Genomic DNA, 72,089 nt, shown 5'->3' with positions numbered 1-72,089 from the left:
TTAAATTTTCACTCTGCGATAATTACGCCGCTATACTTGAGCTTTTATATCCTTTCACTGAGAAAGTAAATCATTCCTAATAAAGAGAGGAAGAAAAGGGGGCGGAGGGAAAAGTGCTTGAGGACTAATTCTCTTCACTCCCTCCCTCTCTGCTCTCCATTCTGCTTTTTGAAAGCCTTTCTCTGAGTATTCCAGTCACCTTGACTTTGCAGCTGCAGCCTTATAGTCTGTTGCTTATCCTGCCTAACCCCAGCCTGTCAATTAGGTGTTTAAAAATTAATCTCTTTAACTGGAAATACCATGCCAGCTTTCTTCCGTCTGTAAATGAAGTGTTATTAATTCACACAGCGCAAAGCCAGTGTTATGAATAATGTTATCAAAACAGATTTCCACACGTCGCTCCTATTAAAACCCCTTAAGTATTTTTATAACTGTGAAACCGGGACTGCAAATGGATTTGCATCCATTGTTGAGCTTCTGCAGCAGGCAGCCATAGAGCAGGGGCTCCAAAGCCAGGCCTTTTAAAGTTTACATTTCCGCTTTCCTCTTTTGTTCTTTCATCTTCATTTAAAAGCAGCTCAGTATATCCAGTCTGGATTAGTGCCAGACTTCGTCGAAGCTCGTTCAGTAGCGAGAGAACAGCATAGCCTCTCCCTAAGGATTGCAATGCTAGGCAATGACACCAATGTGTCTCCCCCCCCCCCCCCTCCAAAACCCAGCATCTAGCAGCAGGCTATCTGGCCAACCACACCAAGCTAATACTTGTTCCATTAAAACCTAGTGATTACGGGGGATTTCCTCTCTGTTTGTTTGTTTGAATGCTTAATTATCAATATGTAATTGGCATGTGTATTGTGATGTTGGGTGCATATTCGGTGGCATATTTTACTGGAATGCACTTTGCTATCGGGTACAAACAGGACTCCCCAGTTACTGTCTAAGTTAAGCTGCATGAGAAGTTGCTCTAATGAATTAATAAATGCTAAACAAAGGAGAACTAAACAAAGAGTGAGAAATAAATGGCTTGATGATTAGTGGGTCAGAGAGATTAGTGGGGTATACAGTACAAATGATCCCCTTCTGAAATAGGAATGATTCAGGCAAAACACCCAATCAATAGTTGAGGCCAATTTAATCTCCGGGATTCTTCTGTCAATAAACGGACCCAGTCATCGGAGGTCAATATGCAAAGGCAATCTAAACACCTCAAAGTGCCTCACTATAATGTCCTTCTTTGAGTATTATCTCCCCGACAGTTTGGGCCCATAGTCAATATGTGAATTACAGAAATCTATTCAAGTCTACCTGGCTGTCATTTTATTTCCCTGAGCCACAAGTTGATTTTAGCTCCTCCACCCTGAGCCTGCCGGTTGGACTAAAAGCTATCTAAGGTCATGGATTAAACGCCGTGATCTCTACCCTTTAACCACCTTGCCCCCCGTCCCGTTTCGACCATTCCAACTGCGATCGTCTCTCTACAAAATGCCATTTTGTCTCCACTACTGTTCGCTTTAAGAGCTCATTTGATAGTGTACGCCGGCAGAAACAAAAGTCCTGTATGCTTTTATGCAGTCATCACAGTCAGCCAAGCCTGTAATCCTCAGAGGTCCGATAATGACATAGCCCCTGCATTTATTACATGGAGGAGAGGAGAGAGGGAAAACGCTGACTTTGAACAAATGAACACTCTGACCTTTATGCAATAAATATGACATGGGCCGCATAAAAAGACAAGATATCTTCCTCCTGAATGGAAGTCAACACAGATTCGGCTCCCTTGCCTCTTGCTCTCCCTGTTTCCATTTCTCTCTCTCTCTCTTTCTCTCTCTCTCTTGCTGTTTCCCTCCCTCTTTTTTCCGGCTAACAGTTACACAAATGATGAAATCGATTTGAATTGTTTGCACCGTGATGTTGCGATCTATGAAGCACAATTTGTAGTTCGTATCATTCTCTGCTCTGGCAGTGGCAGTGTTCTACATAATGTACACGCATGGCAGATTAGTATGGACAATCATCCGTCAGAAGTCTAATCTCCATGCGTGATTAGATTCCTTTAATTTAATCATTAGCGGGTGTTTTCTCAGTAATGAAAGCAATAGAAGAAATGTCCTTTATTCACGCCAGAAAGAGACAGTTTAAACAGAGGGAATCAACCTTTATCTCAGTCTTTGTAATCTCGCTGTGATCCCAATTGAGCATCGCGATTGTCTCCTTTTGTCACCTCAGACCGCCTTCTCTGACAGTAAAGGATTTATGGTTATTTCCTCCGTGCAGCCTGTCCATCTGTGGCTCTATCTTCATGTGGCCTTGAGAATACGATTCCATTTATTAAGGCAAAGCAATGGACTCATTACTTTTAAAAAGGTGGCAAGAGAGGGAGTGAGAGAGCGGGAAAAGTGACACACTGAATTGGTTATTAATGGAAAGGCACAGCCATAGGGCAGTTGAAATTTAATGATATCCTACGAGAAAATATGAGGGTGTCACTCTCCAAAAAGTCATGCTAAATGTCAACATTTTAAGGTCCCGGCGCTAATTTTATGCCTGTGCACAGTAATGTTTTGGAGAGCATTTAGGAAACACGGCCCAGTGGCCAGCCTGATTATCCCGCTCACCTTCTCTCCTCTCTCCAAATGGGTTTGTGCAGCAAGCGATTTCATCTCTAAGTGAAGGGAACATTAGGGAGGGGAGAAAGAGAGAGCGATAGAGGAAAACACGCGGTTTGATTTTCATGCTGTGATAAGAGAGTGGGAGCCAAATGTTACCTGTTAATCTAGCCCAAACCGGCCGGGGCTCTTGACTTTGTCCCCCAGCAGGGATGGGGGCAAACACTCATTTTCCTCTCTCCGTGATGAAAAGGAAATTAGCTTAAATGTGATGAGGGCACATTAGTGTGTGTGCCGTGCATGTGTGTAGTGAGTGTGTTTGAGGGCTTTTTGTTTGCATACATCTGCTTGCGTGTGTGTTTTTTCTTTCTTCACAGTGTATACAGGACATCACACACACATATGCACAACATATGCATGTGATAGTCATTCTAAAGGAATTTGCCTTGTATGGATTCATCACACACATTCTCACAGTATGTCCTATAGGTACTTCAATCTAACCCTCGCCTAGTTGGATTATGCACTATTAAGTACTCATTTTCTTTCAAGATGCTGGGAATAAATTATTTGTAACCTTTGGAAACCTGCTTCTACAAGTGTATATCATTTAAAAACAAGATACACAAAATAATATCAACATTTATTAAGAAAAAAACCATGACATACTCTAAGAGCTGTTGTTTAAATCTGTTTGGAGCTGAAGTTTTTTTTTGCCTCAGACACCCTTAAGAGTGCACACATCATTTGAAAGATAAGCTGGGCTCATGTTTTTTTAAAGTGCTCAAATTGCATGCAACTACTTTTTTTTTTTTGCCCAACTCTGCATCACTGCATTTGTACCAGAAGACAGATATTTCCCTTGACAAGATTTCTACAAATCCGGCGCTTTAAGTGCAGGTGGAATAATGCTGTGTTAGCTGCTAATGGCTGTCCGAGAGGTCATAACTACTCCATTTGAAGGAGGCTGGTTTCTCTGCAGCCCTGGCAGGTCAAATCAAATGTAATTGTGCAGTGAAGAGCAGTGCCTTGCTTTGTGTTGGCTGTGCTGACAACCTCCAGGTTTAGCATTCAGTTATCCTGCTGGGAGGAACACAGGTTTGCAAGGACAAAGGCTTCACCTGTCAATATATCACACTGACTGGCCAGCCAAATGTACCTCTGCTCTCCCTCCTCTCTCTCCTATCTCTCTTCCTCTCTGTCAGTCTTTCATTCTCTGCACACCCATTCTATTCCAGCCTCCTCTTCCTCCACCTATCTATCCATCCATCCATCTTCTGTCTTCAACCATCTATCTCTCCTTCCTGGCATCCTTCTCGTCCTCCTTCTCTCTCTTTGTGTGTCTTTCTGTATCTTCCACTCCTCTCGCTCACACTGGCTCCGTGTGAGGACTCAGCTGAAATGTCCGCAGGGACCCAGTTTCAAACACAGGAACCAGAAACATATGGCACATTTTCAACTCCCAAGGTCAATTACAGCTATTTATCCAGAGATTGCAGCTAAATTTCCCAAGGTTTCTTCTAGATTTACCACAGATTGCAATGTGTGTCTGTCACATTTTAAATCAGGCCAGTTTCCTCTGCTTCTCCCCGTGACTTTCCGTCAAATATTTCAAAGGCTTTCAAGTGGGTTTTAGACATGTTTTATCTCTGGCTATCATGTGCCACATCTTTTTTTTGCCTCAGCTTTGCTAGGTCCAAGTGCCGCCTGCAACACAAATCTAATAACATGTAAATTGGAGATAAGCCCAGATCCCTCCAAGTGATATTTTTTACATTCATAGTTTGTCAAGTCAATTCCTGGGCCCCTGTTTTAGCAGCACAACACATGAGGAGTGAGAAAATTAACTGGATAGGTGATTCATCATTGCTAGCACACTGTCAAGGACTCCCTCTGCAGCTATCGAGAGCAGGGTGGAGGAGGAGGATGGAGAGAGGAGGGGGGCGTTGTTTTAAATTATGGCATTTCATTCAGAATGCATTGTATTTACAGCGTCCCATTTTTATTTGTGGCTCCTATTATCCGCCGAAACAGTTGTGCATGAAATGTTATTTGTGACAGGGGTGACCTGCGAGTGTTTTTCCACACAGTATTTCATAGTCGGGGGCCTTAACTGTACCTTTAGCGTACGGTAAGCACAAGAGGCTGTCACAGCTGCTGTTGGCAGCCTTGCTAGTGGAGAAATATCACCTGGAAACAGAGTACTCCATTCCACCAGCCCCCATCACTCCAACGCCTGTCGCTGTAATTAAGTTGAAGTCAATGATTGTGGAGCAATGGTGAGAAATAAACATGCAAACACATGCCAGCATTTGCAGCCAGGCACAGAGAAAAAGAGGGGGGGGGGGGGAAATAACATTAGAAGCAAAGAAACCACAGATCTAAAACCGTGTTCCACTGGAATTTACATTTGAGTTTCATTAAGCCAGTTTTGATGATATTGATTAGATTAGTCACTTATTAGCCTCCCATTTCCTTATTTATTTTTTTAAACGCCTGTATTTATGCATAGCTCCTGGTGGAAATGTTATCTGACAAGGGTTGCTGTACTGTAGTTGGAGTCTGTCGAACAAAACACGCTGTTTGCTTTTCCCGGAGCATGACAGGTTGTTTCCCCTGCAACAAAGCCATCAAATATTCTGTGTGATCCAACATTGTGTTGGAGGGGAGGCCTGCTGAGTGGGAAGCCGGAGTTTGTTAAAGCAATGATTTATGATTAATGCCAACACTAAATAAGGGACAAAGTGCCTACAGTACAAATCAATTACAAAGCTACAACAGCAGACCTTTCCCCGAGGTCTACTAACGTCTCTAGTTGTTATGCTGATTTTATTGGAGGTGGGTGAAGCATGCATATAATACATGCAATACATCTATATCAACCTGAGCTGGAGCCAACTGTAATGCTTTTGATCTTTGATTAGGTCTGTTATTGAGATAAAATGAGACTTTCATGTTGTGCCACTGTATAAGGAGAGTGCATTTTATATTTCCACCCACACGCCCACCTCAAAACGCAGACAGTACTGCACCAAACAAAACAAATTACCACAAGAGTGGTTTCTTAAAAGTAGGCAATTCATTATTTTTATGAAGTCAAATTATAAACAAATTTTAATCCATTAGGCAACCATCCATTCTAATTAATCAACAGGAGTGAACTCCATCTGAAAAAGGAGAAAGGTTGTTTACTCTCTCCACGGACCAGCGGTGCATATTTCACCATCTTTCCCCTCTCAGAGAAATAGAAAAAAATCCTCTTCAAATTACAAACCTAAACTGTGAATCCTAACACTCGACTTTTGGCGCGGAGATGTTTCCAGGGCATTTGCAGATGCTTGAAATAATCTCCAATGTTTTTGCTCAATCTGCTCTGAGGATGGGTGAAATAAATACTTTAAACTAATTAATGTAAGACCAGCTGTTCCCAGCACTTGGCTAGCGTTGGTGAATATTGATGGGAGGGAGAGGCAGGGCTGTTCAGCTCCCCTCTCTGTTTGTACAAGATTCAGCCTGCCACATAAACAGATATGAATACTGGATGAGAGCAGAGAGGTGCTGTGCACAACACAGCCAGGGTTCCACATTACAAATAAAAGTTTTTTCCCCCCTTTTCATTAAATTAACAATTAAACAGCTGATGGTGCAGACTTCCTGCGGAGACCTTTTTAGTCGGTACGTGCTTAATAGACTGGCTCTCTGCAAGATGGTAACACTTGGCTTGATAAAAGCTCACTGGACAAAAACATGTGTCAGATCTGATGGGGAAACAAACGGCGGTGTCTGACATACTGTTTTAGTTTGACCAGGCTGTATCTGTGTCTGCCTCCCGCCTTCTCTCCCTCCCCTCTCCTGCTCCTCTCCCCTCCTCTGAGGCCTGGTGGAGAGGCTGGACAGCAGATGGCAGGGCCCTACCCCTCTGCCGGTGATGAATGGAGGATGATGTCATCTTAGGTTTTGACAGGCACCCGTGCGTGCGTACACAAAGGAAGCCCGAGCCTCTGGGGTCGAACTGCGGGCCTGCTTCTGATTTTGGAATCCACATGACATATCTTAAATGGGGGGGAAGCTGGATTTATGTCCCGGTAGATATTGTTTAACCCCACGCGCAGGCCTTGTGAAGAAGCAATACAAAAGGAATCTCCAAGGGGACTAGTCAGACCAATATATTTCTGAGAGGAACGCTGGGATTGGCTGCAGCAGATCAATGTCCACCAGTCACTGCTCTGGTCAATTCAAGTCAGAGTCAATATGTCAGCATCGCCAAAAACGACTCACTTATTCTACCACCTAGTTAGTAGAATTTTCTTTGAATTATGAATCAAGTTCCAATGTTATTGTTTTTCTTTGCAGAGGACAACCCAATGTGCACCCCGACAGCGAGAGAAAGCTACGAGAGGTTGTCATTTGCTGGACAGGCCCTTCCTCCGGGCTTCCCCTCACCCTTTCTCTTCCCAGACGGCTTGTCGTCAATAGAGACTCTCCTCACCAACATACAGGTATTGTCCAGTGATGGTTGTGATCTCATAACAATACAGCTTTAAAAGGTTTTGACACGACTTTCAGCAACTTCTGATGGTTTATACAGTAAATGATCTCGGAACTGTATTTAAAAACGTATTTGGCAGAGGTACAGTACATGTTGTCAGTCTCAAGGAAAAGCCTGACAAAATTCCCAAACAATAATTGATTCAAGCTGCTATGAGTAAATTGTACATGTGATCGGGGCATTTTGGAATTCTGATGTCAGTTGTTTGCTATTGAACATGGACACAATCCCTGTAATATGTCTTTGTTGCAACTTCCCCTTGAGGGCGCCAAAGTGAAACATCATTTCAAACATCGCCTTAACGTAACTATAGGTTACTTACGTTACCCCAGTTCTCAGAGTAACATGTAGTGAGATGTCTCACTATGGGATGCGCCTCATCGCGGAACAAACAGAAGCATCAATCTCATTACGCCAATCCTGATTGGCTGGTGATCTTAACGTCAGCATCAGGGAATCCACCCACCCTATAAGTAGCTTGCGCCACGTTGCAGTGGCATTCAAAATAAGCACCTCTTCTCGCTTCACCTTAGCCAGGAGGGCCGTCTGGTGAGACATCTCACTACATGTTACTCTGAGAACTGGGGTTACGTAAGTAACCTATAGTTCTCATTCATAACACTCCGTTTGATGTCTCACTATGGGATATTGAAGCTCCCGCATTGCCAGACGAGCTTATCTCGAAAATCACCAAACCAACCAGAACTTAACAGATAGAGCTCTAACTCAGCAGGGGGCCCAGCACTGCTCGGGCCACACTAGGAGCAGAGACGTCTAACCTGTAAAAGCGGACAAAAGTGAGCGGTGAGGACCAGCTCGCTGCTGCACAAATGTCTTGGATGGAAACACCCTTGAACAAAGCCCAGGATGTAGCCAGACCACGAGTCGAATGAGCACGCAGACACGTAGGTGCCTGCAAACCCTGACTCGTATAGGCCAAAGCAATCGCTTCCACAATCCAGTGGGAGAGCCGTTGCTTGGTAACGGGCTTGCCCTTCTGAGGGTTAGCCCAGGATATGAAGAGTTGGTCACTACAACGAAACTCTTTTGACCTGTCCATATAAGTGCGTAAAGCACGAACTGCACACAGCAAATTCGGCCGCTGTTCCCCGGAGGAACACAGCGGCGGAGGAAATGCCTCAATGTCAATTGGGGTACATGAACCAACCACCTTAGGTATAAAGGCAGGGTTGGGCTTCAGCAACACTCTCGTTTTCCCCGGGGCAAAGTGAGTGCAAGAAGGATGAACAGAGAGCGCATGAATATCACTGACTCGCTTTGCGGATGCCAGGGCCAGTAACAGCACTGTCTTCAGTGACAGGTGCTTCATGTCAGCTCCCTCCAGGGGTTCAAATGGGGTTCGAGTGAGCCCATCTAAAACCACTGTCAAGTCCCATAAGGGCACCAGTGACCTGGAAACAGGGAGGAGCCTGCGAGCTCCCTTCATAAAACGGCAGACCAAAGGATGTTGGCTAGCCGTCTTACCCTCAAAGCCCACATGGCTTGCAGCAATAGCAGCCAGGTACACTTTGATCGTAGAAAAAGCTCTGTGTTTATCAATTAGGTCCTGTAGAAACGATCAAATCACCCCAACAGGACATTGAAAAGAGGTGTGCCCTTTTTGAATGCACCATTCCTCAAACACCCTCCACTTACAGTTATAGAGAGACCTGGTGGAGGAAGCTCTTGCACTCTGAATAGTGTTTATCACCTTCTGCGGGAGACCCACTGTATTCAGATTGTACCACTCACAGGCCAGGCCCATAGGGCCATGCGCTCCGGGTGTGGGTGAAAGATCGCCCCCCCCCCCGCCTGAGACAGTATGTCCCTGCGTAGGGGGAGCTGCCACGGCTGTCCGCACAGCAGCTGATAAATCTCCGCCAGCCAGTACATTGCAGGCCAGTGCGGAGCTATCAGGATCAGTGTGTGGCGCTGTTCTCTCACTCTGGCCAGAGTTGGGGGTATCAGAGCCAGGGGTGGGAACTCGTACAGGAGGACCGGAGGCCATACGTGCGCGAGCACGTCCACGCCTAACGGTGCGTTTAGATCGCGCATTGAATAGAACAGCTGACATTGAGCATTTTCTTTTGATGCGAACAGATCTACCGCGGCTCGGCCGTAACGCACCCACAGCTGACTCACAACCATTGGATGTAGAGTCCAGTCTGCATATAGTGGTGCACCTCTGGACAGCATGTCTTCCCCCGAGGTTCATCACTCCTGGCACGTGCGTCGCTCTCAGAGAGAGGAGACGACCGCATCTCCACAAGATCAGTTTGAGTGCCAGCATGTGTAACTGGAGAGAACGCAAACCCCCTTGGCCGTTTATATACGATATTGTGGTCGTATTGTCTGTCCTCACAAGGAAATGGTGTCCTCTGAGAAAAGGCAGAAAGCGTTTCAGGGTGAGGAATACCGCTAAAAGCTCCAGGTAATTTATGTGCGACCATTGGAGGTCTCTGCTCCAGAGACCCCTCACCGGTCGAACTTCGTAAATACCTCCCCAGCCCGTCAGACATGTGTCGGTGGTGACCACCTTCCGCGATAGAACAGCACCCATAGGCACGCCCCGTACTAGAAAATTCGGGTGCAACCAGTGGCGCAGTGCCATTAAGCATTTCACAGTGACCATCACTCTCCGCGCGCCATGTCTGAGGGCGGCTACCCAGCGCTGAAACTCCCTCATGTGTAAGCATCCCAGTCGTACCACCAGGATGACTGACGCCATGAGCCCCAGTAAGCGCAGACATGATCTAAAGAGAACATATTTGCGCAGCCGGAAATTAGCGAGACAAGCTCTGAAAGCTTTCACTCTTTCTGCTGACAGGCGGGCTGTAAAGGGCACCGAGTTCAGGTGTAGACCCAGGAAGAGTACAGTCTGGGCTGGGGACAACATGCTCTTTTCTGTGTTTATTATGAAACCCAGGTCGAGCAGGTGTTTGACGAGGACATTCGTCTGCGTAATAGCCTCCTGTTCCGACTGTGCGAGAAGCAGCCAGTCGTCCAGGTAGGTTGCCAGGCGAATACCCTTTTGTCTTAACGGGGCTATCGCGGCTTCCGCACATCGTACAAACACTCTTGGACTGAGAGACAGACCGAAAGGAAGTACTCTGTACTCGTAACAGACACCCTGAAATGCGAACTTCAGATATTTCCTGTGTGGGTAATATACTGGGATGTGGAAATACGCATCTTTCAGATCGACTGATGTGAACCAGTCGTTTTGTCGCACGAGACGTAGCAGAGATGTTTGAGTGAGCATTCTGAATTTGTATCTTTTGAGATATTTGTTCAGAGCTCTCAAATCTAGTATTGGCCGAATTCCGTTCCCTCCCCATTTTGGAACGAGGAAATACTTGGAATAAAAGCCGCTCTGACTCTGTTCGACGGGTATTATAGATATAGCCTTCTTTTCTAGTAGCGAGAGAATCTCTCGCTCCAGAATATGGGCTGACTCTCCCCGGGCTTGCGAATACAGAATGCCCGAGAAGCGAGGGGGGGTGACAGCGAATTGGAGTCTGTAGCCCCGTGTTACTGTCTTGAAAACCCAGGCAGAAGCTGTGAGCATCTTCCACCTTTTGCTCCTTAAAGCGAGCGGAGATGTCACGTTTCTTTCCCTCTGAGTCTCTATTTGTTGTGTTATGGGGCCCTCTAGCGTCTGAACACGGTGGTACCCCAGGTTGATAACCCCAGCCGACACTGCGCATGCGCGTGGCGGTGGTGTCTTCACAGCTCCAGCCGGCACTGCGCATGCGCGTGGCAGTGGTGCCTTCACAGACCCGTCTATTATCCGCCTTTTGAGAGAAGCCGTAGCTGCTCTCAAAAGAGGGACAGGTGACAGACTGTTTATTGTTTTTATTGTTTTTCTTTTCATTTTTTTGGACTGCGCCCTCGGCTTGAAGCCTGGATGCGACAGTGAAAAATTGTTTATTTGAAAACAACGGTATTTGTGACATGTGTTTTTGTGACTTAGGCAGATAGCAGAACTCGCTGTCTCTGGTATTAAGTCTGTTTCCCTTCTGGCGCGAACTTGAGGATGGCGTTGCGGCATCACTCGAGGCGGCGGGAAGATGGGGGCCTGGTGGCACCCCGAAAACACATCTGGAGATGGGGAACAGGGAACTTCCAGCTCTGTCACCGAGGAGAGGAGAGGAGGCAGTCAGGCCGCCCGCTTCTTCTTCCTCGACTGGTGGCTGAAAATCTGAGTCGGCTGTGCCTGAACGGCTGCTGCCGGAACCGGAGATTTTCTCTGCCAGCTCGTCCTCGTCTCCTGCCTGGGCTGGGGACTCGGGGCGGGCTGTGGCCTCTGCTGCCTCAGTACCTTGAACCGGGCAGGACGTGAGGCAACTTGGGCGAAGGACCGCCGCGAGACCGTCGCAGGTAGCGGCTGGACCCTTCGGAGGAGACAGAGGTGGAGGGCCTCGTCTTCCTTCTTTTTCGACTCACACCTCCGCTGAATCGAGACTGAAGCGGAGCCGAAAATACCCTCGGGAACGATAGGCATGTCGAGAACACCCTCCTTTTCCCGGTCTGGGAGGTTGGTCAGGTTGAGCCACCTGGCTCTCTCCTGTACCACCATTATGCCCATGACTTTTCCCGTAGCCTGGACTGCACAGCGCTGCACACGGAGGCAAATGTCCGTGAAAGATGCGATCTCGTCCCACACGGCCAGCCCAGGTTTGCTCGACAGGTCCTCGAAGAGCTCCGCCTGGTAGGCGGTCTGCAGCGAGGAAATGTTGAGTGCCCTGGCGGACAACGCTGCGGCTTTATAGGCCCGTTCCGTCATCGCTGACTGGAATCGGTCTGCCTTCACCGGTAGCGTGGGTTTCCTGCTTGGTGTCGGAGCCAGCCTCGGTTGGAGGTGGGCTGCCACCAGCGGTTCCATGGGTGGTATGCGGAGAACACCATACAATGTCAGGAGGCACCCTGGATTGGGGCCTTATTACTGAAGGGGCGGTCTCTCCATGAGACCGACACCTCGTCCAGCATCTCCGGGAAGACTGGAAGGAGCTGCCTCTTTGTCCTCGCTGCTTGGGGCAAAGTCTTCCCCTCGTAGCGAAACCTGGAGGTCTCCTTGGCCATTTCAGGCCATGGGATGTCCAGCCTGGACGTGGCGCGTTGACACACGGCCTGCAGGTCCATGCTCAGACAGGGCGAAGCTGGTGCGCTATCGCCCGGGAGAGCAGCCTGAGCTGATGACACGAAGATATCATCTTCTTGCTCATCCGAGTCGGACAGGAGGAACTCAGAGGCATCCTCTTCGTCCTCCATGTAGTCCAACTCCAGGACATTCTCCGCGGGCGAGACCATGGTGAGGTCCAGTTGGGAGCCCCAGCTTGACACAGCGCGGGGCTCCGCTCTCGCGGCTGTTGCCGCCACCGGGCCCCAGCCTGACACGGCGCGGGGCTCCGGTTCAGCGGCTGCCGCTGTTATTGAGCCCCAGCCTGACACGGCGCGGGGCTCAATTACTGCGGCGGACGCCCCCATGTCTTGATTGCCGGCCGGCGAAACAGCGGACATGAGGGGGTCCTGTCCCGACAAGCTAGCTTGGCATGCTAGCCGTCGGGGGAGGCTCTTGATGGTGAAGCGGGCACAATGCCCGCACGAGCCGGGATTGTCAATAGCCTCCTGGACGTGTTCCAGCCCGAGGCAGGACGAGCAGACCTGGTGTGAGTCTGTGCCTGATATCTTCAACCCGCAGCCGCAGAGCCGAGCCTCCGAGTCCCTGACTCCTCTGGTGTGAGGGAGAGAAGCGTCCATCTCGTTCGCCGTGGTGACGGCGTGGGGAGGACCCGCTCGTAACAGGTACGTTGCTGAGAAAAAATTATTTCCCCACCTGTCGTTAATCCGGAGAAAAAGCGACGGTGTAGAATTCAATTCTCAAAGAATATTAACTGGTGTGTTAATACCTTTTTATCTTCCCCTCCTCTGGTGTGAGAGAGAAAAAGAGAAAACGTCCTCGCTACCGTGGTGTCGGTAGTGAGGGAAGGCAAGCTAGCAACAGGTGTGTTACTAGCTTGAAGAATCAAAACCTTACCTTTATTTCCGAAGAAAGAAACGGCGAGGTAGATTAACAGTCTTCTTGCGAAGCAGGAAAGTAGCCGGCGAGCGCCCGTCGACCGAAAGTTAGTTTTGGGTTCAGTCTGTGGACTGTTAAACTAGCCCGGCTACCGATCTATCGAGATGTGCTCTGAAGCGAGAAGAGGTGTTTGAATGACGCTGGGACGTGGCGCAAGCTACTTATAGGGTGGGTGGATTCCCTGACGCTGACGTCAAGATCACCAGCCAATCAGGATTGGCGTAATGAGATTGATGCTTCTGTTTGCTCCGCGATGAGGCGCATCCCATAGTGAGACATCGAACGGAGTGTTATGAATGAGAACTATCTGCGCAATTTTTGGACCTTGGAGTCTTAACTTGAGAACTGAGCAGCTGTTGTCCTTGATAATTGAGCAAACTCCATCCGCTACTGTAAAAAGAAACAGGGTGAAATTATTTCCAAAGCTCCTAAGAAATCTAGCGATACAATGCCTATCTATTATGTCGTGAAGGCTTCAGGACTAAATCAGTAAAAAAGACTTCTTTATCTCCGAACATAAAACTAAGCAGGTGTTTTTAACAGCAATAGTTTTTCAACAATTCAAGGATTTCCATTCTGGAAGATGTGAGTAAAAGTCATTGCCAATTTAAAATGTTTAGTCAAAAAGGTGGACGTCACCCACATCGTCCTTCCAGTAACATGAACATCAGAACTACAATTCACACTGGACTGTGAATCTGCATACCTTAACAATACCTGTCTACTCAAGAGTGCTATTTAAGCTCCGGCTCCACCCCCCTCAGTCAGAAAGATGAATGTGTTGCCTTCTGTCTGAGTGTAATGATGTATGTACTCTGCTGCCCTTCTCCTTGCACTCGTACCGCTGGCATCCCGAGTCCTTCTTCTCCTTTGACTGTGTGGTAATTAGAAAGTCACAAGTAAACTCGTCGCAGGCTCCCAACACTCCACTAAGTCATCTTTGATAATGATCCTCGCCTTGGATATTTATATACAAATCAACAAAATGAAACCAAGCAGAAAATTAAGATAAAGCAACTTAGAGTAAATTGGGGTCAGAAGAATCAACAATTAGTAAGATATAGCCCAGTGCATTCGATATAATTGCATGTGGATGGGGAATATGTTTGATGAAAATGGCCGAGCAGCTTTTTTCTCACCAGAACGCAGTCTCGCACTCTTTCAATTTAGGAATGTCAGGAGTATATTTGGAATGGCAGTAATGTAATTGATACATGATGAGATACTTGTCATTCATATTATTCATTCCTGGTGTGCTGTGTGAGGAGCTTGGAAGTGTGCTACAGAGACTCATGTATATCAATACCAATCCATTTACAATTGTCAGCTGTGTAGTAAATCTGAAGAGAAGGTATAGTTTAGGAACATAAAGATGTACAGATCCAGTATGTAGAATAAAAATACCTATACTTAGCAGAGTGGAGCTCTGACCAATAGGTGAGCTCCATCTTAACCCCTAGTGTCTATCAAGCTTCTGTCTGGTTCGGTTCAGTTCACCTCTAAAATGTATTGTCTATCTACATATTTATCTAATATATCATATTCCAATTACTTGAATAAAGAATGTCCTTGCACTATTTCTATTCTATTTTATTTGGATTACTTGCACAAACTATTTTGTCTGTTTTATTATGTTGCACCGTTGGAGGAGCCTGTGACCTAAGGTTCTCATTGACATATCTACACTGTAGCAATGTACAAATGACAATAAAAGCCTTGAATCTTGCTCTGTCCAAAAAGTGTCAGAAATTCCCAGTGCCCTCAAATTATCCAAAAAATAGTTATTACAAAACTTTGGGAGATCTAAGCTCATGTTCCTAGACCTTGTGGGAGTTGTGTTGCAGCTAAGAGCTAAAAACATCTTCACTAGGACCATCAAAGGTGGTAATATGCCTGAAAGCCATCATGTAGCAGCAGTCAGTTGTAGTCCCTGAGTTCTGCCTCACCACTGAGGGCAGTGTGGGGAGCTGCTGTGACACACTTTCCATGGGGTTCGCTGTCACTTCCTCTTGAAGCTCTTAAATAGCCCACATCACTCTCTCCTTCCCTTACCTATATCTGTGTGTACATACTGTGTATAAATATATATGTGTGTGTGTGTGTGTGTGTGTGTGTGTGTGTGTGTGTGTGTGTGTGTGTGTGTGTGTGTGTGTGTGTGTGTGTGTGTGTGTGTGTGTGTGTGTGTGTGTGTGTGTGTGTGTGTGTGTGTGTGTGTGTGTGTGTGTGTGTGTGTGTGTGTGTGTGTGTGTGTGTGTGTGTGTGTGTGTGTGTGTGTGTGCAGGGCCTGCTCAAAGTGGCTATTGACAACGCGCGGGCTCAGGAGAAGCAGGTGCAGCTGGAGAAGACGGAGCTGAAGATGGAGCTGTTCAGAGAGAGGGAGCTCAGGGAGACTCTGGAGAAGCAGCTCGCCATGGAGCAGAAGAACAGAGGTAATGCCTGACGACTACACACACACTCACTCAGCCGTGTGTGTGTGTGTGTGTGTAAATGTGTGTGTGTGTGTGTGTAAATGTGTGTGTTCTCCCAGCAGTTCACAGGCGTATGCTCATGTAGATGTGATAGCGCCTGAATGTACATCCCCGCTCCTGCATGTATGTTTAATGTTTCTTATTGCAACAGTGACACGTTCGACTGCGTTTCTTTGGTTACACACACACACACGCGCACGGACACGCTGTGATCTGCTTAGCGCCGCTTTCCCTGCTCTTAGTCAGTTGACATAATTGGTAATACACATTCATTTAGAGAAATCTCACTCTCATGTTAAATGCATCAGCTTCTCATGCTAACTGTGTCGTTTATGTTTAATGAGAGAAATTCATGAAAAATATCCCAATACGTTTTTCAATTTGCTTTAATTCCCTCTAGCGGTTTGTTAAGTCGCAGTCGGTATTTTCTTTTATTAAGGAGGATCTTTATGTATTATCAAATATTTAGCTTTAATTGATTTCCCTTTTTTCTATTATAGTGTGCTAGATTTTTTTAAATGTGGTTATTATCTTTTCCTGCTAGATGGCTACAGTAATCAGATTTCTGTCAAAAAAAAAGAAAAAAAGGCTACGCTCATTTGCCCTACAGCTCATTCATTGTCACTGTGGACTTTCCCCTTCGCAGCAATCATTCAGAAGCGTCTGAAGAAGGAGAAGAAGGCCAAGAGGAAACTCCAAGAAGCTCTGGAGTATGAGTCCAAGAGGAGAGAGCAGGTGGAGCAGAGCATGAAGCAGCCATCGCCCTCCGACAGCATGCGCTCCCTCAACGGTCAGAACTTCCACAGTGAGACACAATCCTAAACATTTCCCTTTCACACACTCAACAGGGTTATAGTGGGCCAGAATAAGAGAAAAAAATGACAATCAGTCAGTTCAAAATGTGATTTTTCAGGACATAAAAGTCACCTGAAGCAAATATTGTGACGTCATAGATGACTCTATGATACTTGATTATAGAAATACTAATAAACCAACTTGCATGCTGACTGTTATCTTATCACGAGCCTTAAATGAAAAGCTGTTGTGAGCGCTGTATCTTATCTCAAGTGCACATTTTCATCAGAAAGATCCAGATAGCGGAAAATAGTGCGTGAAATTGGTCTTAAATTAAATTCCGAGCGGCTTCATAAAAAGTCTTAACTCTAACTTGCCTTGAGCTGTAAGAGCCCTGTGTTCATCCCTGCTTTCCATTCTCATAACGCTTCGTTATATAAATAGTGTGTCTTGATTATTCCGTTGTGAAATGTCTAACTATGATTATAGTTCTTTAAAAGCCCACGGTGACATCTTCAAATGCCTTGTTTTTACTTCTTAACGTCCATATCCCAAAAACCTAAGAATGCTATAAAAAGTGTAAAAATAAGTGGAACGAATGCTCAAAAAATAATTCAAACAATCAATCATCCACAAACTTGCAGATTAATAATTGTCGAATCCTGTAATGCATACTTGACAGTTTAATTATTAATAGAAATACAAAGTTACTGACCAAATATCCAAGCAGTAAAGTTAAGAAGAGTATTTTTCATTATTTTGATCTGACAGGAGTTACTACTCAGTTGCAAAGTGAGGCATTACAAAACACGATGAGCTCATCACACATGATTTATTGTCAGAGTTTAAACTACCCAGTGCGTCAGAAAAGAATTGTTTAAATACGACAAAGAGTAATGGGATCATTTGTATACAAAGTTTTTCATTTATATCGGTCATATCATTTTTAGTGATTGTTTAAGTTAAGAGCGTTTGTGGCCAGCAGTAGTTCACAATACAATGTTAAAAGACCAGTTGCAAAAGTGCTAGTACAATTTAACCTTTGACATATTGACGGACTTAACAATCACTTGAATGCGGGGTTAGACTTTAATATTCCAAAGTGTTAAATGAAGGATTTGAGCTCCTTTTCCTCCACTAGTGTTAAGCGTAGTTCCTCCCATGCACACATGGAGGTAGATGCGATGGAGAGATATAGCTTGAAGGCTGGGTCTCTTGTTTTGAATGAGCGATGCTGTGAAGCTGGCGTTGTGATGGCTTGATGTCACGGATGTTTAACGGCGGCGATCCCTCTCTCCTCGCAGACTCTCTGACCCCTGAGATGGAGAGTGACCGCAGCAGTGGAAGAACAGATGCTGAAAGGACAATACAAGGTACAGGGGCTCAGATGAGACAATAAATCTCTCTCTCTTCCTCTGGCTCTCACTCTTGCTCTCTTTTTCTCCCACCCCTCGCTTCCTCTCTCGCTCCCCCTCACACACACACACACCGCTTCACTTTATGAACATTAGTGTTTCTGTGCCTGCTGTTCAGGCATACAGCTCGCCATCTGGGCCACAGCACTAGGTCAAGATCATTGGTTTTTCTGTTGGAATAATATTGTTTTTAACTTGACTTCTAGTGGTTTTGGTGAAGCTTTCTCAGATCTTTGTTGGAACCCCGTACAACGCAGTAGATAAAATAGCCTCGGCTAGAATGTCGCAGTGAACGACAGAAGTGTTTTGTTTACAGCTCAGGAAGCATTAATGAGTCATAAAACCACAAAAAGCACTGGAATCCCCCCTTTGATAGTAATAAACGGGGCAAATCAATCCATTTTATGAATAAGCCTTGTACATTTTTAATGGTTTGTTTGTTTGTTAGCCTTGGGGGTGCAGTATGTGTTTGGGGAAGGGCGCGCTCTTGATAACCTCTGTAGACTGTCTGCTATCTGTGTTTACCCAGATACAAGACACCTTGCAGAGGTTGAATATCCTCATTATTACTCGGACGTCTCCCTTTAATACGCCTCGGCTGCGTGTGCTCACAACCGCCCTTATCAGTGGGAGGGGTCCCAATTTATCTGGGAAAATGCTCCGTGTAATTTGCTGTGAAAAGTGGAAAATATTCCTCTTTGTATGCGAGGAATAAGTTGGGTCCCCTTTAACTCTCTAATGTTTGATTGGTCTACTTGAACTGATATTTTGGGAAAGGGCAAAAAGAAAGAGAGAAACGATGACTCCTCCGTAATTAAATGTCATTCAGTCACTGTGGGGATCTGAGGCAGTTTGATGTCCAAAAAGAGGAAATCCATATGTCATCATTTAAATACAAAGATAACTTGCAGATACAGCGTAATTATAGCCCCCTATTTCATACCCAAATTAGTACATTTAGCCACTTTAATTTCTTTACACTTCTTTGAAGAGCTGGCCCTTTTGTGGGGCTTTTGTATGAAATTAAACGTGTTGAATCTTCACATTATAGCGACAGCGGCCATTGTTCTGCTTAAATGTACAGTCACAGATCTTTTTCTTTGCTTTTTTAGAAAGAAATCGAAACCCTATTAGGAGCAGCACAAAGCAGCCATATCATTTCCTCGGTCTCAATCACTCTGATCATCGCCTTGAAGAGTGGGATGAAGGAGGGAGCTGAATAACAGGCAGCATTTTGTGTTTTTGTTCAATTAGAGAAGCATTTGTCTGCCACCCATGTCTCCCCTGCTCTACTCCGCAAGCCTCGCTGTATAATTAACCTCAAATGGCAAAAAATGATGTTGATAAATTACACAAGCAGAAGGGAAAAAACAAGCCTATCACTCGCATGAAAGCCGAGAGAAATGTGTGGGTATATTCTCAACTCCAAACTCAGGGAGGCTGAAAGGAGAGAGGGAGAGGGAAGAAAAAAATAATAATGAGGGCATAATTTTAGAGAACTAATTATTTCTATTTGTCTTTTGTCACACTTCTCTAATTCTGCGATATTAACACAGTCTGTGTTTATTAATTGCTTTTACAGTGTTTTGAATCGCGTCCAAGAGGGAACGTGGCTCTTTTCACAGGCAGAGAGCTACTGGGACTGCACCTCGCCAGTACTGCCTGGCAACGGTGCGCATGTGAATATCTTCCCCCAGTATCTCTCCTGGTTCCCTGCCGCCTGCCACTCGGTGTGTTCGGCGAGTTTACACGACCCTGTGCACAGAGATAAAGTTCTTTGTTGCAAGATTAAACATCAAAACAGTTAAAGTGAAATTAAAATTAAATGAATGAATGTCACTGAAGCAAAAAAGACTGTAATTAATGGATCCCTTAATTGTCTTCATAAAATATTTGCATGGGCATAATTTGCATAATTTACATGTATTAATTAATCTTTCAAAGGAATTTTATGCTGAGAGAAGCCAAAATTCCCTTTGTTTTATTTAGCATCTAATGAAATATTTATTCTCTTTAATGAACTTTTCATCTTGATTTGAATATAAAAATACTAAAGTTTTAACATATTTTAATGAGGCGGTCCTTCATAAAACAATGTGTCAGGACGTCACCAATTTTTCTAGTCATGTGTGTAAAGCAGATGTTTCAACATTTGCAGGAATATTGCGCGCCGATTTGAAAAGAAGGAATTGAAGCAGTGAGATTAGCTTATCAGACCTCTTCACTCATTCCCTGTCTTTCATTATAATTTCATCTATTAGAAGCAAAATGCTGCAATATTAAAGCTGCTCTCGACAACGTGTTAAATGTCGTCATCCGTCTTATAATCTTCGTTTTCATTAACACCCTTTACAAACTGCTCCAACTGTGAAGCCGGGCCGGCAGGTAGACAGACTGCGAGGTGAGCCTGTGATGTTTCATCTGCTCTTTTTTATTAAGGTGTGTGTACGCTTGTGTGTCAAGTTGTGTATCCCGGCGCACACTCTTAGCACTCTCCGGCCCCCCCGCCACCAGCCCCCCCCACCGGCCCCCTCCCCGGCTGTCTGTTTTTCCATCGCGCTGCATTCATGCTGTAATGACTTTTACACAGAACTCTGTGGTTGTTGCTTGAATAGAGGCAGCCATAGTGCAATGCCTCCGAGACCTACGGCAGTGCTGGGTAATTAGCCTGTGTGTTTGTACACCCCCCCCCCCCCCCCCCCCCTTCCCCCCAACACACATACTGTACACACACACACACACACACACACACACACACACCCACACACACACACACACACACACACACACACACACACACACACACACACACACACACACACACACACACACAACAAGCCTTTGTTGTCTCCTCTGCATGCACGGCGATATATAAAACAGGCTAATAGGGGGAACAGGACCAATTGATAAAATATTGATAATGTAATGAGTACAGATTTTAAATTAAGCACAATTTGTTAGTGGTTAAATAATGAAAAAAATGCTTTTTAATTATAGAAAATAATGTGCTTTACATGTGACTCCCAGCGTTAGTAGAAGCACTTCCAGACATTGTAACCAGGTGTATTCTCATGTCTCTGCAGAACGGGAGTCAAGCGTTTCCTCTTGTCCCGCACTGCTTGTGTCATGTCCAACAACTGGCGCTGCTAAATGTCTTTGTGTGCGTATCTCTTTAACATTGAATTATTTAGGGCGCGCTGCCATAGAGAGGTGTGCTTCTTAAAGGCATTACTGTAGCATTCTCCGGCAGAGGAAATGTGAAGGTAATAAACGTCAAACATGCTCCTGAGCTGTGCCTAACAGATGCTTTTACCAGCTCAGCGTCGGAGCAGCACTGCTCGCTCAGGCGAACACTCAGACAAGAGTGTTCGCTGGAAATGGACAAAGCTCGTTAGGTTGGAGGTGTCTGGAGATAACGCAGTAGAGGAATGTCTGCCGTTTTCAATAAACACTATTTCCATGCAGGAAATGTCACTTAGAGAGCGCTTAACATCATGAGTGCAGTATTATGTTCAAACAAGCACATCAGTAGAGATGTCTTCAACACAATCCCGATGCGAGGAAAGTGGTGATGATATCTGCTTTTACAGAAGGGACTATGTTTGTAGTGAAATATTCATTTAACTGTGTAATTACATTGATGTATTGTGTATGATCCTTAATTCAAAAGTAAAAAATGTGTTATTGTTAGTCCCATTTTCTTTCTACCTGACACCATTATAATTTCTTGTTTTTATTTGCAGTGAAGTAATGGACTCTGCATGATATTTAATCATATTAGTCATGGTTGCTAACTTAATCTTATCCGTAAATCGGTTTCTGAATCCATAGTAACACCGCTGAAAGTGAAAGACTAGAGGGCAGCATTTTGAAGTTTCATCAACAATCACTTCCTGAATTGTGCATGTGCGTCAGCAGGAAGTTAGCTGTTGGCTAATCCTTGGCTCCTGTGTGTCCTCTGTTGCAGATGGAAGACTGTTCCTGAAAACCACAGTGATGTACTGATAAGGCCGTGAAGAGCTGGAGGAGAAATACACTCAAAAAAATCTGAAAAAACACGAAAAAAAGAAAACCCATGAAGATTCTCAAGAGCCCTTATCCAGGCTGATTTAGTGGAGGGAAGGAGTCAAGCTGCTTGTAGAAGTTGAATGGAAATTGTGTTCACCCAAATGCTGAAGGAGGTTGTGTCTGAATGTAGAATAAGAATTTCTCACAGAGGCCAACATTAAGTAGTTTGATAGAAGAGGTGTTGACATAGCGGTTGGCCTACGTGAAGGATAAACACATATATCGAGCACAGTAAAAACGTACCCATGGTACACTGTTGGTAATAACTCGTAAATTCACAGCACTGAAGATTTTTATACTGTATCTCAGCCAGCGAGAAAGCTTCAAAAAAGAGATTGGACTGAAGTTTTGTTTTTTGTATTTCAAATTGAATTTTTCTGAGAAGCTAAAAATGACACGTGGAGATGAAAAAAAAAATGTGAATCTATCCATGTGATCAAAAAAAGAGAAGATTGATTTCCATGTTTTCTAAATTAGATGACAATACAATCAAGTTTCCTTTTTACCATTGTTGTATATACAAGATCTGAGGATAATGATAGGAGAACTCACTCTATCGAACCCCAGCGGATTGATAAGGTATGTGTATATAACGTTAAGAGGTATTGTGTATGCAGTAGAGCTAGTAGGCAAACAATACCACCATTTATATAAACCTACAGTTTGTTTTGTTCTATTTCTGAGCCATCATTCTTTCCTATAGCTGCCATTTTGGTGAGAAAGCATGCAGGCATGTAAATGTTTGTCCTGGAATTATGATATTTAATAAATCCTATATTGTGCTGAACAAATCTTAGGGTTGACTCACTCCAGCCCAGATGATTTTGAAAAACATAACTATCAGACATTTCACTTTCAAAATGAAGACTTTTGCTGTCAATAGTACTGTAATCTTTGTAACAGAGGTAATATTTCTTGGAATTTACTGTACATTTTTTGTCATGAGACACACTCAAAAACAACGCCTCTCGATGCTTTTCTAAAAAAAAATATCAAGACGAATGATCGCGTGTCAGCTTGTGAAACAATCAGTCATGACACAACTCTACGGACTGAATGCCATTTGATAACATTGCTCAAATCGCTGTTGAACGTACACACTTTTCCTTTCCTTTCTAGAGTGTTTCATGATATCCTGATGAGAAAAAAAAACATAAGTTATAATTTTCCTGTTACTTTCCCTGAACACTTTTGAATTGTTGGTGCTGAAACACCTGTGTATATTCTCTAGACATAATAAGCTGATGTCAGTCCTTTAACTGCAGAACAGTTTAGACCTTATGTGTTACAATCAGGAGCGGAGGAGTGTCCCATGTTCACGATGTGTTTGTTCTTTTTGTTCTCAATGGAGTGTCTAGGTCTGTTGTCACTGATAACTTATATAGCTTCTCGAATCATCTCTTCATTGTACTTCAAATTCAAATAAAGTTAACATGTTGATGATAAACCACATGTGAGTTAATGTTGCCTGAACACACCTCTGTCGAACTTCTGCTCACAAGGCTGAGGGTTTTTGAGAGACACACACTGAACATTTGAAATTCCAGATACAGCTTTTAATACATTTCAATATTCTGAACTGTAAGCAGGTGTTGTGAGCAGCTCTTTTTTATTTTTGAAATATTGTGTTTTTGGCATATTTAGCCCTAACTCATTCCATGTATTATGTATAGCCTAAAAAACATTGCAGGTAAACTGTAGAAAACAAATGAGCATATTGTTCTTCACTTTCAAAAAAAATGTGTATGGGTATCAAAGGATTGGAATATATTGTGTAACCTTTCCTTTTCCCTGAGTGGCTGCGTGTGTGTGTAACCTTTGACTTGCATGTGTGAGTGTGTTTTCAAGAAAAAAAAACTGCATAGGCTAATCCTATATAAATTATGTAAATGAGGGTGTGACCGAGCTCACTGTAAATAAATTATTTCTTGTGTACTTTGAAGTGTATGACACTAATTCACAATATATCACCATAAAATAAACAGCAGTCCTTTAAGCAGTTGTACATGCTGTAAGGTCATGCATCATATTATTCTCTTTATATAACGTTGAAGCTTCCAGGGAGTTGTTAAGACATTTCCAAGCTGTTCTGTTAACGCTGAATACGTCAAATGATTCTGTTTTGAAAATGTGACATTGTCAGTTTTTGTGGCACTTCCGACATTTCTCCTTGTGTGTTTTTAATTATAATCTGAGCTGACTGGTCTTGAGTGACATTATTTGTTTTGCTCTCGGGACACGACGGTTATCCACAGGGATCATTTCAGAACAGCTGTAACAGGGACGGCTCTTAAAACGCATAAGAAAACACCAAATCGACATTGAGAGACAAATTTCTCTAGTAAGCAATTCTGAGTGAAATGTGTTGACACAGCAGGCTTGGCCCATTCCCATTCTGCATGCTTTTTAAGGCATGGCCGTAACACAGCCACAGAGATGAATAATTAACTGATTGCTGCATAATTCAATGCTGCATTGTAAAAACTCAAGACCTGATATATTTCAAGCTTTTCCTCTTTTTATTAAAAATGAGGTTAAAGTTTCAATCAACCTTGAAAGAACAATATGACACCCAATGGGCAATCAATCATGAACCCATGCTTCTTGTTGAGTCCAGCCGCACGCTGACTGTCGCAGCTTCTCAGGAAACTTAAGCTCACTACGTCCACTTCATCCGTTTAATGACTCAATCGTTCCCTCTTTTTGCTGCAGTGAGAGATTCGCTCCTCTCGCCTCCAATGAGCCTGTGAGACGTGTGCAGCTATTACTCAGATATTCTGTTTATTTCTCTATTTGATGCTTTCTTCCCCCCATGCACCGGCATCTGAGAGAGGAGGCCCTGCAGCTACATGTTTCATATCACTGCACATTTTGTAATAAATTCAATTCGGTACAAATATGACCATGAGGCACGAAGACTTTAAATACCAAATGTGCATTATAGCTGTGTTGTTACATTTTCCTTCAGTGTAGTGTGGAAAACACAGTGCTGATTGTACATTCAAAGCCGTGTGAGCCGTGTGCTTTATTTCCTCGGCTTGACGCGGAGATGTGCTCATGAAGACATCATCCAGACGTGATTATTCCGCATGACCCTTCCTCTTATTTCACTGTTGGTTTGCCTAACATCACATTGCACATTGTTGATTTGTGTTTGCTTGACCAGCTGAGGAAACATCCTGACACTGTCGACAGATTTATTTTTTTAAAGGATAACAAAAGTTACCCAGGAGAGATGAAGTTATATTCGTACTTCAGCATCCCCCTCCCTGTTGTAATTCTTTGCTCATCTTCACAACCAGGAGATGGCCATTTAGTGAAAGCAGTGATATTGCATGTCTCTTGATAACTGAGTGGTGCCCCGAGCCTGAGGAGAGACATTAGGAAGGTGCAGGCTGATCGTCTGAAAGATAGGACTAATGTCACCTAATCAGATAGACCATTATGTATTAGTGAAACTACAAAACAGTTTTATCTGACAAGGGCCAGGCCACATTACCTAAATTAACATTTTGCAAGCGTGAACATGGAAGACCACAGAGGCGAGGGCTAGGACTGCGGCCTGCGCTTAGACATTCGGCAGTAATTATTAATTTATGATTGTCTCTGGTCTTAATGAAAATGAAAGCCAGGAAAGAGAACAGGGAGGGATAATGTGGCGTGAAATTGAGTTTCATTTGTACAGGGTCCACCTTTTAACTCTGCGCTTCTTAGGCGGAAATGGAGCCGAGCGCTTCCCTCGCTCTCTAGAGAATTTATTTCAGTTTTCTTTTTCCTTTTTTTTTATCATGCTGTCTCTCCTTTCAGTCTTTCAGTCCAAGCGTGTTCATATCCTCTCATCCTTTTGTGATGTGTGGGGCCAACACGCCCTTTAACATCTCCATTACTCTCATAAGGCCTTTTCAAAATGACACACAGCTCTTTGATGTCTGATAACTATGTCAACAAGTTTCTTGAATGGAAATGTCTCCGCACATTGCTTCTTTAATGTCAACAAGGCTAGCGCAGAAAGGTCTCGGACCAGGTTGCGATGAGAGGGGCCCCAAAGAGAGCTACAGTACAGTGATTTACACAAGAGTGTGTGAAGAATGAGGCCCTGTTGATATATAATGGCTTGTGAATCGCTATTTTAAGGCTTACACTTGTGATATAGGCCTACTGAAGTGATGATGTTAGCTGCGAGAATGATGGAGGATAAAATGGGTTTATCCACAAACATACACAGAAATGATGGTTATAAGGTTATGTTTATAATATTTTGTAATTATTTAGGCTAACTGAACAATAATCCCAAATGTGTTTTACTCTTTTCGCTGTTTAACAGGCAAGTAGCTTTTTATTGCACCTATTTTTGGTTAGTGGGTAGCCGAGGAAGAGCTTGTCAAGTCCACGTTGTCCAACTTGTAGCCTAATGACTGTCGGACACTTTTTTATTTTACTGCCATTCTGTACAATCAATTAAAAAAGTACTTTTTAGCCACTTGGGTGAAGCAATTAAAGCTGAAATCACAACACTCACATACCGTTTTTTCCCATCCCTATCAAGCATTTGAATATAACACATCCGACAGACATGAAGCAACATTAGCATTTTTGCTTCTGGCTATCTAAGAAAATGTCCACTGATATTTTCTTTTGGAGCCGTACTTCATCCAATTTATAATTGTACTTCCACTCAGTTAAATCCTTTTATGTTTTCTCAACTAAGGATTTTGTTTCAAAATATGTTCAAATGTGAATATTTGTAGAGGTGCTCAAACACAGATAATCTGTTTGGACTAGAGTATAAAATGAAAGTACACATAGGCGAGCACATGCGCATTAAACAAGAGAAGAAGAAGACCTATAGTCATCCCGGCGGTTAGCTCGTTCTCTTGCACTGGACAGAAGCTGGTTATAGAGAGGCGACGTCTCTCCCTTTCCGGTGGACCTCCATCGGACCTTATTTCGGAAAAATTATGTATTGAAGTCAATGGCGAGAGAAAAGTTATCTTTCGATCCCGTTTGAATTGTGCCACGAATATGATGTTTGTCAATCTTAAAAAATAATTTCTGTGTCAAAAAAGTCAAAGTTTGTTGTAAAACTGTTGAAAGACTATGAAAAATATGCAACTAGAAAGACTACAAATCCCAGAGTTGCGTAAGTGATGTCATAATTGTTTTCCTCCACTAAATATAAGAGATAGCTAAGATAAGATAACTTTAACAAGATGCCTGTGTGCTTTGTACCAGGTTGTAATCATACCAGCAATGGGTCTTGCTCGTGCTTTCGCTTCCCATCTGATCAGAGGACCAGAAATGGCTGGATCAAGTTAGCTACCTAGCGAGTAGCAAGCATGTTAGTTAGCATTACAGCCTTGGCCTTATCATTTTTATTAGCCTTAACATGAAGTAACATTAGGTAACCCAAGATGTTAAACAGTAAGAGTAGTAGTCATATTTCGTGAACCCTTTCAAGAGTACTGTCACACTGGTGTGATTATTATATAATACACCGTTTAAGCCCGGATGCCCCCAGGGAGACATGCTAACGCTAACGCTACATTAGCATCGGCGATCTTTTCTACTTCATGCTATCTGCACAAATGGTCAACATTGAACCAGAGCTCTCAAGTCTCACACACGCATTTCATTCCATTCAAACGCTCACACGCCACACCTTGTATTTCTCACGCAGAGATTTCTTTCCAGGGTACCGGCCACCAAGTTGTGCCGCAATTTTGTAAACAAACTTATGGAGGCTTCATACTCCACTAGCACCCCCCCCCCCGTTGACATTCGCGGTACAGAGGGCTTCATGGGAACTTTGAGGGGAGCCAGAAGTTGGAGTACCAAACACCGCTGCCAAAATCTCACTCTGTTCAAAACTTGAGAACCCTGTTGGACATTAAAAAGATCAGGCAGTTCAGGGAGAATCGAAGGAATGCAGGCAGGCAGCTTTGCATGACATTCTTCTGGATGTGTTTCATTGTGGTGATAGTGAGGGTGGTCAATCCCTTTTTTGGCAAGACAGTAGTGACGGCGATCTTGGTGACGCGTGTTGTTGTGCGAGACCAGAGATGTAGGTAATTGAGCGGTTTCACACAAAAAGGTTTTACGGCAAAACTTTTTTTTTTTTACTTGCAAAATGATCTTTTAAATTGACAAACATAGGTCTATGAGTAATTCGTGGCACAATTCAAATGGGATCGAAAGATAACTTTTCTCTCGCCATTAACCTCTCGGAAGTGACGTAGGTGTTATTCTCATGACATCTTCCGCTGATTCAATTCTGGTAAGTTAAAAATAACAATAACATGATTTTGCTGTAGCCTACTTTTCTTTCCATGAGATATTGTGTGTCTCTATGTTGACTGTTTTTCAGGCAGATGATATCTGTAATTTGAAAAACTTGACCTTCACTAGCTTGGTTTACACTTGGTAACATTAGCATACATTATATCAATTGTGGTAAATGTTTTAATACATGTAAACTTGTTTTATCTGTGGTTTATTTTACAGCGGAACTTTTTTTTTTAGCAGAGCTAACGTGTTAAGCATGCTAACGTTAGCTCAGCTGTGTTGCTAACGTTAGCTCAGTTGTGACTTGTTAATGGTTAAATCTGTCTAGAACCAAACCATTGTCCAATATTATCTTTGCTCCGTTTTTGGACCTCACCTCTATGGTCCTCATCAGCTCCTGATGGAAATATCTGTCTTTTTAGCTGCTTGAGGTTAAGCTGTTTGGATGCTAAGTTGGTAGTGAACAATGTGTTTTTCTATCTTCTTTGCTAAAAGCCTGTTGTTGCAAACTGATAAGAAAGGTTGGAAATAACCAAAAGAGTAAACTTGCATTTCGTAAAACCCAAACATGATACTCATACGATCCATTGATATTATAAATGTATTTATTATTGCCACTTTAAGTTGTTCCTACCCTCCATACCTCAGAATAAATACATTTGTATAAAATGACTGTGTCATCACAGTGAATATCAATAAAGAGAGTTGATACACTACATGAATGCCAAATACAAAGAGTACACATTTTCAATAACTTACATTACTCTCACAATAGTCTTGTTGTCATTTTTCTAAATTAGCTTCCACCGCAAACCCACTTTGTCACGATACATCAATACAATATTAGACTTTGAAGACGCTCCAAATCTGAAGTGGCGTCTGTAAGCTTTCACACAATTACTCACAGCACGAAATATCCAAATCACCAGGGTTGGTTATATTAAGTCAATTACATTTTTACAATTGTGAGAGAGGGATGGTTAATTTAGTTTGACCCAAGAGCCCCCGACACTCCCCCAGATAGCAGATGGATGAGACGAGTGACCACAGGCGTGAGGGAGTGTGTGTCTGAGTGTGTGTGAGCCCACTGGATTAGTCTTCATTTGGTGCCTCTGTCATAAGGGAGGGGAAGACTGAACACTGCGTGGCAAAGCAAAGAAAACACACAGGGTCAGTCGAACACACACAAACACAAGCGCGCGCTATTAACCTCCCCCCAGCTCATCAACTTTATTTTGCAATCTTCCCTCAGAACCATTAGAATACCCTGAAGAAATGACTTTCCAATTAAAGGGGATCTTGAAGAAGAGAGTTTTTTCTCCTCTGCTTTTTTTTTTATCTCCAGCTCCTGGAGTTCTTTATTCCAATAATTTAAATTGGAATTGATTTTTCAATTTACCCGCTGACTGCTACGGACACAGAGTGCAGGGCCAAATAGAGCTACGTTCCCAGAATGTTTGTCATGACAGCATGCTACATGTAAATGTGCACAGGCCGACTAAATACTAATATATTTCCTCCTGTGAGAACCATCAGGAAGGGAAACAAATGTAGGTCTTAAGGCATCAGGTATTTTTCTCTCACTTATGTGTGGTGTGGAAATGCAAATCTGATTTCCCTTCAACGTGTCAACACTAATTAGCTAAGAGAACCATTTTATTGTCTTTTTAAAACAAACAAACACCACATTTAGAAGTGATAATCTTAGCAGTTTGTTTATTAGATTTGTAGATTTAGTTTTTATGAGGTTTCATCACTCAGGCAAAGCTTTACTATTACAGAGGATTTCCCACATGTTCTCAGAGCAGAAGGAAACAGTAGTCCTTCCCAGACAGGGAGCAAGGGCCTCACATGTTTAAGTTTGACAAACTATGCCTATGAACTACGCAACAACAGCAGTTCCAGCTGCGTTGTAATGAGCATTTATTGTGTCTCCACTGCAGCGAGCGCTTTGCAGAGCCTGCTTCAAAGCCAAGCAGCTTCTACTCGAGCTGTTTTACAGATGCGTCTAGAAATCCGAGGCCGTTCTTCTGTGGACGAATGGTTCTGTCTTTTGCTCCTGACAGCTGCGCAGGCTTGTTGTTCGCTCTCTCCTGAGTTGTTTTAATAAAGTTGTGCTGCAGGAGTAGTGAGAGAAGATTAATGGACGCACAGGAAGTGTGGCAGTTGTGAGAGGATGCAGGACAGAGCGGGCCAGCAGCCATCTGTTCCCTCTCCTTTACAGCTCTCTTAATGGAGAAACAAACCAAACAACATGGATCTGAGCCCTGCAGACACACACACACACACACACACACACACACACACACACACACACACACACACACACACACACACACACACACACACACACACACACACACACACACACACACACACACACACACCCGCACCTCAGTCGCACACAGCTAAACACAAAACATCACTTTATGTGACAGAGATGAGAGCTAGGCTTTTGTCATTGTATTCCCCCTTGTAGTGTGTGTGTGTGTGTGTGTGTGTGTGTGTGTGTGTGTGTGTGTGTGTGTGTGTGTGTGTGTGTGTGTGTGTGTGTGTGTGTGTGTGTGTGTGTGTGTGTGTGTGTGTGTGTGTGTGTGTGTGTGTGTGTGTGTGTGTGTGTGTGTGTGTGTGTGTGTGTGTGTGTGTGTGTGTGTGTGTGTGTGCGCCTGTGTGCTTTTTTCCCCTACCTTTCAGCGAAATAAAGTTGGGTGTGAGCCACGTCTGTGAGATTTAGATGAAAGACAGCCTGGATGGAACGTGATTAAGAGATATGTTCTTGAGGCAAAACAGGACTTGGCATTTGCTGAGACAAAACCTAATCAAATTAAAGCAAAACACGGCCATCGTTGTGGAGTGTGTGCTCTGCTTGTGTCACGTTTGAAATGAAACACTGTAAAATAGATATGGGCTTGTGTCTGCGCAGCACCACCACCGACACAGTGGTTTTATTCAGATAACACACAGGCACTGACTAATGACGGTCGTGCCCAGTGATGCCTAAAGCACTTTATAGAGCTGTCTGGGTTGTAAAAAATGTTTACTGTGATGGAGCTGAATGGCTCACTGAAAGAGTATTATTGTTTACAAGTTATTGTTTTAGATTAATTCACTCAGCAGAATTGTTAAATTCTCCATCCAACAGGCATGGCCGCCTCCAGTTCGCTCTTCTGTCAGTAAGTATTTGCCGTTCCTCCTCCAGCGAGTTCCCACTCTTTACTGGTGCTCCGCATTTATTATTAGCCTATAATGAAATCTATAGTCGGACTGTTTCTCATTCTGTTTGTTTTGAATGAGCACAGACCATGTCACGTTAAATGACAACATGCATCGTCTCCCTCTTTCTCCCAGTGAAGACATCTGTATGACATGATGAAGTTTCCTCTCTGAGTATCAATCCTGTAATTGAGCTCAGGGAGAGGAGACGTGATGTGCACACAGAGGAAGTGAAAGGCCTCTCTCGCTCTGCACTCCTTCTCTCCCTCCTTCCCTCTCTCTCTCTCTCACACACAAACACACACCACAGGTTCACACTGTGTCCTCCCAGGCACACACACACACACACACACACACACACACACACACACACACACACACACACACACACACACACACACACACACACACACACACACACACACACACACACACACACACACCGCTTCCTCTCTACCTGCTTTTACATTCAATTTGTCTGTCGGCTCTCTTTAGATGCACATCAGCTGAAGTGAGTGCATTAGCATTAGCCCTCGTAATATCAATCCCTGTTCGGGGCACAATGGCCCAGGCCTCGGCGGAGAAGAGTCTTGTAATGGTGTCTTCACAAGCTTTTCACAACGCTGCATCCTGACTGAGACAGCGTCCTGGAGCTACAATGTCTTAACTCGTGTCTCTTTATCCATCCCGTAATGTTGCTTTCCTATTCTGCTCTTACGATACCATGGATCATGAGGAAACTGAAGTGAGACCGGATTAAATATTAACACAATCTGACACAGTCCCCACCGGAGCTCCTATTCCACTTCACATGATACAATTAAAAACATTCCCACATGCATTGAACGGAACACTTGTCAAGAACATGCTTCTTTCTACAGACTTAAAATAAATCGTATACTAATCTATGGAGAACCTGACAAGGAGGAGGCCAAGGTTTCCATGCAGGCACTTAGCTGAGTAGAGAGTTGGAAAAAAAACAGAGAGAGATGAGGGCCTTACATTATTTATACGTGCTAATGGTGGCTGTCTGTGTGTGAATCAGCAACAGAACAATCTGCTAAAATAGACACACAGCTGTAATCAAGGCCAAACATTTCCTCTTCTTCTGTTCTCTGCTAACGGCAGGGTCAATTGGAGTCAGTTTAGCAGCATTTGAAACTCTTGCAGTAGATTATCTCCTTTTAATGGAGACTAAAGACAATCCAGGAGTAGATTGCCATTGCCAAAGGAAAAGATTACTGCAGAGCCATCATGTGTACAGAATGAAATTGAATACCTCACACCGTTCCTACTGTTCAAGTTTTCGTTGTGCGGTGATAAGGACAATAGCTCATGTGCTTAACCTAGTTTTGTCCGCGAAAGGAATCCATTAGTCTTATTGCGCCGCCCTTAAGCTCAGCATCACAGGGGGGAACCCACTGTTGCACCGCTACATCCACACACATGTGCCTCTCATTTCCTATGGCAGTCTAGAAGTATCCTTCTACATCCTATTGTAAAGTTTACCAGGGGAGAGGTTCAGTGTATTAAAGTGCCCTGAGAGAAACGCTAAATGATGTAAACGCAGGCAGCTGCTTGCTGCTAATGCCGTACAGTAGACGAGGAGGCCCAGGCGAGGCTGTGGATGTGTACAGTATCTATATAACGTTATGGGCTCTCTTTCATGTCCTCTCGCTCTCTAATGGAAACAATATGAAGACTAATGATATAGTAAAAGTGAACGTTCCAGTGCTTCAAAACCAAACTGCAACATATTCTGTTTTGTCAAAAACAACAACACAGCAAGTAAACAGTACGTGCTAAATGAGATCATATGCAGATATTATGATGGCTTTGAACCATTTCTGATATGTTATAAATAGGCTTCTAAAACATTTTTTCTCTGACGCACCCCCACAGGCCTTTACTCTAACTCCATTAGCACTATCAATCATGTTAAAGAAATGTTCGTTTTAATTGCTTTGAAGTTGGATTTTAATTAAGACTATTAATTCTATAACATGATATTTTTATAATGATTTAACTAATAACATTTTCCTTTTAATGTTTAGGTTGGTTTGGTCTAGATTGAATTTGTTGTACCAGAACTTGTGGTGGCATCAGTTGGACATTTCAACAAATTATCCAATACTTTAACAAACTATTACATTGTTTGCGCCTAATATTTTAACCACTTTTAGATGTTATTCCACCCATGTATCCATTCACTTGAGCTAACCTTTACGACTTTGTTTGCTAACAAGGTTTCGAGTACTGTCGGTAGAAAATCGTGTGCTGTTCAGGTACAATATTACCTGCATTCCCATTCTTTCAAAACAGTATTTACACATAGCTCCTGGCAAAGTGCAGAATTACCCCTGGTGAAGGCAGTTCACTGATGTACCATATTTCTTTTTTTATATTCACAGGGGTCATTTGTCCGAAATCTGTTTCAACATTCAAAATGGCATTGAACAAAAACAAACTTGTAAGACACAAACTCTTGTGCAACACTTTTTAATTGTAACAAAGATAAGTAATTCAACCAAGCACTCTAAAGAAAAACAAATACAGCAACACTGTCTCTGATCATCATTTGATGGTGTGCTGACACGCAAACTCTATTAAGCTGTCTTCAAATATGCAAAAATGATATGATTTTACAATGATTACATATTCACTTCCCCAGCTGGCTGGCTCCAAGCGTCTCCATTTGTCATCGACTATTGTGTCCAATTATATGATTAGCTTTGAACACTCCAGCACTTCGAGAGCTCTCGTGTGTTCTGCCGCGCAGAGTGATTCACAAACAAAGTCATTACAACATGTATTCACACATATCAAATAACAAAACAGATGGCCACTGCGCTCGCCGCCTGATTTGTTTTCCACACGAGTGGTAGAAGAAAAAAAAAGTATATTGTGCGAGCTGTGTTTAATGCTGACTGTTTTTATTCCCAAAGAAGAGCAGCTGGCTGTCGCGCTGTTAGATCAGCTCCTATGAAAGACAATCTTGTTTTCATTAATTTCTCTACAACAAAGGCACTTGTTGGGAAGATTTAGAATTACAGCGGGTAAAGCTTCCGGATAATTCATCACAGGGACTTGACAGGAAACTTAATTGTTTTAAATGCCAGTTGCTGTGAGCAGCGTGACTGGTTTTCCTTTGATGTCTAACAGGTGGGACAGATAGACGACCCTCTGATGTTTCATTTGACCTTTGACCTCTTGGTTATAAATTCACTTGTAGTCCGCCGGCCAATAAACCTATCATCATGTGATGAACTGCAGTTCCCAGAATTCCATGTGAGATGGAAATCTTGTAACCTGCCTCCTCTTGTTAAGCACAGTGTAAATCTAGTCCATCTTTATCCCACTGTACAAACCAACCGAGCACCACATGGACTCTTGAGTGTATTTTTTTCGCTTACCACCGTATTATATTTACTTACCTAAATTAAACGGGGCTTGAAAAAGAAAACACAATCTCAATTTGACAGTATATCACAATGTATTTAGTTTGTTGGCAATCGATCAGCAATACACTACTATGCTAAGGTACATGTGGTCACACCGCAGGACGCCCAGACTGTCTAATTGTATGAGACACTACATAGTTACTCAGCCACACTGACTCACTGTCTAATCCAGTTAGGGGTGTGTTGGTGTGACACACACACTAACTAGATTATTCTAACAATTGGCAACCCCAAATCAATGATTTGCTGTTTGTGCAGGACACCTATCAAACCATCTTGCTCAAGATGAGTGTTTCCTTCATTTCAATTATACAGTCTTTCCATAGAGACAGAACCGTCACACATTTAGTACCTTTTTAAATCCTCACTTTTCCGTCCTTTTAGGTATACATCGTGGACACAATGCATGTTCTACATCGTTTTGCTTACAGCAGAGACCTGACATAAAGACTCTATATGCAGAAAATATGTTCTGTTTTTAAGGTTAAGGTTGCTTTAAATCTGCTAAATAGCCTAGCTGACATCTCGTGAGGATGTTACTGTTACATGCACTTCAAGTGGCTGAATCATTTAACATCTAATCAATACGATTCCTATTGCGCCATAAACACACTTTGGTCTCACTCCCGGTTGAGGAAGCTGTTACGAGTTAACAACTTCTCTTCTGATGAAGTGGAATGGTTATTTTATAAAGCCAATTGAGATTTAACAAAATACAGATACAAAACAGTTCAAGTTCAAATATATCTTTACAAGTATAAATAACTCTATAGCAGAGAATCAAGAACCTTACACTTTTCAATTTAAAAGTAAAAAAAGCAGTGTTTCCTTCTCTTTCAGGCAGATAGGGTCTAGCTGTGCCATGCTGCCCTCACCTGGTCGATATATTAACAGCACCTTCCAGGACGATTGTGGTTTGTGCTAAAACGATGTCTTGTATCAAATGGTAACTCAGACTCCACAAATATGAAACAATGAAGTGACGCTGGTTAAGGAAACGTATTTGAATTGATGGTTATATTTAAACCACGGTGCAACACTGAGAGGCAATGTTCCAAAAATGGTGTAGCCACCACAAACAAAAAGCAGCAACCTTTAACAACCCACTATTGTTTCCTGTTAGTTTCCCCCCGTGGAGGCAATCAGGTCATTCATAGTTCTTGATTCACATGGCTGAGAAGAATCATTGATGCAAAATAACAAAGCAAACACTGTGATACTGTGGGCTATGTTTGAATGATTATGAGCTTTATTTTCACCTGCATGTATAACGCCTGAGCCACAGACACTCGTGCTTTGTCTGCTAGAGCAAAGATTCACAAAAACAAACGTCTCATGGGCGAGTCAATCAGCTCTGAACACAGATGTTTTTTGCCACAACAGCAGCACTCGCTCCCATACTGTGAGTGTAAATTACACTTTGGAAATTAATTGCAAGTTCTGATCCTCTCGATAATGAACTATGTACAGATTCAAGCATTCAGTGTTACATTGCGCCAAAGCAAGCACAGTAGATAACAGTTTGTTTTTTGACATGAAAGTGTGATGCTCGCGTCAAATCATTGCGCTGGTCAAGTTGCTCATTGATCGGACGCTGCCCGTGTGCCTGCTTTTCCGTCTCACACTCCGCAGATAGTTCCTGTACAGAATCACGCTGATCACCCTGTCCTGGAACTGCTTGGAGACAATGTAGAACAAAATGATGTCTAACACTGTGCTCATGTTCATCAGGAATGTGGTGAAGACAGCCCATGTGCTAAACCCGCCATCTTGGCCCGTCCCCACTAAACGGAGCACCAAACACACATGGAAGGGCACAAAACACACCAACACTTGGACAATGAGTGTGATGATAATCCGGATTGACTTCTGCTTGACTTTAGGTTTGAGTTTAGAGGTGCGGCCGTGCTTCAGATTATCCACAATGACAATATAGCAGACAATCATTATACATATGGGAACCAGGAAGAAGAACAAGAGTCGTACGAAGTTGACGGGGTTGTCGCGGCGCATGTAGATGATGTCTTGCATTTTGATGCAGGTGGTGTAGTTGGAGACGCTGTCTGGATCGTCCTCAGAGAAGATCAGGGGGACGGTGCTGCCCAGAGTCATGAGCCACACCCCAAGACTCCCCACCACGGCCTTTGGGATGTTCCTCAGCTCTTTGCTGTGCTTCGGCTGAATAATGGCCATGTAGCGGTCAGCACTGATCAGAGCAAAGAGCCACAGAGCCATGCAGGGGTAGAAGATGGTCAGAGCGGCACTGATTCTGCAGAAAACGTCTCCAAAGGGCCAATAGTCGAAATAGTGGTAGACTATTCTGAAGGGTAGCAGCAAGATGAAGGTGAGGTCCACCAGCGCCACGTTTATCATGTAGACAGTGACAGAGGTCTTCTTCTTGGTGGTGAGAGAAAACACCCATAAAGCAGTGATATTCACTATGAATCCTACGATGAAGACGATGCAGTAGAAGACTAGGCCTGCCATGCGGTACTCCACCGGTCCCTGCTCCGGCCGAACAGGCTCCACGGACATGTTGGAGGAGTTTAGATCCAGCTCCATCCTGAAACTTGCACAAAACAGCAGTAAATTGGTGTTTATTTCTATTGAGTAATCCATTCATCATATTTTTTTGCTCTTTAAAGCCAATTTGTTTTCATGATTGGAGCTGAAGTCCTGTTAATTCACTTCTGTTGAAAGGTCATGTGCTTCTAGCGAGGTCTTCAGGAGGTAAAAGTGATATATTGGCTATAAGTGGTGCCTTTACATAAAGTAATACACCTAGTTTAAAAAGATCAGACGGACAAGTAGTGCAACTTACTTTTGAACATATTGTAGAAGTCACAAGTCCACTTGAGTTGGAAATCTATGAAAAAAACAACCAACAAATTCCATAGAAGAGTGATTTTCCTTTCAACATGAGTACAGGGAAACAAACTATATGAGAGAAAAAACGTGTGAGAAAATTCTGTTTCCGGAAGAAACTGCAGGTGAGTTAGCCAGAGGCGGCTTCTGTACAGATCTGGGTTTTACAGCTTGTAGAACCTGCTGCTTGATCATTTAAATACTTATTTTTAGAAGCTGTGCAGCTGCATTTTGAAAGAGAGAGGAAGAGAAACAGACCATGTTTGTCTAGATGTGTGGTTAATTAAAATATATATTAATAAACGAACACATAAACCAAATAAATATGTGAATACACAAGAATGGAGTAAGTGCTATACATTATTGTGTTTTACACAACATGACTCTTGATCATTTAAATACGTATTTATTAAAAGCTGAGCAGCTGAACTGCGAGAGAGAGGAAGAGAAACAGATCGTCTATGTCTAGATGTGTGGTTAATAAAAAAATGAATAGAGAAACAAATATTTAAAGCCAATAAATAACGAAATACACATTATACTGTATAAAGAATTGATGTACTATAATCTGTGTTCAGGGGGACAATGTGGAAGTGAAAGTGAATACTGTTTCTTGATTTGAAATGTGTACAGTTAACCATTGTTTACCGTACTTTATCTATCTGCGAATTGTGTGATATCGTTTTAAATAAGCAAGCTTATTAAGACATGGATAAAACAAATAGGGTAATTCAAATACGTTTGTCCCTTTACTCAGCACCAAAGCACTCGCACACACAAACAGAAAGTGACTGTCAAACATGTGTGTCCATTTTAAAGGTCAAACAGATCAGGTAGCCTTGCCTGAACAATAAAAGACTGCACTTACCGCAGAAATCACACAAACATCTTGACAAGCTTGCGCCAACAGGTTTATGAAGCGGCACAGCGATTTATCTGAGCACTCAGCCAAAACAGGGAAGTGAATGCTTTCTCAAAGGGTAATGTGATGGAAATGGTGGTGAGACTGAGCACAGTGTAAAGCCCCCCATCACTTCCTGTGTGCTGTAGTTTCTGTACTTTAGATTCCTTTACAGTATCTGCGTAGTTGGAACACAAAGGGCTACTGCTTTCCACAGTCTGCAATTACACCCCCTTAAAGAAAATGATGTGCCATTAGAAGTGGGAGTGTGTTTGGCAGGCAGAGAGATGGCAGATTTAGGGCGAGTTATTGATTGGAAAAGTGGGGTCTGTCACAGCACATTAGTTCTCAGGGGAGTAATCCACAGCAGGTTGCTGTGAGAAGCATCTGCTGCTGGAGAGAAGTAATTAAAAACAGGATGTTGAGGCAGTTGCCATATAAACAGGAAATAAGACGGTGGTAATAGACACTTCACGCTGATGCTGTGAGATGGTTTTACACCACGTCGACTTAATGGATGCAAAGCGCATACCTCAGGTGAAAAGCTCAAGGTCAGTCTGGACCTGGATTGAATACAGATTCATTTGTGTGATTAATGTGTGTGTGTGAGCTGGTAACAACTAGGAATTAGGACATTTGGCTCAAAGAACGTTGTGCAATGAAAGCTTCTTCCCCTTATCTCCTAACTGGTACTTTCCATTCTTGTATGAAACAAAGAGCAAATCACACAATCCCACGAGTTAGATCATTTCCTCCTTCGTTTCATTTGACTGCCCTACGCGAGCCTTCCACTAAAGGTTATATCTATTTGTCACACATTGTATTTGAATAATGCAGTTTGTTGCTGAACTTCTTTCCACATCCACGACATTATTTTTGATTATATGAAATCTGCTCATTCAGCCTAATTCCTATTCGCTGGAAATAATGATCTATCGGCTTGTCCTCTCGATGTGTCTTAACAATCTCATAGCAGATGGTACTTTGTGTTCATTGCAATATGTTGTTATGACAACAGTCTGTGTGATGTTTTCCTCTCTTTGATATTTGTCATCTGGTTGCCTCTGTAAACAGTACATTATAAATCATTGGTCTTTATTACTCACCTTTTTCACAGTACATAAATTAGTACGTGCATTTGTCTTACAGGAATGTATCTTCGCTTTTGTTGTACTTCCCTTAAATCATGGTATTACTCTGCCATTCTTGTTTATCAAACAAACAAAGATGAACCCTTGTTACACCTGCCAATATTTGGATTTGGTATAAGGTGCCTGTGAGTTCCTTTTCAACTTTCTAGCTGTCACTGCTTTACCCTGATTCACACTGCCCTCTAGAGGCCAACACAAATCACTACACAACTGTCAGACTTCAGGGTTTTACGTGTCTGTGCCTAATCATTGATTGTGTCTAAAAATAATCTGTTTTTCACCCAACTAAAATAAGCTTCGATAATATATAATGTATTAGATCATATTTCAATTGTAGCAATCATCCAGAAGGGGATTTTGCAGAATCCAAATTCGTACTTGAAATTTAAAAATCACTTTTCTGTTTTATAGTCTGAAATGTTTAAATGTTATCCTATCACATTTTTATTTTCCTGTTACAGTATGTCTCCTTTTCAACAACAATACCAATCTTGTCTTTTTCTTTCTGTCCATGACTGAGTTGCTAAGGGAAGTTTAAGACTCTTAAAGACATTTTTTCAAGAGATAACAAAATACTTTTCTTTGAAGAATAGTATGTGTGTGTGTGATATGGCATTTCTACAATAAATGCTTAAGTAAGAAATACTTCTACTTCTTCTCCCTCAAAATTGACTATTGTTAATGTGGGAGAAACTTCTGTGTAGCAATGCATTGGGAGTCACCGATTCAGGAAGGAGACACGGGGAGAGCTGGAGCTTTGATGGCAAACACTGATGGTTTATTTAGGAGCTTCGGCCGGAGGACTCACAAAACAAGTCCAAGAGTCAGAGGTTCTGACTTCACGGTAGGGTTGCCACGTCAAATCTGAAGAACTCTACCCCAGACCCATGCATTTAGGTAGTTCAGAGAGAATAATCAACATGCTGCAGAACAAGATAGAATGATAACACCTCTATCAGCTGACGCCAACAGGCAGGAACAGGGAGACAGAACACTGAGAGCACAGCAGCCAAGGTTACCGGTGCGTGTGCTCAGTCAGGACAGTTTGAACTGATAAACTGGGTCAAAGTTATGGGCCTTGGAAAATATTTCCCCAACAGTTAATAAAAGAAAATGGACACAAGACATCTCCTATTTCCCTGAAAAGTCAATTCTCAATATATGTTCGCTGAAAGCTAGTTTCACACATCACACTTACGTAAGATACATACAGTAATAATCAACTATTAAAGCATCTTAAGATATATTTTAAGGTGAGCAGAGAAATGTTCCCTGCCGTCAAACTGACAGAAGTACAAATCAGAAAAAGTGAATTTTAAGGGGGGAAGAACTTTACTAAGTCAAAATAAATGCAGAGTGGTATCAAAACTTCACTTCACAATCTTTACCTGATTTTCTGGCGGTGTTTCAGATCTTTAGATACATTTAATTATGTAACTAATAATAATAATAATAATGGCTTTAATTTATAAAGCACTTCATATGCATTCAAATCCCGAAGTGCTAACATCGTAAAAAGAATAAAAAGCAATAAATAAAAATAAATAAGTAAAAAGAATAAAATAAGATAAAAGGGTGATAATAAATAAATAAAAGGTCTAGGGAAAGGCTCTATTATTATTATCTATTATAACTGTAAATGATCTGGTGTTTCCAGCCCATCCCTTTAATCCCGAAAGAATTCAGGCGATAGAAGAAAAGGGAGCCATGAAGCAGATGGCAATTATATGTGTGAAATACAGTGTTCATTGCAAAACAAGTGGATAGACTATCAGCAAGGGACACATTTCTGGAAAGTAAAATGAAGAAATGTATATTAAAGCCTATATTTTTATTTAGCTGCTCCTGGAATTGAGAACTACATTTGAGTAAAAACCCTCTTGCCATGACATTGTTATGAAAGAAAATCGACATTAGGACGAATTATTTAAATTTCAACTTTTACAAACACGAAGTACTGTGTTCTATTTAGTTCATTATAAACACATTTGGATCAGTGATTTAGTTGGAGCCTTGGCAGTGACTGGTGCGACTGATGTAGTTGTGCCGTCAACATGATGAAATGCACTTTTCTCCAGTGCTCCTTGTTTTGTGACCTGTGACTAGTTTCCGTGCCATCTGCTGTCGAGGCCTTCCGAAAGCACCACACGTGATCACACATGAAGACATGAAGGTTGTGATGAATAAAGTTTCTATTTCGAATTGAGTGTGATCATCCACGAAAGTAGTCTTTAAAATTAAATAGCTAAGACTAACCTCTTCCAAAGTACTAATTTAACATACAAAGTATTAAAAGCATCAATATAATTCAACCATATAGAACTATATAATCTATTCAGGCGAAATCTAAGAATAATAACTATATCCACCCACATCTAAAGACAGAGGGAAACAAATATGAATCCGAAAGTAGACTGTAGGTAGAAACACTTACACATACTGTATGTATCTCTAAGTGTTACTTATATACACAGTACCTTGACACAACTTATTAAGCAGCCTATAAACTGTTGGTACTGTAATTACGTTGCTATGCTACACCAACACGCTTTTTCTGCATGAATTGTAGTCACACTCTTATTCATTGGATGACTGAAGTGCATTATTTATATCTCGTGATACACTTCAGTAACAGTACAGGAAGCAGTGTAGCCTTTGCATAATGTGTAAGTAATGTAGTTGGGATGTTGAGACAACTTGTAAAACATAATTTGTGCTTCAATAAAAACATTACCACATACTGCTGTCAACCACAAACCAACTGTTTTAGTATCCTAACCCGAACCATAGATGTGTGCCATCAACATGGTCTACCGCTTAACCATAACAGCAGATTGTCCATAGTCCATACTCTAGTCGCCCAGTTGTATTGAAGAGAGAAATAAGCAATTGTTGTCGGCAGAAACATCCTATCTCAGGTTGTCTTTGGACAATTACTTTGTTTCTACTGTTTCTAGGCTTTGCATAGCATAGTAGGTTTCAAACAAGAGTTTGTATGACTTAAAGTTAGACATATAAGTTATCTTTTTAACTCAAAGCTGCCATGTTACACAAATGTTAATACTGGTGGCATCTACATGAATGACAGTAGAGTTGAGATTAAATTAAGTTTATCCAAAATGGATGCTTGAGGAACTCCCTTCACAACCAAACCTAGGTTGATCCATCAGATCTCATGACATGGCCCTTTCAGTGAATGATGGGAACAGTCAATGTTTCACTATTGGCATGTTGATTCGGTCTTCTTCATCAATGATATGACTAAAAAATATTTCGTCCTATACACGTAAGACAGGAGTTACATCAGATCAAACAAAGACAAGCAGGTTCCTTCTCAACAAAGTGCAGCTGATTGTAAACAATGTTGGAGTGAGAATACAGAAAAAATGGCTTTGCAAATGTTTAATGAGAAATTAAATGCACTCAAAAGATTTGTTAGACCTAAATGAAACACACATTGCATTATCGGGAATACACTGGAAGGAAAACACATCTTCTGTAGAAGCAAAACCTCACAGGGCCCATTTTAATTAAATGACAATACACACACTTTAACCACAAGAACAACTGAGGTCATGTTACAACTGAAAAATATGTGGTGCTTTTCGAACCAATACATATACATTCCTTTGCAAGACAATTGCACAGTGTATCGTTTCCTGAGACATTACAACAGTTTGCAGAAATGAAGCTTGAGGCAAATGACCTGAGATTTTGATTTCATTTGGGAATGAAAACCACTTCTACCTTTACATCTCAGTTCATTAAAGTAACACAATGAGGATGTGAGGTCACTTTCCGTTTGCAAATATTACTTTCTTTTCTTTCAAAAAGTAATTTTCAGATGAGTATCCTGCTTTACTCTTCACATACCGTACTTGAGGCTAGCTTTGACAACATTTGTCAGTCAATAGACATTTGAATAAGGCTATGACTGTATCGGATCGACTGTCCACTTCCGAACATGTTCTTCCACATGAACGCCCAGTCTACGGACAGGAGAGAAGCATGCTTTATTTAAATATTTCCTTAGCTACAGTTTGTTATCTTTGCTTTTCTGATAAACTCACAAATACAGGAAGTGATGAATTTCCGTTCAAAAAATGTTGATTCATTTGGTCCATGTTCCTTTATAAGCCTTTTCTGATGCAAACAAGTCTCATCCCTGAAGGCAGTCCATTTCAATGTTCAAACTCTATTTTGACTGGTTTGGATTAAAGCAGGCGTAAACAGTCCTTTCATCTTGAGTAACTGGTGCCAGTTTTCTCGTTTACTCTTCCCGGCGGAATCTCCTCTCTGTGAGTCTTTCACTGGTTGAACCTACTATAGAGCTGTTGAGTGGGATCTTGTTGCCCTCAACAATGTCCTTGGAGGAGCCTTCAGGCGACGTCCTCACTGCACTGGAGAAGGACATGCTTACCTGAAGCCTCAGCAGCTTACGAAGTTTCCTCTTGTAGCCCTTACAGGCAAAGAAGTAGATAAACGGATCTAAACAGGAGTTGAGGTTCATCAGACACACAGTGATGTGCAGCGATATCTGAAAGGCTGTGAGATCGGCGCAATCAGGGCTAGACACTAGTTTGCGGATCATGTACTGCAGGATGTCGATGTGGTAGGGGCTGTAACAAACAATAAACACTATGGAAACGCAGCAGATCACACCAATGGCCTTTTGGCTCCGGCCAGACTTTCCCGTCAAATGGTTGGACTTGGCTGAAAAGTGGAGTTTGGAGCACAACACAGAGTAACATATGAGAATGGTCGACACAGGCAGGACAAAACCAAGGAAGACAGCACCAAGCAGGATAGTTGCGATGTGGTCGACCTTCTCAAAGTTGGGGTATTCCATACAGGTGATGAAGCCATCAGGTTCTTTGTTGGTCATAGGCATGCCCACCAGGGGGAGGGTCTGTGCCAGGACCAGCAGCCACACCCCAACACAGATGTAGCGCACATTACTGACCTTCCTGAGTCGTGCGAAACGCAGAGGCAGGACCACAGCGATGAACCGGTCCACACTGAGACAGGTCATGAAGTTGACCCCGGCGTAGGTGTTGATGTAGAAGATGATTCCGGAGATCTTGCACAGTGTCTCGCCCAAAGGCCAGTGGAAGCCCATGGCGTAGTAGATAATCCTCAAAGGCAGAGAGAGGGTGAAGAGGATGTCCGAGACGACCAGGTTGAGGGAGTACAGGGTGGTGGAGTTGATCTTCTTCAAATTGGGACGGATGACATGCAGGGCGAGGCAGTTGCCAAGCAGCCCCACAACAAACACAATGACATAGAAAAGAGGCATGAGGACCCTGGCGTAGTCCCGGTGGGCGTAGAGGGTGTTGCAGGTCGTTTTATTAGAGTCATTGTTGGTGGTTGGGACCGTAAATATCACCGGGGCAGCTGTAGAACCCATCTTGATATTTAAGGAACCAGTAACTGCAAACAGAGAAATTCCAAATTTTAAGACAGGTTTTTATTTCCCTTTCTTTTCCTATTTTACAGTAAATGTGTATTAAGAGGAAACAAAGTCAGAAGTGAAAAAGCAATGATACACTGAGTATATGCCTTGGTTGGAATTCAACTCTTGCTTAATAAAACCATAGCAAGACTTTCCTTTCAAAAGGGATGACAAATATAATACTTTTTATTAATTACAGTAGTTTTCTTTAAACATGGCACTTTTTGGCAGTTTAATTAGAGAAAATGTAAAAGGAAAACATAATCTGTAAATGTCTGCCTCTAATAATAAATATCTGTTTTTTTATGGAATTCTGATGACTTCCTCATATATTAAGGCTTTAATACCCCACGCTGCATCTCTTATTCATACATTCATCAACTTTTTCTTTCCTCTTTTCCATTATGTTGTCTTTTGCTCGTTGTCCTATGCTTGCTCCCCCCCTGTGTTGTCCTCTGCCTGTTCATGTAATGTTCATGTTCAATTTTTCTTGTCCAATATGTTGTCTTCTGCCTGTTCACCCCCTTTCTGTACTTTTAATTTTTTTTTGTAAGCGACTTTGGGTTATTGAAAAGCGCTATATAAATAAAAGTTATTATTATTATTATTATTATTAATGAAGAAATAATGACAGCACGGATAAAATGACTTCCTTTAACCATTATCTAACGGTTTAGGTTGCAAACAGTTTCATTGAAATAGAAATGTTTACTTTCTGCGGTGTGTATTGCCACCTTGTGGTTATTTTTGGAGCAAAGCCCAGCAGACACCACACTTCACTTTTGCCTCAGTTTTGATCACCATGAAGCAAGCCTTCACATTTCTTAAAACAAAAGTTGAAAGTTCAAATAAGACATAGTTTGTTCTCGTTTTGATGATCAACTGATGCTGTAAAGCACTTTTTTTTTAAAACGTATGGTTGAATTTAGCAATGATTGGGCAATACGTTTGCGGTTTGACATACTATAGGAAGACAGAGCATGAAAGAGAACATTTTGGGTACATTTCCATCCTGTTTACACATGAAGAAGGCAAGAAAGGGTTCAGACAAACAGTAACTGTCCTTGTCTTACAAATTAGCCCATTCAGCCAGTCATGCGTGTAATTGACTCACAGGACATAGCTGGGGGTTTGTCATGCCTTGTGTAGCTAAAAGTGACATGAAGGAAGTCTGGGAACAATACCATAACTTAACTGTGATTACTGAATACAGCTGCAGCACTCGCACTTACACTGCAAAAACACAAAAACAAAAAAGGGTGTTGAAAGATGGGCTTGTCTATGAGGAAGTCAGCTCCCCAGGGTGCTCTGCCTGAGAATGGAAGGCATTTTGGAAAGTCATATTGTTGGAGCAAAAAATGATAACCCGCTCAGACTGTGGCTATCTGCTCGAGCACATGGTGCGAGACACTCGTTTCCTGGCTTATTAACTAAAGTCAAGGGGTATTGCGGAAAACAATCAAATTGATCTATGTTTTGAAGTTTGACAAATCAATCAGTGTTTTATGTCAAGAATATACTTTTTTACACCTGAGCTTTTGTGAATGTGATTCACTTCTAGCTGTTGGTGTTGTGACTGTGTTTGATTGCGGTATTTTGAACAGTAAATGTGCCTCATAGAAAACCACAGTTTATCATAATTCAATATTTATTATATTTAAATGATAGAGAATATAGTTTATACACTTGATTTGTAATTAGATTTAAGACTTTTGCATATGTTTTTGTGGAATTACACCACATTTTCAACAACATCGATTACAAGCTAAACTGCAAACTGATACAGTTATGTGTGTAAATTACACACATTTTGAATGTTAGTTTAAGTTACCATGAATGATTCAACTTGACCCTAAAGAAAGTTTGAAAAAGTAAACTTACCTCACAGATTGAATATATTTCACGGCAGGTATGATGAAGTCACATTGATCCAGAAGACACCCAATAATTATAAGGACTGTCCTGACAACACTACAACCGCTCTTTCCTAAATGAGAGCGGCATGACACACAGAAATCAAGATCCGTATCTGCTGGCCGTAACCATAGTGACAAAATATCCTGTTGTAGCTCTCTCTCCCTCTCTCTCTCCCTCTCTTTCTCTCTTTCTCTCTCTCTCTGTCTGTGTATCTCTCTCTCTCCCTCTCTCTCTCTCTCTCTCTCTCTCTCTCTCTCTCTCTCTGTGTCTCTCTCTCTCTATGCCAATGTGTGTGTGCCTCTTACTTTTGCAAAACCTTTTCTCAGTACACACTTTTGAAACAACAACAGTGTGCTCTCAAAATGACATGTGACTACAAACATCCTTAAGGACAGAGAACAAGAAACCATTGGTCGATGTAATTGCTCTTATATCCCATAACCTAAGTCGTTTTAAATTGCCAGTTTTTAATGTTTTATAATAGTTTCTTTTATTTTCATATTGACTAGTTAATGTGCCATTTCATTTGTGTTTTACCACCGCTGTATTCGTCTGCCTGTTTTGTTTTGTGTTCATGTGTTGTAACTCTCTCTCTCTCTCTCTCTCTCTCTCTCTCTCTCTCCCTCTCTCTCTCTCTGCCAATGTGTGTGTGCCTCTCTTACTTTTGCAAAACCTCTTCCCAGTACACACTTTGGAAACGACAACAGTGTGCTCTCAAAATGACATGTGACACTACAGTGAGGTGTTTTTAGTTTCATATTGGTCATTGTGATTGATTAAGCTGTGGAGTTTGTGCCATCTGTGGCCTATTTTGTGAAAGTACCCATCATCCCATCTGTTAATCGCTTGGAGGATGTGGCTTCTCAGATCTGATCGTCAGAGTTGTTTTTGTAAGACACTTTGTTTTTTGATAGAAAGATCAATTCTCTGTGATAAAATCTCAAATTTAGAATCTTTCTCACGTAAATGTGTGACAGCGAAATAAAGAACTTCCCCTTACCTAGACGCACCTTTCTTTGTTTTGATGTTGTTGAGCTCAGAATGACTTTCAGAAAAGAAGACCTACCTATATTGCGTCAAATAATAGTTTCTTTTGAAAATTGTAAAATAATTGAAGAAATGCTTTCAAGTAAAAATGTCATGTACGTCATTTGAGAAGTGATTGCAGGTGTGAGGAGATCTTCCTGCTCAGAATCACCAGGGACTTCCTGTGGTGAAAGCACATCGATGCCTCAGAGTCAAAAAGCCTCAACAAACAAGCAAAGACTTTTGTTGGAGGAGGTGTAGGAGTAAGAGCACACTATCGAAACACAAATATGCTTTTGAGTGAGAGATCATAGACCATTTCAAATGTTAGATGTGGTCAAGCTGAAAAGAAGTGAAGAGAATAAGCAATTTATAAGAAAATATGTTATTTATTGTAACTCTGCCCCAAAAGAAGCCTAAGCGCTCACTTGAATCACACTTTGTAACTGAAATCCTGTGGTTTCACATCTTTGAATTACACCCGCCCTTCTGTGTACCGCTCTCTACCATGGCACAGCTTTTTTATTCAACCTCGGATTTGCTTTTATATCACATGCCTTTTGCTTTGCACTTTATATCACCTGCACAGAAAAAATACTACCGTGCAAAACACAAAAAAGCAAAACTACTTTTGGTTTGACTTCTATATGGGGTATGTAAATAATTAAGCTCATAGTTAAATGCCGCTGGATCTAAATACAATAGTCTATATCCAGAGGTTTTTTACTTAATTAAAAGTAGAAGTACCAGAGTGTAGGAAGACTATGTTATGTTAAAAATAAAAGTTGTAAAATAATTGAAGACAGGCTTTCAACCAAGAAGTCCTACAAAGTCCTAAAATCAAATGTTACTCAAGTAAAAGTACAAAAGTATTAGCATCAAAATATACTTTAAAGGTGGGGTAGGTAAGTCTGAGAAACCGGCTCGAGTACGTTAGAATTTGAAAATACACAACCGGAACAAATCTGCCACGTCCTTACAGAGCCCCTCCTCCAACACACACGAACGCGCACATGACCAATGAGGGCACGAGATAAATGTGTGCACAGATGGAAGGCTGACAGGCAGGTAGGCCATCCAATTATTTTAGCCGGGCCGGCTCAGATGATTGGTCGTGCTTTTTACAGTACTACGGCTTCCACAGATGACATTTTTTTATGTATTTATTGTCAAAGCACTTAAGATATTCATTGCTATCGGGATGTTAAGAGCATTCCATGGAATATAACAAAAAGTGTATCTCGAGCCGGTTTCTCAAACTTACCTACCCCAACTTTAAGTCCCAAAAGTAAAATGACTCATTATTCGGATTGGCCCATTTCAGAATAATGTATTATATATTTAGACTATAAACATTGACGCGTTAGTGTGTTTATCAAAGCTGGTAAAGGTGCAGCTAGTTTTCATTTCTTTGTATACTTAAGGGTAGCTTGTTAATTTAATCCAGGTGTAACTAAAGTCTAATTTAAGTGATGTTTATATTTCACATCATTAATCCAAATCTGAAAGCTATTAAATGATGTAGTGGAGTAACAGTACACGAGCTGCTTCTGAATTGTAGTGGAGTAGAAGATTGAAAAAGTTGAAATACTCAAGTAAGTCCCTTAAAGGTGTACTTAAGTACAGTACTTGAGTACATCTACTTAGTGACTTTACACCACTGCCCATCTACAAGAATCCTATTCAGTTTGTATTGACCACAACCTTCCTTTGTTCAAAACAAGTCCGGCGGCGAGGCAGAGGAAGCAGTTAAACTTCCTCATGGCCCAGCCTTGTGGGTCTGACTCACCGGCCATCAGACCGCCGTGCACACCCGTCGCTGACAGACAACACACACCATGCTCCGCCGTGGCTATTCATAGATAACAATGGAACTGAATCCCAGAAGAAAAGCCCCTTTTACAGTGGTTTTTACAAGTTAACTGTTAGTTTATTTATTTGGATCTTACTTTCAAATGGAGACATGAAGCAATGATTTGGGCTATGATGAAATGCAGAAAAACATAGTTCAGAAAAGCTCAGACTGGCATTTGATAACAATCAGTGTTGTGAACATCCTGCGCATAATTAAAGAAGACAGAAGCTTCTAAAAGGATTTCCTATGAAGCTGTATCTGTCTAAATAAACCGTTATCTGTTAATGTGTTTTTAACAGCTAACAATCTAAATGGAAGACTCCACACCTAAAAAGATTAGGAGTTATAGTACCCTTAATGTTTTAAAATAGCACATGTCTAACACATTTCCTGCCGTTTAAAGACTACTGTGTTCACAATGCACCATTGCTTGTATACATGGGGCACACTTGCATTCATTCTGATGATGTTGAAGTGTGTACAGTGTGATAGAACGCCTCTCGGCTGTAGTTCAACACGTGGTTGAGACGAGATTGCAACATTTTTCAACAGGAAATTGCTGTTGCTGTTCTTTTTTATCAGAAAAAAAAAATTGGTTGTGTTACAAAATTCACATTACTTGGCCAACTGATGAAATTTCACATCACTAGTGTGATATTTTATTCATAATATTTAAATGTACCAGTCAATGAATCCTCTATAAAACATATATTTGTTGGTTGTTTTCACCCCTCAAAGTTAGTTACACCTTTAACACATTTACTGGAGTGCTTCTGCATTTTTCTGGCTATCTAATTGGAGTAAATAACCTTTGTTTATATAATACTTACTATTTGTATTTGACTGTGTTTTCACTTCTGCAACAAAGGTTGTTCAACATTTTGACCGATGCATGTGGCAATGATAAAGCATGTGCGTGCAACATATAGAAAGGTGAAGTTAATAGGACAGTGACACGTTTTGTTTTGTTGGCTCTACGACTCTACTTTGTTTTGACCACCCAAAACACCTTCAAAAGTATTTCAAAGGTAGAGTACTTTAGCCCTATGGGCACAGCTTAATAGGAAATCAAATGTGCTGTAGTACAGTTCTAAAAACGCTGTTAAAAACGTTTTTATCTGAATTATAGGCGTCATGTGACTGCAGTGACCTTTCCAATGTGGATCAGAGCCTGTTACAGCAGAGGACGTGTTGTAATGCTCATGTTGTGGCTTTATACTTTGCGTACTTAAGAGGCCATTACTTCTGCTGTGCCACAAGAACTTGTTCAAATCAAAAATGTCTTTGAAATTTCAGACAAACTACAATTTTGTGTATTGGACTTTTATTGTATTTTTTTGTGTTGATGAAAAATACCACATGGCCAAAATTGTTAAAGTTATTTTCTAAAACAAGGCCCTTCTTCTTGGACTAATGCTGCTCTCTTCTGGCAGGGAAAGAGCACTGCAGATGTTGAGGTTCAGCTTATAAACAGTGGGTTCAAGGAGCAGTGGGTCAATAGGTCAAAGGTTTACACTTGTCCTCTGAGTACTGTGGATGTAATTCAGTAAATCACACCAATGTATTTACTACTCTTTACATTGTTGCAGATTTTTTTTAATTCTAATTGACGTTATTTTACGGCTACCCGGCTTCAAATGCAGTTAAAAACATTACATTCAAACAGATTCTATAGAATACAAGTCTAAGGCTATCATCTGAAATAAAATGTGACTATAAATCAAACAAGATATATAGAACAAATATCAAAACAGAATCACTTTTTTTAGATGTCTTACTTTTTCTTAGATGTTTACTATATATGATGGGGTAGGGTGTGTGGTCCAATTGAACATTTTTAATGTGAAATATTGCACTGTCCCAAATTAAAAACATTATTCCTACCTTTCTGATTTGGCGATCAGGTGTGAATCAGGTTTAAGTACTATATGAATGTGACACATATATCCAGTAATACTGTAGAGCAATGAAAGAGGTAGTTTGTAAATCATTTGCAAACATGTTTTTTAATCACATAATATCTTGAACTGAAGGTTAGTGTGAAGTTGTGGAAAACCCAACCCTACGTCAAACCTTGTATGATTACTTCTGCTTTTGAGCTCTTTATCTATTCATAAAAAACTAAAAAAAAGTGATAATGGAAACTACAGTCTGACGATTTAATCACTGCTAATGTCTGGCTTAGTTCCTCCTGATTCATTACAGCGTTTCTGGAATATTAAATACAACAAAAACAAAAGACTGCTCTATCCTATATGTTGATATTAACAACATGAAATTAGGAAATGCAATACAAGACGGGTCACTTTCTCCCAGTGCTGACACCTTTCTTTTCTAATGCACATTTGATCTCTTACTGACTTAATATCTGACTTTCAGAGACCCCTAATGAATATTTTGTATATCTTGTTGTGTTTTACAACAATAATGAAACACATCAGGAATCATTCAAACGAGTTGAACATTCCCTCATGAGGATACGTGTGCACATTACTGTCTATGTAAAACCATAGGGCAGATTTTCCAAAAACACAGGAAATGTTAAAGGTTATATTTAAATGCGGCACTGCACTTTAAACAGGCACCTGCTCAAATTTTTAAGACACACACACACACACACACACACACACACACACACACACACACACACACACAGTTTGTGGGACCCAGCTGTAATGTAAAGGGGAGGGGGAGTCATGTGAGGGGGAGCAGGAAAGGTGGGTGAGGAAGTGGTGAAGAGTTTATACGCACTCCCACACAAAACTCAGATGTGGGTATGTGGGATAGAGAGAGATGTGTGACATGTTCTCATTTTGGCCTAACCAACATTTTGCATATCATATACTATGGAGAATATGTGAAACACACTTTGATCGCACACATCACAGTTTCATCATTACAACCAATCACACACACTACTAGATTATATTGTTTTTTTTATTTTTTTTGCCACATGACTTGGTTCATTTCTCCCTACATGAAGGAAGTGAGAGTTTCCGTTGTGCTATATTAATCACCACAAAAGGTTTTCTGCAGAGATGAGTAAAGGGCATCGCTTATTTGTCTAGTTTACGACATTTCTTTCATGCTGTACACATACATAATCAGAAAAAGTACACAACAAATACATTTGTACATTACTAATACTCAAGGGCACACACATATTAAGAAGAAAGGCAATGATAAACATGATGATATCATTATGTTATAAAAATAATATGTATAAAGAACACATAATTTAATGCAGTTGTCTCAAATATACATGACTGTGATCAACCCTTTAACAATGAATCAGAATGGTTAACAAGTATTTGTTTCCCCTGCAAACTGTATTTCTTCTGCATTATATCGCACCTTTACTCCACATGCACAATTGCCACAATAACCCACATAAAGACTTCTCAGTCAAAGTGAGAGACTAAAATAGGCTCATCTAAAATAGGTCTTCTCTGTGGCTCTGGTTGTATTCCTCCTGTGGTTTCTCTCAGGTGTTACTGCTGCTGTTCTCAGCTGTCATTTTGGTGGAGGCACCGGAAGTATACAGATAGTCCTTAAACAGGCTTAGCACTCGCTTCTTGTAGGTCTTAATGGCAAAGAAGTAGATGATTGGGTCCAAACAGCAGTTGAAGTTCATGAGCGAAACTGTGATCTGCAGGGAGAAGATGGATTATGAAAAGGAACATTGATATTTGAATCCAATCAAACTAACAACCACGGTTCCTACCTGTAAGGACACCTTAAAAGCCCTCAGCTCCTCGCAGGTGGCCTGGTGGTGTATCTTTCGAGACATGAACTGCATAACGTTGAGGTGGTAAGGGCTGAAGCATATGATGAAGGTGAGGAGGATGAGGAGGATAATGGTGTTGGCCCTGTGATTCCTCTTCGATCGACTGGTTACAGAGTTGTGCTTTGCTGCAGCTCGTAGCTTCAGGTTGATCTTAGCGTAGCAGGCCATGATGATGATGAGGGGACAGCAGAAGGAGATGGTGCAGGCCAGGATCAGGAGGTACGGGGTGAAGCGGGAGCCCTCGAAGTTGAAGTATTCCATACAGGTTTGTCTTCCTTGGTGCTCGCGAAGCATACTGCGGAACATCAGAGGAGCTACCTCCAGGAACACCAGAGCCCAGACCAGACAGGAGACCCTGCGAACAACCTTCACACTCCGCAGACACGGAAGCCGCTGGGGGTGCACCATGGCCAGGTATCGATCCAGACTGATGCAGGTCATGAAGCCAATACCTGGTGGAAAAACAATGGATGTAAAATACAGTTTAACACATGCTGACAGAGCGGCCAAACAAAGGAACACTTTTGCAGATTACAAACAAGGGTAGAGATCATGTATTTGGGTCAAATCATGTATATTGCACTGTTGGAGGAGTCTGTGAGCTACGATTGTCGTTGTCATAACTACACTGTAGATATGCACAAATGACATAAAAGCCTTGAATCTTGGAATGGGTCACTCACTCACATTTTGATACTTTTAGTCAACAATATCTTTATACTTCATATTCTTGGAGTGTATGAGGGTTGGAAGCCAGCATAATTGACCTCTTGAGCTCTGACTGCTTTCTTGAAAATGCTAATTTTTCACACAAAAAGTTTAGAATAGAATAATAAAGTTATCTGAACCTGAACATAATGTTATGGTTGCATACATGTAGACATATGTAAAATCATACTAATTTATATAGTGGTGTATTGTCAACAGAAGCACTAATATTACCTGCATACGTATTTGCGAAGAAGAGTAGTGTGGTCAGTCTGCAGAGAAGGTCACCAAAGGGCCAGTCAAAATGGCGGATGTAGTAAATAATTCTGCCGGGCAGCGCCAGTGTGAACAGGGTGTCAGATAGTGCAAGGTTGACCAGATAGATTGACGTAGAGTTAAACTTCTGCTTCCTCTGGCAGATCACGTAGAGAACCAAGCTGTTGCCACACGCACTTACAATGAAAACCACAGAGTAGAAAATAGGGAAGAGGACCACAGCAGCTCTCTGGTAGATGAAAACATCGCAGCTGCTCTCGTTTGGAGAGTTTTCGGCCGAGTTCAGGGTGATATTTCCAAATGCCATATTACCTGTCATTTTCAGAAAAGAATAAATTAGTATAGGCCGAAAAACTAGATTCATTAGCAGAGGAAAACAATACCACTGAGCTATAGATGAAAATCAGCTTTGTATACTTACAACAAGAGATAGGGTTCCAAACTTGTGCTGTTTTTACTCCTAAGTGTTGTGGTTGTGAATTGAGCTTCAAGACTTTATATACCTTTTGAAAATGTTCAATGCAGTGTTCAAATCCCACCTCTTCTTTCTGACATCACATGTCTTTATAAAAAAAGTTGCACATCCTGAACCCCAGCAGTAAGTTGATGCACTGCATAGTAGATTAGATGTTCATTGATAAATATACCCTTCAGTTGTTAAAGCATGTAGCACTGCAGGTTAACTAAATAAATATAATACAATATCAGAAAATGCAGTTTGCATACAGTATCTCAAAGAACAGTATGTATTCTTGTGTCTTCCTATGCATGTCTTCATGCCATTTTATTGTTTTCATTATTTATTCTTAACAATTTAACACATTTACACACATAAGATTTTAGTATCAAATCAATATACAGTTTAAACGAGGCATTCACTTATCTAAACTATCTTCATGTAGCCTACATGATGACATTTCATGTTTAGCATATCATACTGTTCCATCTAAGCCAGGGATGGGGAACATCCGGCCTCATTTATCATTTATAAACACACGCAATTTTTTTTAAAGAGATCTAGACTGCAATTGAATTAAACATGCGACTGCCTGTTTTTCTTGACCAAGGACAGGTTACTTGAACACAGCACCATATCTCTGAGTACCACGGCACCCCGACGCGATCCGGAGCCACTAGGATGACTGACAGACGTTCTCGCCTCAGTCTCCCCAGGACAGGGAGAATGAGACGCAACGGTGGAAAGGCGTAGAGCAGCTTTCTTGGCCATGGCATCCACCCCCAAGGGCGGGACGTCGCTCAGAGCCATGGAGAACCACAGGGAACTGTGGCTGTTGCCCCGGCTGGCGAACAGGTCTCTTGAACTGGGCCCAGACCTGCTTCACCACCTCCGGTTGAAGCACCCACTCGCCTGGAAGGGGGCCGCCCCTCGACATGAGGTCGGCCCCCCTGTTCTCCAGTCCCGGGATGTGGAGGGCTCCCAGAGATAACACCACCTCTGAAGCCCACAACCACAGTTTCTCCGCTGTGGTCAACAAGGCGGCGGAGCGGACTCCGCCCTGCCTGTTGATATATGACACTGTGGTGCTGTTGCCGCTTTTGCACCAGGGCCTGAATCTCAGCCGAGAGGAAACCCATCTCCTCCTGGGATGATAGATGTACCTCTCGCATGCCTTTGAATGACCAGATGTCTCCCCTGAATTAGGGACTTGAAATGCTGGAGGACCAACACTACTGCTCTAGGAGGTTGCTGTGCCGTGTTTCTGTTAGAGACCAGCGCCCACCTATAGCCCTCTTCAGGCAGGTCCCTCCCCATCCTGTTCTCTGTGAACACTGTGATGTAGGAGGTCACTCGTACCAGTGGAGACCCCCTCCGGAGGTGATCCGGGGACCCCAGAACCGGAGGTTGCCCTCCACCGAGGGGGGGATGGTCACCAGACGTCGTTTGTGCCTCTTTGGATCTAAACGCAGGCTGGAGAACCACCTCTGCCACAACGTGAGCAGCCGCCATGAGACCAGAGTCTGCATGACAGTTAAAGCTGTCACTGATGCCCCCCGTCGCAGCCTGCGAACCGCCCGAAGCAGGGACGCACGTCTGCTCTCTGACAGGGTGGCGCGCAGCGCGCCTGCATCGAGCACCACTCCCAAGTACAACGCCTGTTGGTGAGGTATGGAGTTGCTCTTTTTCCAATTGATCGCAAAGCCCAACTTGGTTAGGTGTAGGATCAATTGTGCTGTGCAAAACATTGCCTGTTCCCTGGACCTGGCCATGACTATCAGGTCGCCCAGGTAAAAGAAAACTCTCATGACATGGACGCGCAGCGGCTGGAGCGCAGTGGCCACACATTTGCTGAACGTGCGAGGGGATAGGGAGTAGCCGAACTCCCACGACACTCGATCTGCTGTACTCGTAGGCTATCCCCTGGAAGGCAAAACGCAGATACTTTCTGTGCTCTGGAGCAATTTCCACATGAAAGTGTGTGTCTTTCAGGTCGATGGTGGTGAACCAATCACCCGGCTGCACTAGCCCCGGTATCTGTTTTATAGTATAGGCAATGTGCCGATTCAGGCTGCGGAGATCTCATTTCATTTCATTTCAAACCTTTATTTATACAGATGAATCCCATTGAGATCATTGATCTCTTTTTCAAGGGAGACCTGCTCAAGTAGTTCCACAAAGGAGGGTTGACACAGAAAGGGCCGCTGTTTTACTGAGGTCCCTGAACGCACCGATGCACGCTCTTGTGTGAGCGCGCGCTCCGTCATAATGTCCCCTTTACCGCCACGTTAAACTGCATTAATCGGAGTCTTTGCTCTGGGCGTAGTGTGTTCTCTGACAGTAATACGCTGGCCATAATGCCCCTGTACCCGCATAGCGCTTTGATAGCACTTCCTGCGGTTTATCACTCGCATCTGCACATGCCCTCTAGCTACCTCCTCTACAGGAGCTACAACTGGGGCAGCGAGTGGGGAATTTCCTCCTGGCCGCCGGAACCGAAAGTACCGGACAACAAAGCGTCCTCGTCGTCGTCCTCCTCCGGGAACGCGGCCCCCTGGCCCCTCGGGAGAGTGAACATGAATGGCACCTCGTCACCCTGTCCCCCATCTCCACCACCTCGAGGTCCTAATCCTCCGGCTCCTCCTGTGGGCCGAACCTCACCCGAAAATGATCACCGTGATGTCGGCGGCTTAGCCGAGGGATCATTCAGCAGGCGTTGCAGGCCGGCGACGGGTTTAGGCCATCTTCGGCGTGGTCCGGCCTCAGGCACTGGAAGCACAGGCGGTGCGGATCAGCCCCCGCGATCAGGCCAGGGCATGTCGGGCAGGTCCGGTGCACCTTTCTCTTTCTCTTTCTCTTTTTACGTCTCTTGCTCAGTGTTTCACTTCCGCCCGCTGAAGATTAACGGCCCCTACACACGGCAGTGTGCGTTGTCGCTTTCCGGCGGGGGGGGCTGAAACTCGACCAACAACCAATCACATGAATCTCCCGCCCCAGACACAAAAGCATGCGGTTTGATTGGCTAGAGCTTGTACTGGCATATGATTCGATTGGCTGACGCCTCCATCGAGGCGTCAAAAGTAGAACATTGCTCTACTTTTGCAGCGAGCACCGCGAGAGAAGCTACGCTTTGCTACCACAATGCAGTTCGGCGAATCGTGACGTCACCCTATTCAAAGTGAATGGGCAGAAGCGTTGAAGCGGCAACGCACGCCGCTGTGTGTAGGGGCCGTAAGGGATGACAGTCAGGAGGCGAGGCCTCCTTTTATACGGTGAGATGCGCTTGCATTCAGGTAGGCCCACCCCGATACGTCTATAGAAATCTCAGTAAGTGAATGCTTACATGATAAGGTAGTACCCATAGCGTCCAGTAGAGGGCGGAGCCTGTGAGAGATATAACCTCAGCTCAGTGAGGTAGAGGCACACCTTTATATGATCATTATAGTTATAAAAAAACAAGAGAATAAATGAAAAAGTGATATAAAATACTATATGACAGTAAAAAAAAGTGTATTAATAAAAAAGAATACAGTTTAAAAGGGGAGTGATTTGTAAAATATAAAGGAAATCTGTTTACAGTTCTGTTTCATATGGATGCTGAGGGCCTAATTTTGCTCTCAAAGTGCAACAGATTGATGCTTTTAACTTCAATATTAAAAATGTTGGTCCTTATGCCTTTTACACATTCTCTCCAAAGCATAACATAAAAACTTTGAAAATAAAACAGAAAGATATCTGGATTAAGAGGTTGGTTTTTCTTTGCACAGCAGGAAAGAAAGGCGAAATGAATGGGCTGTGATTTTAGTTTTTTTTAGCAGAGGTTCAGTTCAATAATTTGTACGACCCTCGGAGGATGTTATAAAAATTGAAATGGCCCTTGAGAGGAAAAAGGTTCCCCACCCCTGATCTAAGCCATTAGTCACAATGTAAAAAAGCGCTCTTAATTACAGTATATCTTTCACACAAACATGCGTTTGTGACTTAGAGAACATTAGAGGACACAAACAATAACTTTAAAGGTCACTCAGTATCAACTTTTTTTGTAATGGTTAACATTGTGGATACCCATTTAAATGTTGAGTCCCTATTATAGGATTGTGAACATTGGCTGGCCAATGTTTAAAACCAGTATGGGTGTTTGTGTGTGTGTATGTTAGAGAGATTGTGATAGATTAAACAAGTTCTGCTTTTCTAAATGTTTCTCTGCATGCATAACGCATCTGTTGCAATGTAGTTGCTATCTATCACTTGCTCTGTGAGATGCATTGGTCAAAGCCTCTGTAATTTGATATTTACAGTGGCTGGGGTTAAATAAAACCATGCACATGATTTCAGTGGGTGCAGCATCTTTTTGAGAAAGGTTAGATGAAGTGATAGTGTGTGAGGTTTTACAATGTTCCTGCTTCTGAGGTTTCTCAAGTTTGTAAGCTGAGGTGAAGGCAGGAAGGCCTGAGGTGGAGCTGATGGGAGATACAGAAGGAAGCTGAAGTAATGCTGGTGCTCGTAAAAAAGAAACCGTCACATTCCTGTGATGTGTGGATGATTCACTAAGAGTTTGAAGATTTCACATCTCGAACATCTCAACCACCAACCCCCTGAAAAGATTAAAAACATGAACAAATTGAGGAAAAAACACATTTCTGAGAATAGTTATGGTGGTAAAAACCGGGCAAAGTAAGATTGCTTGAGCAAAAGTGCAGCATCTCCACTTTAGCAATCAAAGCCTGGTTTGCAAATTCTACTTCAAACCTTCATAAATAAAGTCCGTGCTTCAAACTCATTCATTTGTGTTTCAGTCATAGCCACTGATGGAAAAAGGAAATACTCATCATCTGACATTTTATAGGGAAGATCATTTGCTCTGAATGTGTACCACCTTCCAAACATATTACAGAAAATAAGAGCTCAACATTGTAACCATTCTTATTACAAAAAACGCCACTCATATCACACATAAGATAACAGTGTGCTGAATTACATTAATGTCTTTTAAGATGAAGTCTCCACACTGCTAAAGAGGTACAGTAAAGCCACACTGGCTCCAGTTTCTCTTCTTGCTCGCCCACTAAAGCTCTCCAGGTTGGTGTAATTGAAATGGATGGCTGCCGGAAAGGCAAAAGGTCACTAATTGTCACCAGTCAAAGGCGGTTATAATACAGCTCACTTAGGTCACAATAAGAGCTTCATGTAGACAATGTCACCTGCAGGTTAGGAGCCTGCTGCACTTCAGGCCTACATTTCATGCTCCATTAATTCTGTGCGCGGAGTTAAACATCTCGTACCATCTGAACGGTGAGCTGGAAAAAGGAAAAGACAAGTCGTATGTTGAGCGCTTGCTAGGTGTCCTGAGGGTCTCTCAGTGTTAAACACATCAGGAGCATGAGAGGACATGGAAAGAAGGAGATGATCACTTCTGCTCATGTATGACCTTTCTACTTTCACCACTCAAAAGAAGCATTGTAAACCCATACTGATGTTATTAAGAGCCACATCAATACATTTTCTATAACCTTAAACGTAATAAATATATGTCCAAGCCTGTTCCTGGTGATGGTTTAAGGCTAAAGTGAAAGCTTGAAACTGCAATATTGCCTTTTTATTTATAAGCAATTTAATATGTAAAAGTGATCCAGTGAAAAGTACTGCTAAGGACATATTTCATTTAGTTTCACAGTCATACACAATCTTACTAAACCTATGATAAGTGTGCAAATAAAAGAGTGCATTAGTGCACTTTCAGTTTTCTTGGTCGATGGGTGTGTGACGTGAAAGGTCTTAGGAAATTGAAAGTGACGACCCAGCATGGAACATGCATGGAAGTCACTTCTCAGAAATGTGACCTTTTTCTGGTTGTTAAGTCAGGGGTGGGCTTAAAAAAGGGCGGAGGAGGGGGGAACAAACTGATTTGAAGAGAATTATACAATAGTCAATGGTGCAACTACAGCCCATAAAAGAACACCCCAGAAGGCATATCGTTTTAAAGGCACCCTCATGGTGGAGGGGGACCAGTGGTGTGTTGGTGAGGCAAACTGGGAATGACTTCTGGTGTCCACAACATGTGTGGAATAACCAGCGTGGTTCCACAAACGATGCCTAACCAAATTTGGGATGTTATTTGCTGCCAAAATGAATTGTGTATGAAACTTCCCCCACACAGTTTAAATGTAAGTCTAGTTTATCAAACCAGCTTCACCGTGCTGCTGTCCACCCAGTCGCCAGAGAAATAAAAGCAAAGTTGGTGAGTACTGGTGAAGAACTACTTAAGTAAAAGATGATTTTTACATATTGACCTACACATGCAAAGAAAAAAACACTGTTTATATGTGTATAGTATACAGTTTCAATGCAGTTCTCCTGCTTCGAAACTGCTATAAAACATGACACCACTAGAGGGGGTGCAATCATTACGAATCACAAAAACAATACTGGGCGGTTCATAGCGAAGAACAAAATGTATTTGAACAAAATGTTTCATAAATGTATAATTTGTTTCATTTACGTGTCACACTTTTTCTTAATATTTTTAGTACACGAAGTCAGCGTAGTCGTGTTAAAATTGCGTGCTTGTGTGTATTTATGCATCAGTGTGTGTGTGTGTGTAAGTAGACTACTGGACATACCGCAGGGGACTCCTGCATTGTCAGGGGGCCTCATGTGGCTCGTGTCTGTTCTCATCATCACCATACCCCCCCCCCCCCCCCTCATGCCTCAGCCGCTGCCTGCCCTGCTCAGGCCCTGCTCCACCATGCTCGCGTGAAGATACTACGTTCACACTTTCCTTCACGCTTGTCACCTTTACCACTGATTAGCTATTTGTTGTTTTACTAGCTAACACTTTGAAACCCTTTGCCTCACATATATAAGTACACTGCTTCACTCTGCATGTCTTATTTGGTGTGGGAGTAAAACCCTAGCAACACAATATGAGCAGTAAAGTGTTCTTGTACTGATTTAGGATGTGTGCGTGTGAAGGAGCATGCTGTCACAGGTGTCTATGGACAGCATCTTAGAGAATCCCTTTCATTCATAGTACGTCTTTCCTAATCTAATATGTCACAGTGTTGACACTATTGTAGCTGGTTGTGAAAAACACACACCAGCTCATTGTGCCTGCTGTCCGTTTGAACTGCTCATGACTTCACACCCGTGAACGTGCTGTGAATTCCGCCTTTTGCCCACATTTAGGAAAGTCTCATGGTACACACGCTCATCAGTTTAATGGGCTCATCACACACATACAAAACTCACAAGAGCACCCACAGATGGTAGGCTCTGATTGGCCTGCACACATTGAGGGATTCTTGATTGTTAAAACTTGAAAAAGGATTAAGTTCAATGACTTTTAGTGGTCTGATCCTCGGTGCCAGAGGCATCTTTTGTAGTACCTCAGAAGTTGCTCCTGGGTTTTGGGCATTTTATCAAAAACATTGTGACAGTGAAAAGCTTTGTTGGAGCTTCAGACAAAAAAATGATGCAGCACAATGAAACACACGTCGAGATTTAAAGACTCCGTTTTTAACAGAAAGCATTTACTGCTCGGAACCAAAGCATGGTATTTCTATTTAATGATTTTGCACTGCAGTAAAAAAACTACAAGAAATGGAGCAGTGGATAGTTATTGCCTTTGTTTTTACTAATCATGCCACTTACTTTCTGTGCGCAGTGTCCATAAAAACATGTATTACTTCTGCTTTCTGAGCACTGAATACAAAAAACATTGCTGCAATGAAACACACCATTGACAAAACCCCGAGACATTTGTTGTTTGCATTTTAGTAGAGTGAGTTGTTTGCTCAGCCTTTTCCCCTGATTTACAAAACACCCGTAGAACTAAAGCTACTGGGAATATTTAGTTTGAAAAAAGCAAATATTGATGTCAGAAAACAATAAAAAAAGTAATCCCCATAAAAATGTCATGTACAGTGTCGATGAATACTGAAAAATGAATACAGGGCTGATACTGTAGACAGCACAAACAATTCCTAATAGTCTTTATTATACTGACAACTAAAATACATATTGCAGATACAGATACTTTTATTTAGTAGTTTGATTGGCATAAAACGTTTAAGATACCTTTGTCTTCAAAAAGGACATTGACCCTCATGCCAATTAGCCCATTCCCTTCAGTAGGTGAATCAGAGGTCAGAGGTCAGCCTCAGTACAGCTCCCCTGCAGCTGGGGAGGATTTGGTGACAGGGTAACGGACTTTTAGGAAAAGCTGATACTTGGCTAATACACGATCTGAAACCAGCAGACAGGAGATTTCACATAGCTGTCTAGTGTATACTTCTGCTAAAATTATTTTAAGGATAAGTTGAGAAACGCAGCTAAGCAGCACCATCTTCAGGATCTGCAGTAAAACAATCCTTCCAAGCTCCGACCTTTGGCCTCCTTTACTTCTCTAGTTGTTTTTATTTTTTGTATATTCTTATACATTTTTTTATATTTCACTGTAAATACTGTATATGACCTATTATACTATCTCTGATTAGATTTGGTGTTAAAGGTAATGTTTAAATCTTTGAAAAGTGATATGGTAAATGGTTTAATTTTTGTTTTATTTTAATGTATGCACCACAACACCAAGTAAAATTCCTCGTTTGGGTTAACCTACATGGCAATAAACCTGTTTCCCATTCTGATTCTGATTCTGATGGTAAAACCCAGCAAATCTAATGAAGCCTGAAACGCAAACTTACACTACAGCAGATTCTTATCAAATACCTTCATAACTGCATAAAGGCAGTGTTCATAGATCAAAACCCTCGAGTCAAACAAAAGATTTCCAAACAATTGCTGCATTTTTTCTCAAGCTTTTCCTCACTAATGTGTATGAAACTTCCCCCACACATGTACATGTATCACTTAAACAAAGCCTGTATTCATCGGTGGCCAGCGGCTGACTGTTTGAAGATGTGGCCTTTTTCCACAGTCCGTGCCATGGCAGGTTTTCAGGTCATCTGAGGCAATGTGCATATTTTGGATGTCATCTCGTCTGTTGTATTATTATTTTATTCACAGGGCATGGACTAATTATTTCAACAGCTCTCTTCATTCGCGAGCAGACTGACAGTTGCCGTCATTGCAGTGATCAGTCTGTTTCTTGGACTCGGCTGCGGCTATTTGATGTATATTAACAATAATTGGTGCCACCGCCACAATGATGTTTAGTAAACCTTTGTGCTATTTTCCAGGAGGATGCCCATGAGGAATTTTTGCGTAGCTGCTCGGTCTACACAGACGCCTTCAGAGTCAGGACAGATGGGAGGACCGCTGTCTTCTGCAGATCAGAGACACTACGACCTAATCATCATCACATACAGGACATACAGTCTTTCTCCTTGTCTTGTTGTCTCTTCTGATCAACACAAAGGCCAATATCATCCACATGCACTCCAATTTCATTATTGTTACATTTAATCTGCAGAATCGTATTTGGCGAGTCAAGAACAATGCAGCATTTGTTATCATAAAGATACCTATGGGGTATAGTATGAGAGACAATGCACCCGTCATGGAATTGTGAGTCATACTCAAAAATAATTTCAGTTATTTGAGTCATAAAAATAAGAGAACAAATATATAATTTGCTACCACACAAATATTATTAAATAAAAATAAAAAGTGTTAAGTCCAGACACCATTTGAATACATTAGTGACAGCGGTTTGAAAAGTTTGCTTGGCAAGACATAAACTGTATTTATTAAGTTACATTTTTATATTTAAACTAAAAATCTTTATAGCAAGTCAATATAACTTTTTTTCTGCTTTTAAACTCAAACAATTCTTGTCATGTCTGTGTGGCATGTCAGGCGTAAGACAAGTGTGTGTTGTTGTTGTTATGTTTGAGTCTGTGGTACCAGCACAAGTTATTTTGTTAGGTTTCTTGTAATCTGGCATCAGAGTTGCTGCAGTAAGGTGTCGGTGTCTTGAGTTCCAGCATCGAGCAGTGACTCCAGCAGGTTTGGAGTCTGCCAGATTCTACAAGTGAATGCGAGGCAGATGTGTGGTGACAGCGCTACGCTCATTAGGCTGAATCAGTGTCACACTGTGACAAGTGGCCAACTTGAGGCTTCTCTCGTCACTCAGTACTTACTCCACTCAGCAAGGACCAGCTCTGACTCCCCAAGACCTCTTTTCTAAACTTGAAGCGTTCTGGCTTCTCTCTTTTACCTTAAACATCATCTTTTAGGATAAGTGTCTGCTACATTGATTAACTAGTTTTCTTGCTGTCTTTGAATGCACAATCTCCAGCTATAGGAAATCTTGAACCAACTTTTCCTCCACACCTGTCCCTGCCTCTGACCACTGGTCCACCCCTGCTCCACAGCTGTGTGGTCAGCTCTGGCCCCTCAGGGCCTCCGTCCCTGGGCTGAAGTTGTGATATCTATTTCAGTCCACTAGAGACCAGACAGCCGCCACCGTGGCTCCAGAGAATTCCCTGTCCAGCGATTACTGATGGTTGCACTTCGCTCATATGCTTTAGCATCTCCTGTGTCCAAACTGCTTAGCATCTGATGGGTCGCTCTAAGCCATTAAGGCCAGTTTGCAATTATAGATGTGCGGCTGCTGGACACAGAAACAGATGTGCTTTGATCTATTTACGGTAGGGTGGATTGAAGGGGGGGGGGGGGGTCATAACAGCTTACTACCATGCGTGGGTCAGCTCACGCACCTCTGACATCCCTTGTCTTTCAGTTCACTTGACATGCACTTGTTTTTTTGAATCACCAAAAACTTTAGTGATGAATGGGCATTAAGCGAGAACAGCAATAGCAGCTGCTGTGTGTGTATTTGAGTCTGCACATATAATCAGGCATGTGTGAATGTACTGCGTGCGTGTTTATGCCTTTAGTCTGCGTGTGCCAACCACAACTAAGCATGTGTGGAGGTGAGAGCTTGTTGAATGGGAAATCCGGACAACCCTGTTGCACTAAATAAAAGGGAACCAATTCGAGCCCCATCTGTTTAAGCACCCAAATTCACCAAGGGGCAAAATAGTTAGTGTTGCGGTACATTTTTAACGCCTTGTCTCCTTTTTTCCCCCTCAGCTTGAAGTGCTTTGGGTGGTGAAAAATGGAAAACAAATGTTCTGTTGACAGCTTTCTTATGCCCAGGGTGTGTGCGTATTTATATCATAAAGGTGCCAACACATCCTGGTTTTACAGGCTGACCATCGCTAGGGGGAGAAGGAGGGGGACAAAGGGGGGTTATCCTAGCTCATTCTGGTAATTACTAGATCGGTGATGAATAGGCCTTGATAAGCCTGTGACAAATTAGCTTACAACTAAGTCTGCTGTGGTGTGAAATTCTTATTGACTTTAAAATAATTTGGCTTTATAATCAAAGTAGGACATCTACAAATGGAGCCTGCTGATTGCATGTTGGGTCCCAGTGTGAATACAGTACACTCTGGACTGCATTAACATGGAGGGCATGGTTGAATGTACTGTTGATCTGCTCAGGGCGCCGTAATAATAAGATTGGCCTGGAGTTTTAAGCAGAGCATGCCTCAGTAATATTCAGTTCCACAGTCATTTCTCCTCCTTGTCACTTGTCTTATTGTCACCACTTTGCTTGTATTAAAAATTCACGGGTCACTTGTATGGCATTTAGTGCTTGTCTCCAGTGTACTGCATGCCCGTGCTAACTAGTCAGTTGTGACCACTTTTCACAGCAGCAGCAACGCCTTGGGCGAACTGTGATTTCATAATGTTTATGGTGTCAGTGGCATGCCTGATGGGGAAAATGGTAATAACGGCACAAATATGAATAATGAATGAACTCATATCATTTCATAAATCAGATGGGATGTACAGCATATGGAAATAAGCTGGCCTATCCTTGGCACTAGGTTTCACTGTTAAATAGGAGCACCACATTCTAAACTATTTGTACTGCTATAATGCTGTTTCCTGTAGGATAAAGCCTGCAGCATGCTATGGGAACCCTCTACTACTGTACCATCACAGAGTTGCATTCAGCAGAGTGCACAGAGGGAGTCCAACATTGACATTGTGCTGTAAGCAGGTCTGTCCTGAGGTGAACCATGTGCACACAGCTTTACGTCCTCTCTGATGTAGGTGTTTCTCAGTCCGCCAGTGTCGTGTTGCGAGGCCACCTTCACACTGTGCTTCTTCCATGTCAGTGTGCTGACAGTAGTACTACGGGAATATTCATTCATAAGCTTACAAGCCACTGCCCACACTAGAAGATGTAGATTGTGAAAGAAAGTGTTATGATTTCGTTTTTTCTTTGTCATTTGTTTTGCATCTTTAACTTTGTTAGCTCGTATTTCATCTAACAAAACACCTCAAAGTGGCATCTATTTCAAGATAACCACAGTAAACATGTTTAATTATTGCAGAATCACCACCTAAATACTGAACAACAAAAGCTCAATCCCTCAACAAAATAGCGTGTGCCCAATAAGTTAATATTCTGAAAACTCTGGCTGGACCTGCTCATTAAATCAGTTAAATGAAGTGAGAGAGGGGGAATCAGAGTGAACCGAACGGAAAAAAAGCCCTTAAAACCATTTCCTGTGATTTGGGTAACATGTAGGAAAGTCAGAGGCACACTATTTGTATGTGTTGTTCGTGTTCTCTGCCTGTATCTCTCAACTGGAATACGTATTCATCTTTTTTTTTCATTTTGGTTAGCCTGAACATTTTTCTTTACTTTATAGCTTTGCTCCTTGCAGTTTCTCTCATAATTGCTGGGTCAGTAACTTGGCGGTGGACTGGGTCAGGGGGCGCAGGCGGGTCTTGTCCACCAGCTTTGGGTTGTGAAGGCTAATGCCTCCTGACACTCTCAGCTCCATCAGTCCCGGCCGCATCATTCTAGTAATGCAGAAGTCATCAGGGCCTGGGATTGCGTGAGGGCTTTCATCTGGAAACCCAAACAACCTTAACCTCATTGAATTCCTGTTGAAGAATGAAAAGATTAATGAATGGATTAATTGCTTCTTTGTCTGATTGGATTACATAATTTAGTTTGGGATTGATTTGTTTTGGGATAAATATCTCTAAGATGTTCCCATATAATGATCTGAAAGATATGAAATATTCACTTGTATTTGTTCATGTTTAAGTCCATAAACATACACCACCTAAAGTGCACAGGAGATGTTGTAAATGATGTTCAAAGGCCAAAGTTTAATCTGGATAGTGTGCCCTCTTTAGCTGGTGTGCTGGTCTTTTCCAACCATACTCCACTTCCTTTACAGGCACTCAACTGAATTGTTGCTTAACCTGCGCAGTGACCCTGCCACATGCTATCTGCATCCCTCTATCCCAGATCCACCACTACACCATTCCCGTTGTGGGCAGGGGTTTTGCCATGCGTCAACCAGAGACACAGACTCGCAAAGGGAAATCCATAAACCCCGTGTTAGGGCAGAGAAAAAAAGTCAGCACCAGTGCTTACTCATCTGTTAAAAACGGAGTGATCTGCAAAGTTTGTATGAGAGGGGTTTTGACGGTGCCCTGCTGCTTTGTCAGTGCAGCACATGCTGCAGGCACTGGCATCCCCTATTGCCTTCCAGGTCATTGGCCAGGCGCAGCAGGCGGTGGGCTTCCAGCCCCATGACACGTCCCTGATTCACAGCTGGATCCTTAACAAGGTATCATAGCAAATGAGTCGGTAAAACATCACTGGTTCGAAAAGCGTGAAAAATTGTCATGATATCATTTGTAATTCCCGATCTGGACTGCTGTTGGTAGGAGAAAGAGAGACCGAGAGTGAGAGAGACAGCACTGGTAATGAAGGGGTTTTATTCCTCTTCACCATCTCAACCAGTCTCAGCCCCTCTCTTCCACAGCACCCCACAGCCTGACCCCCAAACCGATGCCTGAGGCGGGATATCCAAGCTAATGTAAGGAGGCAATAATTAAACATCTCGTGATTCTCAGCCAAGTGGCTTATAGGTGTTGGACTCTTAACATGAGAGCTTTATGACACATTGTCCGGTTCTTGAATGGGAATTTTCTCCTCATTACACATGACTTAAGAGTGGTTGTAATGTGTCAGATTGGGCCTCCCCTGGTGTGTTGCGGTGATAGTCATGATGTTTGGGAAGATTGGGTAAATTAGAAGTTGCTCTTGGAAATGTTACAGCTGCTGACAATGATTCATGGACCTTTCTGGAAAAAAGAACTGGAAAAAAATATCAACATTAAATACAGTGTAACTTATATTTAATTGTTTTTAAAGGTTGACAGACATCATATATATATATATATATATATTATGTCAAAATATGTAATCATCTTTTCCCTTTTCTTTAATAAAAGGTAATACTTCAAAAAAAGTTCTTTATTTTAGATATTTTAAGATGTCCATTGTTTTATTGTAAACCTGTGTCATTGCCATTAAACACAATCTTATTAGTGAACAGTTACTTGGTCAAACTTGATATTAAAAAAAATCTAAATATTTTTAAATTTTTTGAAGGAATATCCAAAGAGGAAATCAATGTGAGATCATAAAAATTACATAAACCATGCCATGTATTATGCAATAAAATTAGATACATAAGCCCTTGTGATCTTTAACCTTTGTGTGTTAAGAGTGCAGTTGGCTGTGAGGCTGTGTGCGGGTTTGATGGATGCAAAGAATGGACAAACATCAGCTCCCTCTAAAACCACAATGGAGACCTTGGATCTAAATGTCATGGTTTCATAACGGATACACTGACATTTGTGTGATGGGATTTAGCCATGGGTTAATATAGCCATTCCTGGCACACCGCATTGATGTCCATCTCACTCGGGCTGTGAAGTCTATCTCACTATTTTTTTTTTTTTTTGGTGCCCTCACTGAAGTTTCTTTCAAAGGGATGCATTGGATTCTATGCTGGTTAAAGCCAATTATTTAATCAGAAAAAAACTGTTTGATATGTAGGTTTGTTTTATATGATGTTAATGTGCCTCAGGAGCGGTTCGGATCATTCTTTTTTGTAGAGTGTTGGGCTCGGGTGGGGGCTGCTGGGGAAGGCAGGCGATCAGCATTAAAATCAGAGCCATGTAAATCTAATCAATTATACAGTTTTTCAGATAAAATGTTGGTAAATCAAAACACATTTTCCAAAAGTCACAGTATAATGAGAAATTTAAATTGGAAACAGAAACCATTTGTTTATTATAAATGCCAGGGTGAGGTGGTGACTTGCCATCCATAAATTTCGTTATCCTTTCATATTCCTTTTATCTATGACTACAGCTTTGGCACTCATTCAAGATTTTAATGAACCCAGACTTCTGAGGCATCCAGGCCTAGTGATGCATTGTCCATTTGGATCAGGGAGTACAGAGGGGGGACAAAGGCGAAAAGCTCTTGCCTTTGACATAATATTTTATATTCTATTGCCTTACAGGGGGGTCATTAGGTGATTGCAACATTTAACAACATAACAGATTGACAAGAATAAACACATATTCAGCATATATTTTAAATTAACAACCAGATTGATGAATGTGTGTGTGTCTGTCTGTGCATGTGGCAAGGGGTGACTTGAATCAAAACATAATTTTCTGTGCTTTATGAGGATACAGAGAACCCCCCTGCTCTGGCGCGACCTGGTGTCGGCTGCTTTCTTGGGCTCAGAGGTTCCTAGGGGAGACCAGAATGGAAGTTGAGCATCCTACTGTGATCCAAAGAAAGTGTGCCAAATGCTATCAAAACTGGATTAGTAGACAACAATTGTGTTCGATGAACTGAAGGGGGAGGGAAATAAGTAGTTTCTAAGTAACCCATGGATGGAATTTTCCAACTCCATTGCATTTTTTATCCCATGTAGGAATGGATGCCCGAATAAGCTCCATTTGTTTGGGGATCAAATATATATTTAAAAAGAAAAAATCCAAGTTTCCATGTTTCTGTCATTTACGTACCTTTCTTCTTTTTTTTTCGGTGTAATGGGCCTTTGCATTAGAGGAAAAAAACGTATATTAAGAATATATTTTATCTGTTAAATGATCTGGGGAATGTATAATGTCAAATAATCACATTAAATTGGTGGTTCATAGGCTTTCTTTAAAATGAAAGCGCAATGCAAACCCATTAAAACATGTTCCAACTCATGTCTCATGTAAATTCTATCATTTGGGAAAGAGAAAAGGGAAGAACAACAGCCAAGAAAAGGTTTACTTTGTTAAGGTTGATTGACCACTCATTTTTATTCATTGACCTTTTGGGCGGTTGCAGACCAAGAAATACAAATAAAGTCACTTGTGAGTTCAAATAATTTACAAATAAATCAGATTTCTGGTCTCTGGAAAAATGGGAAAACTACAGTTGCTTTTATAAATTAACAAAACTTTTTATTTTGCGTTGTCATGATCTCTAAAGCCAAGGAAGGCCATTTCCCAAAAAGATGCAAGACAAAGAAAGGGTCATCGTGGACTTTTTCCTATTTTTTTTCTATTCAAAAGTGTACCACCTTATAAATGTGTCTCTACAACCTACATCAAGTAATTTTAGCAGCACATTTACATTTTGAAAACACCCAAAGCCCAATGGCTGTCCCCTGAATGCTGACATTTGGAGCAAATCCCCTGCTGACTTAATCGTGGCAAATATTGCGTGTCATTTGTGCACAACACTCCGACCTTGCTGATGTTAGTAGTAGTAATTCACCACTGCTGTGAGGGAGAACTCCTGGGGTGACGTGACTTGTGCTCAAAATATCCCTTTCCCTTTATTCCTCTCTCCTATTTCTCTACGTTTCAAGCTGTTCTCTGTCTCTTCTGTCT

At 42.0% G+C, this 72,089-nt stretch overlaps 4 protein-coding genes across 4 annotated transcripts in view; 1 reads left to right on the top strand and 3 right to left on the bottom strand.

Annotated features, from left to right (window-relative positions):
• The window catches only part of dachd (dachshund d), a 118,091-nt gene extending 94,638 nt beyond the window's left edge, over positions 1–23,453 (top strand). The window contains exons 11-15 of the mRNA XM_079666386.1: positions 6,960–7,105; positions 15,516–15,663; positions 16,349–16,507; positions 17,802–17,870; positions 21,880–23,453. Of these exons, the coding sequence (XP_079522512.1) occupies positions 6,960–7,105; positions 15,516–15,663; positions 16,349–16,507; positions 17,802–17,870; positions 21,880–21,917 (560 nt within the window). The 3' untranslated portion in view covers positions 21,918–23,453. The remainder of the gene's footprint in view (positions 1–6,959; positions 7,106–15,515; positions 15,664–16,348; positions 16,508–17,801; positions 17,871–21,879) is intronic.
• A 12,710-nt stretch (positions 23,454–36,163) lies between these two features.
• On the bottom strand, positions 36,164–38,827 carry gpr18 (G protein-coupled receptor 18). Its single transcript, XM_079667069.1, has 3 exons — positions 38,670–38,827; positions 37,758–37,802; positions 36,164–37,505 (listed from the first exon to the last, which is right to left on the bottom strand). The coding sequence occupies exon 3, from the start codon at positions 37,496–37,498 to the stop codon at positions 36,491–36,493; it is 1,008 nt and encodes a 335-aa protein (XP_079523195.1). The 5' UTR covers positions 37,499–37,505; positions 37,758–37,802; positions 38,670–38,827; the 3' UTR covers positions 36,164–36,490.
• A 4,413-nt stretch (positions 38,828–43,240) lies between these two features.
• Positions 43,241–47,392, bottom strand: gpr183a (G protein-coupled receptor 183a). Its single transcript, XM_079667067.1, has 2 exons — positions 47,187–47,392; positions 43,241–45,283 (listed from the first exon to the last, which is right to left on the bottom strand). Exon 2 carries the CDS (start codon positions 45,258–45,260, stop codon positions 44,124–44,126), a length of 1,137 nt encoding a protein of 378 aa, XP_079523193.1. The 5' UTR covers positions 45,261–45,283; positions 47,187–47,392; the 3' UTR covers positions 43,241–44,123.
• Positions 47,393–53,022: 5,630 nt separating this feature from the next.
• LOC307030540 (G-protein coupled receptor 183) lies at positions 53,023–55,364 on the bottom strand. The gene is made up of 4 exons (XM_079667033.1): positions 55,296–55,364; positions 54,833–55,186; positions 53,828–54,342; positions 53,023–53,752 (listed from the first exon to the last, which is right to left on the bottom strand). The coding sequence occupies exons 2-4, from the start codon at positions 55,179–55,181 to the stop codon at positions 53,588–53,590; spliced, it is 1,029 nt and encodes a 342-aa protein (XP_079523159.1). The 5' UTR covers positions 55,182–55,186; positions 55,296–55,364; the 3' UTR covers positions 53,023–53,587.
• Positions 55,365–72,089: the final 16,725 nt, after the last annotated feature.

The sequence above is a fragment of the Notothenia rossii genome (genome assembly GCF_949606895.1).
Source record: "Notothenia rossii genome assembly, chromosome: 2".
Taxonomy (NCBI): domain Eukaryota; kingdom Metazoa; phylum Chordata; class Actinopteri; order Perciformes; family Nototheniidae; genus Notothenia; species Notothenia rossii.
This window is presented reverse-complemented; position numbering and strand designations above follow the sequence as displayed.

Bases quoted from the DNA above. Each gene is read 5' to 3' on its own strand.
- gpr183a (XM_079667067.1), bottom strand. From the start codon at position 45,260: ATGGGTTCTACAGCTGCCCCGGTGATATTTACGGTCCCAACCACCAAC.
- gpr18 (XM_079667069.1), bottom strand. From the start codon at position 37,498: ATGGAGCTGGATCTAAACTCCTCCAACATGTCCGTGGAGCCTGTTCGG.
- LOC307030540 (XM_079667033.1), bottom strand. From the start codon at position 55,181: ATGGCATTTGGAAATATCACCCTGAACTCGGCCGAAAACTCTCCAAAC. The intron at 54,343-54,832 runs GTAATATTAGTG...TTTTTCCACCAG, and splicing joins CTTCGCAAATACGTATGCAG to GTATTGGCTTCATGACCTGC. The intron at 53,753-53,827 runs GTAGGAACCGTG...TTCTCCCTGCAG, and splicing joins CTTTTAAGGTGTCCTTACAG to ATCACAGTTTCGCTCATGAA.